This window comes from Oncorhynchus kisutch, linkage group LG23 (assembly GCF_002021735.2).
Source record: "Oncorhynchus kisutch isolate 150728-3 linkage group LG23, Okis_V2, whole genome shotgun sequence".
NCBI lineage: Eukaryota > Metazoa > Chordata > Actinopteri > Salmoniformes > Salmonidae > Oncorhynchus > Oncorhynchus kisutch.
The window spans coordinates 14,162,363-14,217,398 of NC_034196.2; the positions used below are offsets into that span (position 1 = coordinate 14,162,363).

At 42.7% G+C, this 55,036-nt stretch overlaps 3 protein-coding genes across 4 annotated transcripts; all 3 read left to right on the plus strand.

Annotated features, from left to right (window-relative positions):
• Nucleotides 1–223: 223 nt before the first annotated feature.
• Nucleotides 224–2,609, plus strand: LOC109868674 (NF-kappa-B inhibitor-like protein 1). 2 transcript variants are annotated; one of them, XM_020458389.2, is made up of 4 exons: nucleotides 224–867; nucleotides 984–1,096; nucleotides 1,213–1,324; nucleotides 1,398–2,609. In XM_020458389.2, the coding sequence occupies exons 1-4, from the start codon at nucleotides 594–596 to the stop codon at nucleotides 1,976–1,978; spliced, it is 1,080 nt and encodes a 359-aa protein (XP_020313978.1). In that variant the 5' UTR covers nucleotides 224–593; the 3' UTR covers nucleotides 1,979–2,609. The 2 variants fall into 2 exon arrangements, with proteins under 2 accessions (XP_020313978.1, XP_020313979.1); XM_020458390.2 differs by having other exon boundaries at nucleotides 1,401–2,609.
• Nucleotides 2,610–3,638: 1,029 nt separating this feature from the next.
• LOC109867870 (V-type proton ATPase 116 kDa subunit a-like) lies at nucleotides 3,639–13,815 on the plus strand. The gene is made up of 20 exons (XM_020457172.2): nucleotides 3,639–4,173; nucleotides 4,857–4,935; nucleotides 5,775–5,875; nucleotides 6,113–6,250; nucleotides 7,058–7,152; nucleotides 7,259–7,385; nucleotides 7,497–7,579; nucleotides 7,702–7,795; nucleotides 8,018–8,230; nucleotides 8,339–8,489; nucleotides 10,413–10,552; nucleotides 10,664–10,821; nucleotides 10,984–11,074; nucleotides 11,258–11,376; nucleotides 11,501–11,711; nucleotides 11,855–11,974; nucleotides 12,073–12,192; nucleotides 12,283–12,400; nucleotides 12,529–12,700; nucleotides 12,935–13,815. The coding sequence occupies exons 1-20, from the start codon at nucleotides 4,057–4,059 to the stop codon at nucleotides 13,035–13,037; spliced, it is 2,550 nt and encodes an 849-aa protein (XP_020312761.1). The 5' UTR covers nucleotides 3,639–4,056; the 3' UTR covers nucleotides 13,038–13,815.
• A 17,653-nt stretch (nucleotides 13,816–31,468) lies between these two features.
• LOC109867974 (oxysterol-binding protein 2-like) lies at nucleotides 31,469–53,786 on the plus strand. The gene is made up of 14 exons (XM_031803275.1): nucleotides 31,469–31,806; nucleotides 33,374–33,579; nucleotides 41,349–41,599; nucleotides 41,844–42,012; nucleotides 43,229–43,352; nucleotides 43,633–43,702; nucleotides 43,878–44,012; nucleotides 45,081–45,326; nucleotides 47,497–47,617; nucleotides 49,097–49,200; nucleotides 49,572–49,667; nucleotides 49,796–49,980; nucleotides 50,177–50,397; nucleotides 50,557–53,786. The coding sequence occupies exons 1-14, from the start codon at nucleotides 31,646–31,648 to the stop codon at nucleotides 50,697–50,699; spliced, it is 2,232 nt and encodes a 743-aa protein (XP_031659135.1). The 5' UTR covers nucleotides 31,469–31,645; the 3' UTR covers nucleotides 50,700–53,786.
• The last annotated feature ends 1,250 nt before the right edge of the window (nucleotides 53,787–55,036 follow it).

The window sequence follows — 55,036 nt, forward strand, 5'->3', positions numbered from 1 at the left end:
ACTCTGTCTACCTAGAAAAGTATGATCACTTACCATAAAATCAGACATTAGCTTTATCATTATTTACTCGGTGAAAGAATGGTTTAAACTTTTAACACGAGAAATAAATGCAAGGGTTTAAGATTTAAATGAACTGCATTGCAAGTCAAAGCCATGTATACTACAGCAGTATACTGCCACTTAGTGATTGAATTCGGAATTACAACCCAACCGGAACTAGAAGACTAAATATACAGGGACATTTAACGACAGGACAACATGTTGACGTCGGTGTTACATTGTTATTTGTCCGTGTTTCCGCAAATTTGTTCGAGGTTACATCAGCTAATCGACAAGCTAGCTAACTAATGGGGGTTGCGAAACATTGAAATTGTCTTGATCAACTGGCAAAAGCATTTTAGTTTGCACCGAAGACGGGTAATAGGATTACGCCACCCGTTGTGCTCTTTTATGACAACCTATAACGTTAGCTAACGTTATTGATTGTTGTTGGTTAACTAACTTTGGAAGCTGCTAGATATGTATTGTTACAGCTGTTAAATCTTTGTTGAAGTAAATTAGAATTAGAGTAAGTCTCCATACGGAGGGAGATCATGGCGACTCGTAAACAGAAAAAGATGATAAGATACGTGGAAGATGGCAGTTTAATGAAGCTGAAGTCCTACTTCCGGAAACACTCCGACCTCGACGTCAACTTCTCCCAGGGTAAAAAGCGCAGGACTCCCCTGCACCTGGCCTGCTCGCTCCGTGATGACGCCATCCTTCGGCTTTTGTTGAAGTATGGTGCCAACATCCTTCAGAAAGACAAGAAAGGGGACACGCCCCTACACATTGCTGCTAACAAGGCTCTGAAACATGGCAAAAGAGGTGAAGGTCTGCCAGTATTAATAACAACAAAAAGAAGCAGCTAGGATAATAACATGCCTTCTAACCTTATTTAAAAAAAATATGTAATTCTAACCTTATTTTCTATTATTATGTAGTTTATGATGACCTCGTCTTGCCCCTTCAAAAGAGTTGCCCAGATGCCATGGTTGCACCAAATAATGCAGGAATTACACCTCGGGACCTGCTGCAATGGATGAAATTTGAGAAGGTATGAATGTCTCTGCTATATGCATGTGTAATATGTGTTTTAGGAGAGAGCTAGGACATGATTGTATGGTGTGCAGATCCTTGAGAACTGTTTCTGATGTTACTTTTGTCCCAAAGACTGCACCTAGGGAAAAGTCTTCAAAAGCGACAGACGCAGAGAAAGAGTGGCAAGAGAAGCTCTTTGGGGAATGCCAGGATGAGTTTTTTGAAACATTTGGACAATATGATGGTAATATTTCACTCTTGAATAATTTGATTTAAATAATTGTACATTGTCATATTTTTTATTTTTTTTTCTTCAGCAGATGATTTATTTGCGGAAGATACCGATGAGGAGGACTTTCAAGACTGGGCAGATAGAATTAGACAGGAGTATGTCACTAAACAGCATGCAGAGGCTCAAAGACTGGCATCCTCAGGTTTTCATGGGAAGAGGAAGAAAGATGCGGATGAGGAGGATCGGGCTAACAGAGAGCTGCATGAGAGGCTACAGAGGGAGCATGAGGAGTACCTGGCGCGTGCTGCACGGAAAGAGGAGGAAACACGCCAGGGGAAGAAGCGGCGCTACGAGGAGCGATGTGCAGATACCTTCAACACTGACACTGCAGCAGCGGCCACAACAAAACTGAGTTATCGGGACATCCCCTGGCCGGCACCAAAGGGCTCAGTGGAGGAGATGGTGGAGGTGATGCTGCATGGTGCAGATAGGAAAGACATGCCAGCGTTTCGTAAACTCCTCAGGCGCCAGCAGACCGTTTGGCACCCGGATAGGTTTGCCCAGCGCTGTGGGACCCGGCTGGAGGAGGGAGACAAGCAGAGGATCCTGGAAACTGTCACTGCTCTCTCACAGGAGCTCAATAGACTGGCTCAGAGCCTCAGGTGACAATGTCAGACTGGAAAGGACCTTATGAGATGTTGAACAGTCTGTCGTTTAGCCACTCACGGTCCTGTACATGCAGGGCAGTGGTTATGTTTGCAGTGGTGGTCAGTCATTTTGATCTGTCAAAACTCATTTCCACTTGAAGCACCTAATTTCTTGGATAAACTTGGCTATGCTTCTTATTCTTGTACCTATGCCAAAGTGTTGAGTGAATGCCATATTTCACAGTGATGTGTTGTGTACTCCACTGATGTAAGAGATGTTGCTAGAGGGAATAGGTGTTTGCCTTGTTAAATTTTTCAAATTAATTAAAAATAAATAACCTGTGATATCTTGATCGCATAAGTGTTGCTTGAATCAATACTTGGAGGAAGCACATTTGGCAGCAAACCGCCATGAATCTTTATGCACACCTCTTAGGGGTGCAACATTTATCCATTATTGGCAAAGGTTCTGCCAAGTTGGTTAGGGATCATTGATGGACACTGGACATCAATCTTCATGTTATGTTACTGATTTTTAAGCTGTCAGAACTGAGAATATTTGTATACACAAATGTTGAAACAAAGCCTGTGTATAGACAAAATATATATTTAGTGAACACTTACGCATTAAATTCTAATGGTTTACATTAGTAAGTGTTAGTAGCATCATTAATAATATTGATAATGTCATGGTAACCCTGCATAAACAAGGAGAAAAGTCAAAAGAAAAGACACTTGTTATTATGATGTTGTCAGGAACCCGGTCTGCCTTATTCACACAAGTTGAGCATGTTACCTAACTGAAAAGAATCTTAAGCTATTTGGGTTAAGGATTGGGAAGGGGATCAAAAGGACCATGATGACACAAACTGCACAATACACTCGACTAAGTCAGAGTGCTGATGAGATCAAAGTGGGTAAGAAAATGTAAAAATAAAAAAGATCACAGTAAGTAAACAGTTTGACACTTGACTTGATTTAAAAAGAGAAACAATTGGACAGCATTTATTAACCTACCACAACCTACAATCCTTATACAGGCCTACACACACAAAGAAAGGGCAGATGGTTCACCCTAATTTGAATGATGGAACTGAATAAATAAAAGGATGTTCTAGTTGCCAGATATGGTACAAACCCCCAAACTAAGTAATGGCTGTAAGGCAATTTCGCCCTCCATATAAGCTAGCAGAATTCAAATATGATTTCATCTACAATTCTGTGTTTTTGGAAATGTTATATAGAAGCATACATTGACTGTACTAGGCCTAATGGCTATGTGTTTATTTATATATTGCCACAAGGGCTCATAGCCTATGAGTCATAGGATTATTGAAAATAATGTGTTATTTTCTTATTGGTACTTTCGCTATCAAAGTGTACTATTATTTGAGTGTATAGACGGTGGGTGTAGGCCATACCCTACCTTTATACACTTTTGATAATAGCGGCGTATTCTCGGGTGTCAAAATTCAATTTGGGGACTAAAATATAAATATCTGGCAACCTGCAGGCACGCTCAGACTATATAGGCATCCAACATACTGTGATTAAAGAAAAGTATTTTATTTATATACTTACCCACATTTTAAATTGTACTTTTTATGTACAATTTTGCATATTGTCTGCTGGCATGACTGAAATATATTTTTCTTTTCTATTTTGCGTAATGAGCAATCTTACACATAGCATTGCGACGGGGATAGAGTTGACTCTTTGTGATAGCGACACAGGATGACGCGTATTATCTGACACGCTCGATAAAATATGTGCGAAGCGATAGAAGGGTGAGGGTGTATTGTTTGTTTTCTTACAATTTAGGGGACCTAATGATCTAGTGTAAGAGCTCGAGCGTTATTATCGATGAAATAACTAACCCGTTAATAGGCAGAGTAATTTTGTCATATTGAGAGCTCATACTCGATACAATATATACATTTTCGGAAACGTTATTGCAAAGCTTGGCATTATAGACACCGGCAGAGTTGTGATTTCGCGTTGGTATGATTTATTGGCTGCAACTACTGCTACAGTTGTCGTAGAGTGAATTAATAGGCCGGAGGAGATTTCGTCAGCAAGGTGCCGGTGGCAGATAAGATGGGGTCGGTGTTCCGAAGTGAAGAGATGTGCTTGGCGCAGTTATTTCTTCAGTCCGGTTCAGCATACGATTGCATAAGTGAGCTTGGAGAAATGGGTCTGGTCGAGTTTCGAGATGTAAGTAGGCTATTCCACTTGTCTGTCGAGCCAATGTGGAGACTTGCAATGCAATAATAGAAGCATAGTGTATATCAGTTAGTTAGGCCTACCCAGTGTCTGTCAGTTGTCAATTATATGTCTGGACCACAACTGTTCTTTGTGTGTGTGTGTGTGTCTCTCTGTGTGTGTGTGTGTGTGTGTCTGTCTGTCTGTCTGTCTGCATCGGACTACCAGTGCACCCAGGGTTATGCCCAGGGTTAAGTGTGTCTATCAGTCCAGTTAATGTGCTACTCGTGGATCAATTATTTGTAAAAACATAAATATACAATGTAGCACAAACTGATTAAGTAAATCAATAAAAGCCTTATCTGATCACATATGCCCCTATTCTGTGATTGTCTGGTAGTCATGATGGAGGTCTCTATGCAACTGCATATGGTCTGTTTGTCAATATAATTCTGGGGCTCCAAAAACCTGTTACCCAGGCACCTTGCTCACTGGGTTTGTTTAATTTCGTTGTTGTGACCTGACCTAGATTTCAAAAGCAAATGGATTTGGACCTTTCAAAATGAAATGTTGATATTTAAATGATACATTCTGCACAGAAACATCTACTGGAAAGGAATCTATTTCATGAACTCCAGGATGTGAGCATTGGGCCACTGGCATTGTCACTGACCACTGTGCTCCTCTGGTTTCAGATCAACCCCAGTGTCAACTTGTTCCAGCGACGCTTCGTCAGCGAAATCAAGAGATGTGAAGAGATGGAGAGAATTCTGGGTGAGGTCAATGAGATGGACACTAGACCAATACAAATGTAGAATCCTAATTTGAGCCAGTTTGCTACAGCAGGAACATAATCCTGCATAATTTTTTAGTTGACCTTTATTTAACTAGGCAAGTCAGTTCTTATTTTCAATGACAGCCTAGGAACAGTGGGTTATCTGCCTTGTTCAGGGGCAGAACAACAGATTTTTACCTTGTCAGCTTGGGGATTTGATCTTGCAACCTTTTGGTTACAAGTCCAACGCTCTAACCACCAGGCTACCTGCTGCCCCATAATAATCCTGTGAATTATTATGTGTATTATAATGAATGGACATTTTTGTAGGGATTGATACATTTTTTATTAGGGCAAATCAAGTCTGACATTTCAAAGTGGAAATTACAATCTTTAGAAGTCTTTTTAAAGCTAAAATACACTACAAGTTTGCCTTCCCTGCAGTATAGGAAAGTTCTCAACAATTTAAGAGTGATCAAATTAAGATCCTACATCTGTACCTTTGATTTACTGGTGGGGTTTGATCAAGCTCTGGTTACCTCTACAGAGAATTACATATTGCTTTTGGTAACAGCAAAGCAGTGGGATTGAATTACAAGTCATTCCACTGTGAAAGACTGTCTTTGTGCTAGATATAGATCTCAGTTGTTCTTCTACAGATAATTTTAGCAAGACTTCTTTATGTTTTGATCAAACGTGTCTGGATTTTATAACTGTAAATACTCTGGATGTTTCAACAGATCCCCATGATGATTGTGTTTTTTTTTGTGCTCAGTCAGTGTTTGTTTATCTGATTAAACAATAAATAAATAAATCATGTTTTGTTTTCTTTGTACAGGGTACCTTTTGAGGGAGATTCAAAAGGCAAATATTGCTGTGCCAGAAGATGATGAAATTTGTCCAGTCGCCCCTCCCCCCAAACATGTCCTTGAAATCATGGTAGGTCTGAGATTCTGTTTGTCATGTAACGAACGAGTGCTGTGGTTGATGTTCACTGTGGATGAATTGCTGAGTTGGTAAATGTTTGGTTTAGGGTATTGATTGTGTGTTATTAATGGTTGAGGGGAACTAATTCCCATATGATTGCTGTGGTCAAGGGGTGTTGACCGTGTGTGGTCTGTCTGCTGTGGTTAAGGGGTGTTGACCGTGTGTGGTCTGTCTGCTGTGGTCCCCCAGGAGCAGCTCCAAAGGCTGGAGGTGGAGCTTAGCGAGGTGGCCAGGAACAAAGAGAAGCTGCAGCGGAATCTTCTGGAGCTGACCGAGTACACACACATGCTGAGGATCACACACACCTTCGTACACAGCCGCTCCCGGGTTAGTGCCATCATGTCTATTTACACAACTATGACGCCCACCATACACATTACTATCACATAACCTCGCCTCATAACTGCCTAATGCCATTTAAATGACACATACACTTATCAGACTCACCCTTTGCTCGATTGCCCTCCCAGACACAACTGTCAGTTGACTGTGACACCATATATTGGGTCTTTCTGTCCTCTCTTCATGCGTTGAATATCCTCATCACCACACATGAGTATCACCTGACTTTCACCCCCCAAGTTTTCTGAGAATTAAATTTTTTTAACGTTGGTTGAATTTTCAATGTTGGACATAAAAGACTGTAAAAACACCAGGAAATCGTCTCCAAGTGACCAGGAAATCGTCTCCAAGTGATTTTCATTTGTAAATCTGTTCCCAAGTATTCCGACGCATAATAGACACGTGATTGTATACAAATATAAGCAAGGTTCACAATTATTATGTTTTAGTCACATATTATATCTGTTCGGGCTTCTTGCGGTCAAATTGCAGTCTACAAATCATTTGTCATTATGTTCCGGTACCCCAACCATCCACTGAACAAAGAATTGGCCCGCTGCTGAATCTAGTTGATGATCCCTGTAATAGGCTACACTTGACAATAGGTGTAGCAATGAATTTCAACCATTACGTAATATCTTTGCTATTACAGATTTACAAAAGGTCTATAATCTAATAATTCACAGTTTATAAACTACTTGAGTACAACTTTAAGACTTACCCTTTTTTCAAATCAAAGGCTACTGGTATTTGTGGGTTGATCATGCAAACCTGGCCTTTCCTTGTATGCAGCATGAGGCCCTTGGCCCCCAGTATGAAGAGTTCCAATCCATTGAGTCAGACTCTGGAGGCTGCACTGGCATGCAGAGACTGGGAGCCAAGCTGGGGTGAGTTTCACAGACAAACATGTATAATAGAAACATAATGTGTCACTGAGTGTCAGTTTGAATAAGTGGTGAGTCCTGAGTGGTAAAGTCTTCCTCTTGGCTGTAGGTTTGTGTCAGGCCTAATCCACCGGGTGAAGGTAGAGGCATTTGAGCGCATGTTGTGGAGGGTGTGTAAGGGCTACACTATCCTCAGCTATGCAGAGCTGGGCGAGAGCCTTGCTGACCTGGACACGGTGAGTAGAAATAGAAAGCAATACGGATTTCAGAAATCTATGTCTACCGTCATGTCATTTTTTTGGGGGGGGAATAAGACACATATAATATGTATTGTGTGTACCTTACAGGGTGAGATCAGCAAAAATGTTGTGTTCCTTATCTCATTCTGGGGAGACCAGATTGGACAGAAGGTCCAAAAGATCTGCGATTGGTATCTATGCTTTTGCCAGCACAAAACACAAAATCATCCATTGTATGTACACTTCTTAATCTCTAAGGCCTGTGTCTCTCATTGATATCTATCAGTGATATTTTTGTATCCTTTTCTTCCAGTTACCACTGTCACCTTTACCCCCACCCTGAGAATGACGAGGAGAGGGCAGATGTAATGGACAGCCTAAGGACACGCATCCTGGACTTGAACAATGTGCGGGCAATTGACAGGGCATTACCCATATGTCTGTCTGTCTGTCTGTCTGTTTGTATGTCATGTTATAAAGGCATGGCCCAAACAATGTATGATAGATGTTGGCTAGATAATACTTGGATGACATCTCTCCATGTTCCACATTTGCACAGACACTAGTTATAAGACCTTATGCAAATACTTGAACATGTCAAATCTTTAACTGTCCCCTGGCACCACTAGGTGCTCCACCGCACTGAGGAGTACCTGAGGCAGGGGCTGCAGAAGGCCTCAGAGTCAGCCTTCACCTGGGTAGTGCAAGTGAAGAAGATGAAGGCCATCTACCACATCCTCAACCTGAGTAGCTTTGACGTCACCAACAAGTGTCTCATAGCTGAGGTGTGGTGCCCTGTCAATGACCTGACCAACCTGCGGGGTGCGTTGGAGGAAGGCTCGGTGAGTGAGGCTGTTGAGGAGACCATAGTCCTACAGATACAGTAGTTTGTTTTGTCAAATCTGCCAGTAGTGTGTATAAATGTAATAAATGCTATTTTCCCTTTTCAGAGAAAAGGTGATGCCACTGTACCATCCTTTGTAAACCGAATCCCAAGCAACGACACACCACCTACGCTCTTGAGAACAAACAAGTTCACCTCCGGCTTTCAGAGTATTGTGGAGGCTTACGGGGTTGGAGACTACAGGGAGGCTAGTCCAGGTGAGTACAGATTCAATACACCAGTGGAGGCTGCTGAGGGAAGGATGGCTCATAGTAATGGCTGGAACGGAATCAATGGAATAGCATCAACCACATGGAAACCATGTGTTTGATGTATTTGATAGCATTCCACTAATTCCGCTCCACCCATTACCAGAAGCCCGTCCTCCCCAATTAAGGTGCCTAATCTCCTGTGCAGTCGACAGACAAACCTACAGGTAGGCTAGTTTGGAACACTTTAGACACAACATTTAGGCAAGCTCAGGTGAGCACTATTAGAGTGATTCCTCATGAAACCCAGACAAAAAAATACTGTACCATGATTTTGGGATATTCACGAAATGTGTCCTTTGGAGGAAGCACTGTTGAAATATATTTGATATTTTTATCTATCTTATTTAATGAAGTTGGCATATTTATTCAATGTTGGCCTTACCCAGGCCTCCTTTAAGACTCCATAGTGTTTCATCTGTAGGTGCTGCAAAGCAAACATTGGTGTCATATGAAGCTTTAACACATGCTCTGTAATATGAGTAGTATTTTCATTTCAAAACCTTTTTTTTTTTTTTTACATGAATTAATATTGAGAAATATAAACATGAATATTGAAAATATACCCATTTTGATTTGGAAAAGTATTCAATATATTGTTGAACATAATATACTCTACTGGCATATCAAAGTTCCAGAGTGGGATCATCATTCCTACATTTAGAATTATGATCCAATTTGTACGCAGTACCAACAGAATGAATGTGAAAATTTCAAAATGGCCACCCTCAGCTGGTGATTTGCAAAGTGTGCAATGATAAAGGTAAAAGGAGGGCTATGATTGGTTACATTGTCGTTTATGCCAATTTCTCTGTATAAAATGGGCCATAATTTAAAAACTAGCAGAGATCCCACTCTGGAACTTTGATATGTGTTACGGTTTTCTAGGTGTGAAGGATAGTCGGACCAAAATGCAGCGTGTAGATTGCGAACCATGTTTAATGAATACCGTGAAACACGAATAAACACAAAACACTACAAAACAAATAACGTAACGAAAACCAAAACAGCCTATACTTGTGTAAATAAACAAAGCGATAGGAACAACGACACTAAGGACAATCACCCACGACAAACTCAAAGAATATGGCTGCCTAAATATGGTTCCCAATCAGAGACAACGATAAACACCTGCCTCTGATTGAGAACCACTCCAGACAGCCATAGACTTTGCTAGATAACCCCACTAGCTACAATCCCAATACATACACACCAAAACCCCAAGACAAAACACACCACAATACAAAAACCCCTGGCCTGACCCAATACATGAAGAAAAACACAAAATACTTAGACCAGGGCGTGACAATATGCCAGTACAGGTAATTATGATCAACAATATATACAAAAATTTGCCAGTATCATATTTTCAATTACCCCAATTTTTGCTATGTAGCATCTACAGATAAAACTTTATGGTGTCTTAAAGGAGGCCTGGGTAAAGCCAAAAGGTCATAAATATGCCAACCTTGAGTAATTATTTCTCATTTAGGCTTTTAAATACAAATGTAAAATATCTGTCAACAATCCTTTCTCCAAAGGACTATTGTATGGATAAAATGTCATGAAAATCCCCCAAATCGTTTTTGTCTGGGTTTCGTGAGGACCAATAGATGTAATGCAGACTAGTCAGGTTGAGCACAGTTATAGGAATAAATGAAAGCTAGTTGTCCATGCTGATAACTTTTAGGATTGGGCCAGTAACTGAAAGGTTACAGGTTCGAATCCCCAATCCGACTAGGTGAAAAATCTGTCAATGTGCCCTTGATCTCTGAATGTCTCTTTTGACCAACCCTAATTGCTCCTGTAAGTCCCTCAGGATAACAGTGTCTGCTTAATGACTAAAATGTTAAATGTATCTCTGCTTGGCAGTTCCCTACACCATCATTACATTCCCCTTCCTGTTTGCGGTCATGTTTGGGGACCTTGGTCATGGTGTGGTCATGGCATGCTTTGCCCTGTGGATGGTGTTGAAAGAGAAGAGCCACAAGCGCAAGCGCTCTGATAATGAGGTGAGAGCGTTTTAAGTGTAAATGCTATCAAATTCGAACTGTGTTTTTGTAGTTTTCTTGATGTTGATGAACTGCCATGAATGTTGGTCTTGGTTTCTGTGTTGTCCTCAGATCTGGACAGTGTTCTTCGAGGGACGTTATATCATACTAATGATGGGCCTTTTCTCTGTGTACACGGGGCTGATCTACAATGACTGCTTCTCAAAGTCACTCAACATATTTGGCTCAGGCTGGAGTGTTAGAGCTATGTTCACAGATCAGCAGTGGACGTGAGTGATCAAAACGAACACACAAAAACATGCATATTACTACATTCCCAAGCACAGTATGCACAGAATAGATGGTCAGTGTACCTGTCGATGTGAACATATCGTTTTAATTTAGCTGTAGCTGACTGAGGTTATTGTACTCATATTCACCTCTTATTCCAGGAATGAAACTCTCCAAACGAATGCTTTGCTCACACTTGATCCCAATGTCACTGGTGTCTTTAGTGGGCCATACCCCTTTGGCATCGATCCTGTGAGTATACATACACACGACACACGGACACAAAGCAATGCTCTCAGATGCTAAACACATAAACCCACAATCACGCACTCTCACATGTCCCTTCTCATTCCTTTCCAAATCCCTGCTCCCAAATCCCAGAGATTGGCACTGTCTGACGATATGTTCATGTTATGCTTTGTATCACACCCACAGATATGGAACATGGCAGTGAATCGCCTGTCCTTCCTGAACTCCTACAAGATGAAGATGTCTGTCATCATAGGGGTCGTGCACATGAGCTTTGGGGTGGTGCTCAGTGTCTTCAACCATCTGTGAGTGAGCAGTTGGTGGTTCCTAACAGTAGTCACACAAGTTGAAAAGTTCCGAAAGGGCTTCTCTAAATGTAAATCCGTCCTTTCCTTTCCTCCCCTTCCCTATTCTCTTCCATCTATCCAGGCACTTCAAACATAATTTCAACATCTACCTGCTGTTCCTCCCTGAGTTGCTGTTCCTGCTATGTCTCTTTGGCTACCTGGTTTTCATGATCCTCTACAAGTGGCTGGCATTCGGTGCACGTGACTCCCGCCTGGCCCCCAGCATCCTCATCCACTTTATCAACATGTTCCTCATGCAGGGAGAGGACAACACCCCTCTCTACCCTGGACAGGTGGGTGTTGGGGATGGGGTCATGATTCTGAGTTTCCCCCCTGAGTCTGGGGTTCTCAGCATCTGTATCTAAATCTCTGAATGTCTCTTTTGACCATCTGTCCATGTGGCTCTGTGTTTGACTGTGTGTATTTTGATCCACAGACTGGGCTGCAGGTCTTCCTGATGGTGGTGGCTCTGCTGTCTGTGCCTGTGCTGCTGTTAGGAAAACCAGTCTACCTCTACTGGCTGCACCGTGGAGGGAAAGGCCTGCGATTGCGCAGGGTGAGTATGGTGGAAAGAGTCATGTATGAGCTTGTTACCCATGTGTTTTCAGTAAATAATGTATGTGCACATTTTAATGTCTGTTTAATGTCTGTTAGGGATATGAGAGAGTTCGGCGTGTGAGTGAGGATGATATGTCCCAAGCACCAGCATACGATGATGATGAGGAAGAGGGATTGGATGACCTCATGACCAGCAGAGAGACCCAGCCTAAGGAGGTCAGAACCACAACTGTGCATCTCATATACACATTTGAGTACATCACTGTTACGCAACAGTGTCTAATCAATGTGTTTTTCATCTTTCAGTTTGACTTTGGGGATGTATTCCTGCACCAAGCCATCCACACCATAGAGTATTGCCTGGGCTGCATCTCCAACACGGCCTCTTATCTACGTCTCTGGGCCCTCAGTTTGGCCCATGCTCGTAAGTATCGGACTCACTACACCTTTAAAAGGCCACAAGGGGGCAATTACTATCAATTACTGTCTCTATGTTCAGATATTGATCCATACATCTTCCTCTTACTGTGTGTCCATCTATATGTCTGTCAGAGCTTTCGGAGGTACTGTGGGCCATGGTGATGCGTCTGGGCCTCAGGATGACCTCCAGACTGGGGGTGCTGTTTCTGGTACCAGTGTTCAGCCTTTTCGCTGTGCTCACTGTATCCATCCTGCTGGTCATGGAAGGGCTCTCAGCCTTCCTCCATGCCCTCCGGCTGCACTGGTGAGTCGGTCTTTATACTAAACTATGTGATGCCTTACTGACTGACTCATTCAGCCAGTCAATGAATTACTCTCTGTTAATAATCCCTCATCTACTCTCACACGCTCTCTCATTCCCCAGCGGTCGCCTACTCAGTATAATTCAGTATATTTTAATCATTCACTTAGGAATTTGTTCACACATGCATTCATACTGGTTGTTTACATACTGTATGTGAATGTTCTCCTTTCCTAGGGTGGAGTTCCAGAATAAGTTCTATCATGGGACAGGTATCAAGTTTTCCCCCTTCGACTTCTCCACCCTGCCCTCAGTTTTTGAGCAGGACGGTTTACTGTGACCAGCAACAACCAGATTCACTGGATTTGAACAGGAAAACATGTACCAGGAAGGATGCTATGAGTTAGAGCAAGATGGCACACTGATGAAGAGGAGAAACTGCAGAGCAGTGCTGGGATGACTTGTAGCAAAGTTTTTCAGCATACGGCTTTTGACACTATTGGCTGCATTGACTGCCTTACATCATAAATATGTCCACATCAGCTAACCTCAATTCCTGAATACAGTGGGATTCAAAACTGTCCATCTAGGTCTGTTGATATGTACTTTGTACTGTTCTGGAGTAAGTGATGCATATCATGTAATGGCCACATTAAGCCAATTTTGTGGATCCAACCATTTTATTAGCTTTTTGTAGGAAAGATTGTTTTTTTTATTGTTAATTTATTACTTAAAACTCATATTTATCCCTTAAAGTACAGAAAACATGTTATAGAAGCAACACATAAAGGACAGGAGGTCATATCAAATATCGTGATTTCTAGTGCCATAACAATTTCTTACCGATAATGACAAATGTGAATACCACGGCTGCTAATTGCACAGCTTTTCACAGTGCTTATCCATGTGAAGACAGCTTTGGACATATAGTACTGTATAATGAATTGTATACTTGTAGATCATGATGTTTCTCCTGTTATTATACAACATGTGGCATTCCTGAGTAGATAAACGATGACAGCTCAATTATGTATTTTTGGAAACGACATTGCCACAGAGCACTTTTCAAATAACAATTGCAGAAATGATTGTACAATAAAAGTCAGCATTTTCACTGATGACTAGTCTTACTGTTGTAATGCGAAATGTTAGGTGCTACTGCTGACAAGACAAATTTCACAGGATTTCAATATTTACAGTTGAAGTCAGAAGTTTACATACACTTAGGTTGGAGTCATTAAAACTCGTTTTTCAACCACTCCACACATTTCTTGTTAGCAAACTATAGTTTTGGCAAGTCAGTTAGGACATCTACTTTGTGTAGTAATTTTTCCAACAGTTGTTTACAGACAGATTATTTCACTTATAATTCACTGTATCACAATTCCAGTGGGTAAGAGGTTTACATACACTAAGTTGACTGTGCCTTTAAACAGCTTGGAAAATTCCAGAAAATGATGTCATGACTTTTAAAGCTTCTGATAGGCTAATTGGCTAAATTGGAGTTGTACCTGTGGATGTATTTCAAGGTCTACCTTCAAATTCAGTGCCTCTGCTTGACATCATGGGAAAATCAAAAGAAATCAGCCAAGACCTCAGAAAAAAAGATTGTAGACCTCCACAAGTCTGGTTCATCCTTGGGAGCAATTTCCAAACGCCTGAAGGTACCACGTTCATCTGTACAAAAAACATTAAGCAAGTATAAACACCATGGGGCCACACAGCTGTCATACCGCTCAGGAAGGAGACGCATTCTGTCTCCTAGACCTGAACGTACTTTGGTGCGAAAAGTGCAAATCAATCCCAGAACAACAGCAAAGGACCTTGTGAAGATGCTGGAGCAAACAGGTACAAAACTATCTATATCCACAGTAAAACAAGTCCAATATCGACATAACCTGAAAGGCCGCTCAGCAAGGATGAAGCCACTGTTCCAAAACCGCCATAAAAAGCCAGACTACGGTTTGCAACTGCACATGGGGACAAAGATCCTACTTTTTGGAGAAATGTCCTCTGGTCTGATGAAACAAAAATATAACTTTTTGGCCATAATGACCATCGTTATGTTTGAAGGAAAGAGGGGGAGGCTTGCAAGCCGTGGAACACCATCCCAACTGTGAAGCACGGGGGTAGCAGCATCATGTGGTGGGGATGCTTTGCTTTAGGAGGGACTGGTGCACTTCACAAAATAGATGAAATCATGAGGTAGGAAAATGATGTGGATATATTGAAGCAACATCTCAAGACATTAAAGCTTGGTCGGAAATGGGTCTTCCAAATGGACAATGACCCCAAGCATACTCCCAAAGTTTTGGCAAAATGGCTTAAGGATAACGAAGTCAAGGTATTGGAGTGGCCATCACAAAGCCCTGACCTCAATCCCATAGAAAATTTGTGGGCAGAACTGAAAACAGCGTGTGCGAGCAAGGAGGCCTACTAACCTGACTCAGTTACACCAGCTCTGTCAGGAGGAATGGGCCGAAATTCACCCAACTTATTGTGTGAAGCTTGTGGAAGGCTACCCGAAACGTTTGACCCAAGTGAAACAGTTTAAAGGCAATGCTACCAAATACTAATTGAGTGTATGTAAACTTCTGACCCACTGGGAATGTAATAAATAAAAGCTGAAATAAATAATTCTCTCTACTATTATTCTGACATTTCACATTCTTAAAATAAAGTGGTGATCCTAACTGACCCAAGACAGAGAATTTTACTAGGATTAAATGTCAGGAATTGTGAAAAACTGAGTTTAAATGTATTTGGCTAAGGTGTATGTAAACTTCCGACTTCAACTGTATGAACATTTGAACATCTTGGCCATGTTCTGTTATAATATCCACCCGGCACAGCCAGAAGACGACTGGCCGCCCCACATAGCCTGGTTCCTCTCTAGGTTTCTTCCTAGGTTCCGGCCTTTCTAGGGAGTTTTTCCTAGCCACAGTGCTTCTACACCTGCATTTGCTTGCAGTTTGGGGTTTTAGGCTGGGTTTCTGTACAGCACTTTGTAACATCAGTTGATGTAAGAAGTGCTTTATAAATACATTTTGATTGACTGTATGGCTAAAGGTAAGAAGGTACCCACAAGCTAAAGACCATCGGCAAACATTTCTAATTTGGCCCCTTAGACACACTCAACTGAACTATGTCAGTGAAATACCAGTTTGGCTACCTGTAGAAGTTTGTTTTAAAAAGGAGCCAAAGTCAGTTGGGATAATAAACAGTGAGGTCATGGAACCAGAGATTTTGTTTATTTTGGGAGGTTCAGGTAGTCTATGTGTTCCCTGGTAAAAAAAAAGAATTCTGGAAATAATTGCTATAGGGTTCCTGCATAAACCCTGGCTACATTTTAAAGGTATTTCGTTTGTGTTCCAACTTTGGCACTACCCCTTTAAGTAGGTAATACAATTCTGAAATTGTGTGTGTGTGTGTGATTTTTATTAGGATCCCCATTTAGCTAACGCTGTAACGCTAGCTAATCTTCCTGGGATCCAACACCAATTAACAAGACATTTCAAACAACCACAATCATGACTTCACAAACATTCAAGATGTAGACAATACAGATAAATACAGTGTGTGAGCCGTACATCCACTTCGGGAACGTATAGCTCCAGTCCTGCAAACGTACAGTAACAATTATTTAGCCATGTTAGGTCTTAATATTAGTAGATGGGTATATCAATAAAACATTTATAGAGTGAAGTGGTCTAAAGCCATAAATCGTTGTGAAGAGCTTTTCAGATTTGGGAGGTTATTATTATTATTATTTTTTTTTTAATTTAAAGAAGGTGAATGCATTGCTTTGTCACTTCAAGGCCATGTATAAATGTATGGATTCTACCCGTGCGGTTATTGTACTGGTCAAAGCAGAAGCACATTTTCTTAGTTTGAACTTTAAAAATAATTGGTTTAATTACCCCAGTATCCACAAGTGCATTGCATTCACTTTTCTTACTCACAGGTAAGAAACAAATAAGTGTGCAATGGTAACTTAATGTATTGTTAAAGTGCACTTTTAACATGCTTTGTCACATTTCTATGCTACAGGTAACAAAGTGAGAGCCGTGTAAACACACCAATACTTATACAGTACCACTTCTCAGTTCTGAGTCTGGGCCGGCAGCCTTTTGAAAAGGGGACATAATCGGAGGTGTCAAATGTCTGTCAATGTCATCGAGAGGACAAAAACACTGTTTTTGAACAAATGTCATTTGATAAATTATTGGTAGTGGGGAAAAAAACTTGAATCAAATAATCTCCTTGTGTAAAACAATGTGATAATTGGCTACATTTCTGCACGAAATGGCTGCATGTATCGTACAAGTTCTTTGTAACAACTGTCTCAGGAACAGCTCTGAATAGTAAAGGCCTCAGCAGAACACTGACATACATGTTATGGCATTTTTGGGGGAAAGGGGAGCCTGAATTTTACTTTGTATATTGACCTCGTCCTCTAAGCCTGAGAAGTTTGTATTTAACTTGAGCTGCATCTGAAACAATTCCAATATTTCCTGTTCTGTAAAAGTTAGGGGTTTTCTACTCCAGAGGTAATAAAGATTGAAGCCACCCCGTTATACGAAACATTGATACTCCTATAAAGTTATGCTAGTTTTGCATTCAGAAATAATATTCTATTCAGCAAGGGAACTCATAGACCACAAACATTGTATAGAACCCTACCCATTTTTAAGATTCTTTAGTTCCTTTTAAGATTCAAAGTGGCTTTTGGTGGCTTTAGAGCGAAGTTAGTCTGTTTTAGGAGTTTTACATGAGAGCTACTCAGAACTGTGCCCAGTGTCCCCCTATGTGGTACAAAAGTGTCTGTTAAAGGGAAATTGTCTCCATATCTACGCTTATTCCCCCAGCATCACTGGGGACAGAGGTGGCTTCAGTAAGCCTGGTGGTTTAATGAGTTTAATGACAATTACAAGACCATAACACACTAGACCACCTTATACGTTTAGATAGTTTTCTCTACTTGTTGTTAAATATTTTCCAGTCAATGGGGGAAAACAAAGCAGATATGACATTGACAGTTCATTTGGGTGTTTCACACACAATGCTTTGACGGTATTTTCAATCTTTCAGTGTCTGGTGTCCACTCAATTACTTCCAAGTTGTACAGTGTTCCCACTGATATGTTCATGGTATACAACCCCAAGCCTTTAGACTTTTCTAAATATTTCCTTGCTTAGTAATGTGGTCTTTTGATCGGCAACTTTCAAATTAGGTTTTTTCAGCCTTTGGTGTTTTGTGTGTTCAGGGGTTTTGGAACCACTTTTTTTTATTCATGATACATTGGGTTTCAGGAATATAATCATAAGCAAAAGGGAATGCCCAGAGGAGCATGTGCGCCTGGGTAAAGTCAAACTGCTGCATGCATGGGGTAGATGATCAGGCAAATGTGCATACAAATGTTGGATCTCTTGTCTTCCCTCCTCTTTGTGGATGGGCAACAAAACCAGATCAAAACCAGATCCATGGGTAAGTTCAGCATGCCATGTAACAAACCCAGCAACATATTTGTGTGCATCAATGTGAAAATAAAAATGCTTAACAGCCCTAACTCTGTCCATGGGACGCCCAGAGCAGCAGGATGACTGAGAACAGCACCATTTACATCACTGGCCTGACAGAGAATGCGACGCTGACTTTTTCAAGCACAGTGGAATAATCAGGGTTGGTACTTGACTATGATACAGTTTGGAGAGCTTCCTTAAATGTTATAACAGACTTTTGAAAAGTAAGGGATGGATGAATTGGGTGATTAACTGGTTTCTGTCTTTCACATCAACAAGTGCACAGGTTTGCCTGCTATCAACATCTACACAGACAAAGATTCTGGGAAACCAAAGGGCGGTTGTACGCTGCTATGAGGAGCCCCCATGCGCCAAACCGACAGTGGAGTGGTTTGATGGTGAGTGTCGTTTTGCTATTTTATTTTGGGTAGTAATGGAGGCCCTCTGATAGCCCCTTGATAAGAATCAATAGGGCTTCATGCATAGTCTTGGCAATGTTCTTTCTATGAATGTTTATTGAATATGCACCCGTTTTCCTACCAAGGCAAAGACTTTCAGGGAAAGAAGCTAAAGGTGTCGAAGGCTCGCCATAAGCCCATTACGTGATGATGCGAGGAGGCATGCCCATGGGGGGTGACAAGGGAAGCATGATGAATCTGCCAATCCTGTTCCACACATCTGAAATGGACATATCCAACCTACTCTAACAGTTTCAGCATTTTAGGATATCTTGATACATAAATACATTTGAGACATATACTTGGCAATTAGTAGATGGTGGTTAAAGTTGATAGATCTCTAACTTAGTGTAACATTCTGAACACTGTCCTCCCCTGGTCACACACAGGGCCAGGAATGATGGGCCGTGGTCGAGATGGGGAGTGCGGAGGCTTTATCCTCAGGGGTTGTCCTCGTGGCATGGGCAGAGGTGGGCCCTCAGGGGCCAACGTGCACCAGAGAGCAGGAGACTGGGAATGCCCTAATGCGTAAATACTAACAACAAAAGGGAAAAAAAACATTCATAGTTGAGTCATTGACTGCCTTTCTCTGTGGTTTGGGGTAGTCCTGACTGAGGCTTATGATCGCAGGGGCTGTGGTAATGAGAACTTTTCCTGGAGAATGGAGTGTAAATCACCCAAACCAGAAGGCTTTGGACCACCACGTTTCCTCCCTCCAGGTAAATGCTTTGTTAACAATTCCTACTTCATCAAGGATAAAGTACTCTCCAGTAGGTTAAAGATATTCTCTAGTATTTTTGTATACTTTTTAGCCAGTAGTTCTGAAAGTAGCACCCATGAGCCAAAGGTGATCCCCAAAAAGTGCATACTCTGTCACAAATGTGCAGATATGTGTGCCACGTCATTGCTCTCTCTCAAATCAAATGAAATTGTATTTGTCACATGCTTCGTAAACAACAGGTGTAAACTAATAGTGAAATGTGGGCCCTTCCCAAAAAAGCAGAGGAAGAATAGAAAAGTAAAACACGTAATAATAGATACACAATGAATAACGATAACTTGAGTATATACAAGGGATACCAGTACAGTGTGGATGTGCAGGGGTACGAGGTAGTTGTGGTAGATATGTACATGTAACTAGGAGTAAAGTGACAGATGGTAAACAGTAGCAGCAGCGTATGTGATGAGTCATAGTTAATACAAAAAGGTTCAGTGCAGATAATCTGGATAGCTATTTGGTTAACTATTTAAAGCAGTCTTATGGCTTGGCGTTAGAAACTGTTCAGGTTCCTGTTGGTTCCAGACTTGATGCATCGTTACCGGTTGCCGTGCGGTAGCAGAGAGAACAGTCTATGACTTGGGTGGCTGGAGATCAACATTTATTTAACAAGTGTAACGTTCGTCGTTGGGAGAAAGAGAGGACGATCATAGCTTTTAATGACGTACTAGAACACTGAACAAAACAATAAATAACAAACTAACAGTCCCGTAAGGTGAAAGACAAAAACACTAAACAGGAAATAAGCACCCACAACTCAAAAGTGAAAACAGGCATGACGAATGACAGCTGCCTCTGATTGAGAACCATACCAGGCCAAACACAGAAATCCCAAATCATAGAAAAAGGAGCATAGACAACCCACCGAACTCACGCCCTGACCATACTAAAACAAAGAAATAACAACAGAATGTGACAACAAAGCAAGTCAGTTAAGAACAAATTCTTATTTACAATGACAGCCTACACTGGCCAAACCCAGACGCTGAGCCAATTGAGTGCTGCCCTATGGGATTTGAACCAGGGTGTCTGTAGTGACGCCTCTAGCACTAAGATACACTGCCTTAGACCACTGTGCCACTCAGGAGCCCCTTAGAAGTAGCTTCTTTAAAAAATATATGCATTCTCTTTAACGAGTAGTAACGTTATTCATGTGTACGTTATTCACGTGGCCGGTTTTCCAGCTTGTAGTCCTAAAAAACAAAAAATGAGTTACCACTGGTTCATTCAACCACACCTATGGCGAAAATTTATGTAGAAAGAATAGGTTTTGGGATTAACGCTGAAAATAAGGTCTGATGTTAACACAGGATTAGGAGATCTTATACACTACATGACCAAAAGTATGTGGACACCTTGTCGAACATCTCATTCCAAAATCATGGACTTTAATATGGAGTTGGTCCACCCTTTGCTGCTATAACAGCCTCCACTCTTCTGGGAAGGCTTTCCACTAGATGTTGGAACATTGCTGCGGGGACTTGCTTCAATTCAGCCACGGGCATTAGTGAGGTCGGGCACTGATGTTGGCCGATTTATGTCTGGCTTGCAGTCGGCTTTCCAATTCATCCCAAAGGTGTTTGATGGGGTTGAGGTTCAGGGCTCTGTGCAGGCCAGTCAAGTTCTTCCACACCGATCTCGACAAATAATTTCTGTATGGACCTCTTTGTGCACGGGGGCATTGTCATGCTGAAACAGGAAAGGGCATTACCCCAAACTGTTGCCCCAAAGTTGGAAGCACAGAATCGTCTAGAATGTCATTGTATGCTGTAGCGTTAAGATTTCCCTTCACTGGAACTAAGGGGCCTAGCCCGAACCATGAAAAACAGCCCAAGGCCATTATTCCCCCTCCACCAAACTTTACAGTTGGCACTATGTATTCGGGCAGATAGCATTCTCCCGGCATCCGTCAAACCCAGATTCGTCCGTCGGACTGCCAGATGGTGAAGCGTGATTCATCACTTCAGAGAACACATTTTCACTGCTCCAGAGTCCAATGTGGGTTACGTTACACTTGCCGCATTGGCGACGCACTTGTATCAAAACGCATTACTCCTAAATGTATCTGTCTTCTGCAGGTTGTTGTCTAACCAGTGACGCATTTAAAAACATATAGAGTATCTCCAGTTTCTTTTTTTGTGTTAGTTTCAACAGCGTTGTTGCACATGCATGTGTAGATGGTACATTTTATGTTTAGATTTCAATATATCACAAACTGTTTCTGCATATTGGTTGAGTTGGACAAGTTAACTGTGTTTTAGCATTGAGCTATTTGTCAAAATGTCTTGTCAACATAAAGCAGCCACAGCATTTAGGAATATAAATTTAGCTTTCAACATTAATTTCCATTGATATTGAACTTAATCAGGTAAAAACTGCTGAATGACTCCAACAATGTGCTGCAGTTTATTTTATTTTGATGATATCAAAAATCAACAAAACTGGTTTGCCCTGCCCAATAAGGGGCCGGCTGAGCTGATAGGCTTGATCCGTGAGACACATTTGACAGAAGTACCAAACAATTTTTTTATGTTCTGGTATCAAAAAAGTACAGAGGTTTCGGTATACCGTGCAACACTGTGTGTGCGTCTTGCTAGCTGTCACTCAAATGACAACAGGTTGAAGTTCATTGGCTGCAACTCAAATTGCTAGGGAGCTGGCCCACGTGGGGGTAAATGTATGGAAAATCACGCTGCACAGCATCCAGAAAACAGTGGCTTTCAAACTAGGGATTTCGGGGCTAATTGAGGTAAGACAGTCATTCTGCTCATAGATGATACATGTATGAACTACAGTCGAGGCCAAAAGTTTTCAGAATGACACAAATATTCATTTTCACAAAGCCTGCTGCCTCAGTTTGTATGACGTGAATTTGCATATACTCCAGAATGTTATGAAGATTGATCAGATGAATTGCAATTAATTGCAAAGTCCCTCTTTGCCATGCATATGAACTGAATCCCCAAAAAACATTTCCACTGCATTTCAGCCCTGCCACAAAAGGACCAGCTGACATCATGTCAGTGATTCTCTCTTTAACTCAGGTGTGAGTGTTGACAAGGACAAGGCTGGAGATCACTCTGTCATGCTGATTGAGTTTGAATAACAGACTGGAAGCTTCAAAAGGAGGGTGGCGCTTGGAATCATTGTTCTTCCTCTGTCAGCCATGGTTACCTGCAAGGAAACATGTGCTGTCATCATTGCTTTGCACAAAAAGGGCTTCACAGGCAAGGACATTTATCGGATCATCAAGAACTTCAAAGAGAGCAGTTCAATTGTGAAAAAGGCTTCAGGGTGCCCAAGAAAGTCCAGCAAGGTCCAGGACCGTCTCCTAAAGTTGATTCAGCTGTGGTATCGGGGCACCACCAGTACAAATCTTGATCAGGAATGGCAGCAGGCAGGTGTGAGTGCATCTGTACGCACAGTGAGGTGAAGACTTTTGGAGGATGGCCTGGTGTTAAGAAGGGCAGCAAAGAAGCCCCTTCTCTCCAGGAAAAACATCAGGGACAGACTGATATTCTGCAAAGGGTACGGGGATTGGACTGATGAGGACTGGGGTAAAGTAATTTTCTCTGATGAATCCCCTTTCCGATTGTTTGGGGCATCCGGAAAAAAGCTTGTCCAGAGAAGACAAGGTGAGCGCTACCATCAGTCCTGTGTCATACTAACAGTAAAGCATCCTGAGACCATTCATGTTTGCTTCTCAGCCAAGGGAGTGGGCTCACTCACAATTTTGCCTAGGAACACAGCCATGAATAAAGAATGGTACCAACACATCCTCCGAGAGCAACTTCTCCCAACCATCCAGGAACAGTTTGGTGACGAACAATGCCTTTTCCAGCATGATGGAGCACCTTGCCATCAGGAAAAAGTGATAACTAAGTAGCTCGGGGAACAAAACATTGATATTTTGGGTCCATGGCCAGGAAACTCCCCAGAACCTGTGGTCAATCCTCAAGAGGCGGGTGGACAAACAAAAACCCACAAATTCTGACCAACTCCAAGCATTGATTATGAAAGAATGGCTGCCATCAGTCAGGATGTGGCCCAGAAGTTAATTGACAGCATGCCAGGGCGGATTGCAGAGGTCTTGAAAAAGAAGGGTCAACATTGCAAATATTGACTTTTTGCATCAACTTCATGTGATTGTCAATAAAAGCCTTTGACACTTATGAAATGCTTGTAATTATACTTCAGTATTCCATAGTAACATCTGACAAAAATATCTAGACACTGAAGCAGCAAACTTTGTGGAAATTAATATTTGTGTCATTCTCAAAACTTTTGGCCACAACTGTACACAGTGACACCTCCATCCAAAAGTGGGAGGTTACAAAAATTCTTACTTGTCGCCAAAGTACATGTCTTCAAAGGCTGTAAATTGTCTTCCTTCCAACCAACACATTCTCTTTGTCATGTCCCTAGGTGGTGACCATGGTAGGGGTGGCCCAGGCATGCGCGGGCGTGGAGGAATGGACCATGGAGGCAGGGGTGGTGATCGTGGGGGTGGATTCAGAGAACGTGGTGGCATGGAAAGAGGAGGCTTCGGAGGCAGGGGCCATGGTGGCCCTCCCATGGATGACATGGGCGGCCGAGGCAGGGTGGGTATGGGACACTCCGGCAAGTTGGTGGAAATTAAGTGAGCAAAGAATTATCCACATCCTCAGCTAGCTCCCATCAAACAAGCCAGCTTCTAATGGACACTTGGGCTTCTCACATTTAACCCCCCCATAGAGTATTGTTTTGTATGGCATTGATAGCACTGTAAGCAGTCTTGACTCGATTGCAGAGTTGTGAACAAAAAGGAAAATACTAAATCAGAAAGATGTAGGTTAATAAATCGGACAAATGTGTTAACAGAAATGTTTATTCCCTCTCCAGGGGAGACCATTGCCAGGACAGCAGAGACCGTCCCTACTGAAGGATGCAACGCTGCATAAATTCTCATGTCATACAGGTTTTAAAAAAAAATGTACTTTTCAACTTGTAACTCAATATTTATAAATGGTTAATGGTGAGAATTTGATGTCTCGGTAGTTAAACATCAGCAACCTTTTTATTTTATACCAGTAGTGTTCTTTTAAAATTTTGGGGATCTGGTTGAACATTTTGTGAACTGGTGGCAAATACATGCAGTCTCATGTACAGATAAATTGTGGGAGATTTGTTTTTGTGAAACCTTGTGATAAGCAAATGTTTTGTAAACCTTTTATGCCCTCCCTTCTCTGACAATGAACAATGAATAAAAAAAAGTAAAATGTAGTCACTGGTTTTATCTTTTATCGGAAAAGGATGGGTCGGTATTACTGGTTTAGTAATGGAATTATAATTTTTTTCACTCAAGATTTAATGGAATATTGTGGATTAACTGGTTATGTGTAATAGTTATGCAGAATTTATGCAGAACCTGGTCTCAGAGCATTTAGTTTTATTATGTTTTAAATCCGGGCCACTCCATTTAGTATGATATGTTGCATTTGGTACACTTAAATAAGACTGATGGTTAATGGGTGGGCGTATAACGTGAACATCTAGCAACACAAAGCTTGTGAGATTGAACCTCATCACGGACAACTTTAGCATTTGTGCTAATTAGCAACTTTTCAACTACTTTCGAGCTACTTTGGCACTACTTAGCATGTTAGCTAACCTTAACCTTTTTAGCTATCCCGAACCTTAACCATTTAACCTAACTCCTAAACTTAACCCTAACCCGTAGCAACCTAGCTAGAAATCGGAACATATTGTACATTTTGCAAATTCATAAAATATTGTATGTTTTGCATTTTCGTAACACATAATACAAATTTTAATTCGGAACATATCATACGGAATGAGTGATGAACATCCACAAATTAATACATACCATACAAAACTTAACATATCATACTAAACGGAAGACACATTTCAGTTGTACAACTGACTAGGTACCCCCTTTTCCTTTGAAGTGGAGTGTCCCTGATTTTACGTAAAGAATAATATGAAATGCTCTGAGACCAGGTTGGGATCCTAGGCATATGCTTACTCAAATGAGTTGTAGGCTACATATATTGATTCCTCTTATCCTATGGCGACATCATGCTTCATACACTGGAAATGCAATAAAGCATTCTTGTCATGGTTGATTTTCTTCATTTGAAGCAATGAATGCAGTATCCTTAATTTTGCCGAAATGTGACTGGAATTGAGTTGTTTATCACACAGCTTAATTTAGATTGGAATTTTTATTATACCAGTGTTCGACATACAACTCCAAGATTTTTGCAGTCGACTCCGACTCCTGTGACTAGAGTCGAAAGGAGTCTACTTGTCACGTTCTGACCTTAGTTCTTTTATTATGTCTTTGTTTTAGTACGGTCAGGGCGTGAGTTGGGTGGGTTGTCTATGTTCCTTTTTCTATGTTTTGGGATTTCTGTGTTTGGCCTGGTATGGTTCTCAATCAGAGGCAGCTGTTTATCATTGTCCCTGATTGAGAAACATATTTAGGTAGCCTGGTTTCACTTTTGAGTTGTGGGTGATTATTTTCTGTTCCACCTTACAGGTCTGTTTCTTTCACTCTCTTTGTTGTTTTGTTATTCAGTGTTCAGTTGATTTATTAAATATTAACATGGATACATACCACGCTGCATTTTGGTCCGATCTTGACTACTCTTCCTCAGATGACGAGGAGAACCGTTACACTACTCTTGCTTGACTCCCAAAACACACCGAAAAGGATACATACACACCAAATCAAATTATTTGTCACATGCGCCACAACAGGTGTAGATCTTACCACGAAATGCTTACTTACAAGCCCAAAACCAAAAATAAGGTTCAAGAAATAGAGTTAAGAAAATATTTACTAAATAAACTAAAGTAATAAAAATGAAAAGCAACACAAAATTAAATAACGAGGCTGTATGGAGTCAATGTGTGGGGGCACAGGTTAGTCGAGGCAATTTGTACATGAAGGTAGGGGTAAAGTGACGATGCGTAGATAATAAACAGCAAGTAGCAGCAGTGTAAAAAATAAAGGGGGGGGATCAATGTAAATAGTCTGGGTTGCGATTTGGTTAATTGTTCAGCAGTCTTATAGCTTGGGGTGGTAGAAGATGTTAAGGGGCCTTTTGGACCTCGACTTGGCACTCCGGTACCACTTGCCGTGCGGTAGTCTATGAATTGGGTGACTAGAGTCTTTGACATTTTTTGGGCCTTCCTCTGACACGTCTAGTATATCGGTCCTGCATGGCAGGAAGCTTGGCCCCAGTGATGTATTGGGCCGTACGCACTACACTCTGTAGCACCTTATGATTGGATGCCAAGTAGTCAGGATGCTCTCGATGGTGCAGCTGTAGAACTTTTTGAGGATCTGGGGACCCATGCCACATTTTTTTAGTCTCCTAAGGGGGAAAAGCTGTTGTTGTGCCCTCTTCACGACTGTCTTGGTGTGTTTGGACCATGATAGTTTGTTGGTGATGTGGACACCAAGGAACTTAAAACTCTCGACCCGCTCCACTACAGCCCTGTTGATGTTAATGGGGGCCGTGTTCGGCCCTCCTTTTCCTGTAGTCCACGATCATCTCCTTTGTCTTGCTCACGTTGAGGGAGAGGTTGTTGTCCTGGCACCACACTGCCAGGTCTGTGACCTCCCTATAGGCTGTCTCATCGTTGTCTGTGATCACTGTTGTGTCGTCAGCAAACTTAATGATGGTGTTGGAGTCGTGCTTGGACATGCAGTTGTGGGTGAACATGGAGTACGGGAGGTGACTAAGCACGCACCCCTGAGAGGCGCCAGTGTTGACGATCAGCATGGCAGATGTGGTGTTACCTATCCTTACCACCCGGGGGTGGCCAGTCAGGAAGTCCATGATCCAGTTGCAGAGGGAGGTGTTTAGTCCCAGGGTCCTTAGCTTAGTGATGAGCATTGTGGGCACTATGGTGTTGAACGCTGAGCTGTAGTCCATGAACAGCATTCTCAGGTAGGTGTTCCGTTTGTCCAGGTGGGAAAGGACAGTGTGGAGTGCAATTGATTGATAACTTCAGCAGTGATAAATTCATGAACTTCTTTAAGGAAAAGATAACGATCATTAGAAAGTAATTTCCAGACTCCTCTTTAAATCTGCATATTCCTCCAAAGCTCAGTTGTCCTGAGTCTGCATAACTCTGCTGGGACCTAGTATCAAGGGAGACACTCAAGTTTTTTAATACTATATCTCTTGACACATTGATGAAAATAATCATGGCCTCTAAACCTTCAAGCTGCATACTGGACCCTATTCCAACTAAACTACTGAAAGAGCTGCTTCCTGTGCTTGGCCCTCCTATGTTGAACATAATAGACGGCTCTCTATCCACCGGATGTGTACCAAACTCACAAACAATGTATACGAAATGCTTCAGTCTGGTTTTAGACCCCATCATAGCACTGAGACTGCACATGCGAAGGTGGTAAATTACCTTTTAATGGTGTCAGACCGAGGCTCTGCATCTGTTCTCATGCTACTAGACCTTAGTGCTGCTTTTGATACCATCGATCACCACTCTTTTGGAGAGATTGGAAACCCAAATTGGTCTACATGGACAAGTTCTGGCCTGGTTTAGATCTTATCTGTCGGAAACATATAAGTTTGTCTCTGTGGATGGTTTGTCCTCTGACAAATCAACAGTAAATTCCGGTGTTCCTCAAGGCTCCGTTTTAGGACCACTATTGTTTTCACTATATATTTTACCTCTTGGTGATGTCATTCGGAAACATAATGTTAACTTTTACTGCTATGCGGATGACACATTTCGATGAAACATGGTTTAGCCCCAGAATTGCCCTCCCTGGAAGTGGAAGTGGATGGCGGAAGGAAGTGGATGGCGGCAAATGTTCTACTTTTAAACTCGGACAAAACAGAGATGCTAGTTCTAGGTCCCAAGAAACAAAGAGATCTTCTGTTGAATCTGACAATTAATCTTGATGTCGTCTCGAATAAAACTGTGAAGGACCTCGGCGTTACTCTGGACCCTGATCTCTCTTTGAACGAACATATCAAGACTGTTTCAAGGACAGCTTTTTTCCATCTACGTAACATTGATAAAATCAGAAACTTTCTGTCCAAAAATTATGCAGGAAAATTAATCCATGCTTTTGTCACTTCTAGGTTAGACTACTGCAATACTCTACTTTCCGGCTACCCGGATAAAGCAATAAATAAACTTAAGTTAGTGCTAAACACGGCTACTTTGACTAAAATCAAAAAATGTGATCATACTACTCAAGTGCTAGCCTCTCTACACTGGCTTCCTGTTAAGGCAAGGGCTAATTTCAAGGTTTTACTGCTAACCTACAAAGCATTACATGGGCTTGCTCCTACCTATCTATACGATTTGGTCCTGCCGTACATACCTACATATACGCTACGGTCACAAGACGCAGGCCCCCTTACTGTCCCTAGAATTTCTAAGCAAACAGCTGGAGGCAGGGCTTTCTCCTATAGAGCTCCATTTTTATGGAATGGTCTGCCTATCCATGTGAGAGGTGCAGACTCGGTCTCAACCTTTAAGTCTTTATTGAAGACTCATCTCTTCAGTTGGTCCTATGATTGAGTGTCTGGCCCAGGAGTGTGAAGGAAAGGCACTGGAAAGGCACTGGAAAGGCACTGGAGCAACGAACCGCCCTTGCTGTCTCTGCCTGGCCGGTTCCCCTCTCTCCACTGGGATTCTCTGCCTCAAACCCTATTACTGGCTTACTGGTGCTCCTAGGAGGGGTGCGTCCCTAGGAGGGGTGCGTCACTTGAATGGGTTGAGTCACTGACATGATCTTCCTGTCTGGGTTGGCTACCTGGCCTGATGACTCCTTGCTGTCCGCAGTCCACCTGGTCGTGCTGCTGCTCCAGTTTCAACTGTTCTGCCTGCGGCTATCAAACCCTGACCTGTTCACCGGACGTGCTACCTGTCCCAGACCTGCTGTTTTCAACTCTCTAGAGACAGCAGGAGCGGTAGAGATACTCTGAAAGATCGGCTATGAAAAGCCAACTGACATTTACTCCTGAGGTGCTGACCTGTTGCACCCTCTACAACCACTGTGATTATTATTATTTGACCCTGCTGATCATCTATGAACATTTGAACATCTTGGCCATGTTCTGTCATAATCTCCACCAGGCACAGCCAGAAGAGGACTGGCCACCCTTCATAGCCTGGTTCCTCTCTAGGTTTCTTCCTAGGTTCCGGCCTTTCTAGTGAGTTTTTCCTAGCCACTGTGCTTCTACACCTGCATTGCTTGCTGTTTGGGGTTTTAGGCTGGGTTTCTGTACAGCACTTTGTGACATCAACTGATGTAAGAAGGGCTTCATAAATCAATTTGATTGATAACCATCTCATTATTACAGAGTCCTATTAGGAAGACATTTGCATTCTAGAGGACTGACATGAGCATGATTTTTAACCTTTATCTTACTAGGCAAGTCAGTTAAGAACACATTATTATTTACAATGACACCTACCCCGGTCAAACGCTAACCCGGACGATGCTGGGCCAATTGTGCACCGTCATATGGGACTTCCAATCACTGCCGGTTGTGATAGAGCCTGGAATTGAACTAGGGCCTTTAGTGATGCCTCGGGAGCCCAAATGGTGCTGCCTATAAAAGGTATATTTTGTTTTAGTATTAAGAAGGTGATGTGTAGAAACTAGAATATTTCAGTGGTATTTCTGCTGTATGCAGCCTTGACAGATCCCATGGGATGATGCTGCACACTCTAGGCTGTTAACCCCCCCCCCCCTCCCCCCCCCCATGTCATAGCCCTATTCGGACGCTATTACCAGAGATGTTGGTTTTGTATTTATTATCCAAGTGTGTACATATTTCAGAGGATGTTTCACACAGGATTCGTTTTCCCTACTGCCCCCTGTCATTCTTACTTTTTTTTAAAATGGACCCTTATGATGGAAGCCTGGATGTTTTTATTGTAGGCGTGAATATAGTTCAACGTCATGTCTAGACGATAATAGGCTACACTGACCAACTCTTGCTTGGCTGCTAAATGTATAGGTCTCCCCATAATATTTAAATTGATGAAGTGTGATTATATTCATTATTTTAGAGATCCCTCCATAGTAAACGTCATTTCTAATAACAATGTACCACATCCTGTTGATTTGAGCTGCTGAACCGTATTTGCACCTGGCTGTGTTTATGGATGAGAAAGTGAACTTGTCATTTCCAAAAAAGTTTAGAGGGGGTTTCATTAAATAAGATATAGACAATGATTTTTATTGCACATTTAGGCATAATTAAACTGATGCATTTGGAGATGTTCAACTTCAATTCACTGGCCCTATGAAGGATAGCATAGCAATACTCATCGATAGACGAATATATACTTTAATATACTTTTGGTAAAATTACGAAGCATTGCTAGATAGAGATTACCAAGATATAGACTATGCGCACAGTTCTGGCTGTCTCCCTGCCTGCCCCGATCCTCTCTCTCCCTCGGGTTCTGGCTGTCTCCCGTCCTGCCCCGATCCTCTCTCTCCTTCGCCTGCTCCACTTCATCTTCGCTATAAAAAAAACGAGTGTGTGTTTGGTCTTCGCTCTTGTGCGTAGAATAGCTCAGCTGACATTCCTGGCTGTGCCCCTCCCTTTTCGCTCTCTCCATCACTAGCTCGCTTTTTCTTTGCTGTGAAAGATGCTAGAGTTTGTGTTCTCGAAGTAGACTACGGTAAATAGTTTCATTCGTTGCAAAAATAATGAATGTTAGGAGTTGAGGAGTCGATTCCTAGTGCAATCGGAGTTTGACACCCATAAATGAAAGTCGACAACGGGAATCGACGGTCAAGGAGTCGGGGAATCGATTATTTTTGAGTCGACTCCCCATCCACTATTTGCGTCACACGCTCCCCTTCCTCTCATCAGGACCCGTGCTGAAGGCTCAACTAGGTTAGAGGGAGAAGGTTAAACACGCTCTCCATCCCCGTGGCCCCCCCCCCCCCCCCCCCCCCCCCCCCCCCCCCATCTAGCTGAACGAGTAATAGCTATTACAGTGGGTTACCTCATCGGCGTTAACGTTACATGATGGGTAAAACAGGTGCGGTGTTGGTCTTTCGTACTATGAATCATAGGCAAGCTAGCTAGCTGTATGGTCCCTCCACACAGAGCTACCTACAGCTGTGTTGATTCCTTTGCTCTGACTCCATCTACCGCTGACAGTGGGGCAAATGAGTGAACCGGTGAAGAGTTTGCCTTCCCCTACTTCCTCAGGGGGGCAACCAGCGGGGTCTGATACCTACAAAGGCTGGCTGTATAAATGGACAAACTACTTGAAGGGCTACCAACGCCGGTGGTTCGTCCTTAGCAACGGCCTTCTGTCATATTACAGGTAATATTTGCTAGCAGATAGCTACGCGCTAGCTATCTACTGTAGATGTCAAGTCAGGCTAGCTAGCACTGCATGAATCCTGGCAAAATCAAGTGCTGTTTCAAACCAACTGTTATCTTAGATTACACGTGTAGTTGACAGTCTATAGAATGTGCTTGACGTTCATAATTTACATAAATGCCGTGGCTTTTTAACTAACATAGCTAGCTAGCTAGTTAGGCCAATATTAGTAATCAAAACAAGTATCTTAATATGTTTAGCTAACGTTATGTGGCAATTAAGAACTGCATGCCATGAGCTTCATCCATCCCATTCCCACAGGAAGGCAATTCTCTAGTCACAGTCAATGACATGGCATAAATGCAGAATGAGCTAGCTGGACACAATTAGCATAACCCCCCAAAATATCTAGTTTGTTAGAGTGAATATATATTTTCGCCTATATGATGTAGTCATTGATATTTTTTGCCAATGTCATGTCTAGAATTGTTATAGATGAACCTGTGAATCATATTTTAGATCATATTTTGGAACATGTGCTTTATTTATTTAGGCCTAGATATGTTCTATTCCAGGAACGACTGTCATTGTATGTAGTGTAGTATGCTCTATGAACGTTAACAAGTAGGGGACCTATATAGGTCCTAACATTTCATTTTGATGATGATAATGTAGGACATGATTTACCTGATGCATCATGATGCTTTAGAAATGTGTGAACGTGTCAAGCTGATTCAGTAATGGCCAGTTGTTAGGCACATTTCCCTAAAACCAGTGAATAGTGAGTGATGTCAGTCAGTGTTATGCACTTTAATTGTGAGGCATTAGTCAGAGGCATGTGTGTGTGTGTGTGTGTGTGTGTGTAGGCTGCCCTACAGGCTGCCCTACAGTCTCGGGTGGGAATGCACTGCTCTGCTGTTATGTCATTCACAACAAAGAGAGATGGACACAGATAGAAACTGAAAAGCATAGGCAAGGACTGGTGGTGAATGCAAAAACGTCCATTCAGTCATTCAGTACCACAGACATACTCCAGCAGCTGTAGCCTCCCCAAGGCTGTTGGGCGCATACCGTTTGAACACATTAGACTTAGAGCCTAATGTAGGAGCTGTCGTGTTCACTGTGTTTTTATAGAGCCTAATGGAGGAGCTGTTTTGTTCACTGTGTTTTTATAGAGCCTAATGGGTTTTTATGCACTGCTCCTTTGTAGATTCAACTCTACTTTTCTCTCTTTCCACTCTCCTCTGTGGCATGTGTGTTTATGTAACTGTGCTCTCGAGTACTACCACTGTATAAAGAGTTTATGTCCTGACCAACGCATGCACATTGCACCAACACGCACACACAAACACACTTCCAAGCACTCACATCAGCTATGCTCAAGTGAGATACTTCTATGAAATATTAAACAATTGCACGTGTGTGAATTTGTATGTGTGTAGAGAGTATGCATGCCCTGTTATGTATCATTTCTGTCTTTGTAGAACTAGATTTAGTCAGCAGCCTCTTCTCCCCTGTCTCTGTGTGTGTACGTGTGTCTGTGTGTGAATGTGTCTCTGTGCATTAGGACTCAGGCAGAGATGGCCCACACTTGCCGTGGCACCATCACCCTGGCGACGGCACACATTGAGGTGGGTGACACCTGCCACCTGGTGCTGACCAGCGGAGGGCGGAACTACCACCTGAAGGCCACTTCCGATGGGGAGAGTCAGCGCTGGGTCTCGGCTCTCCAACAGGCTAAGGCCAACACCACTCACATGATGCACCAATCAGGTGCGAGCAAGAGGAAAATCATATTTGGGTGGATTGTGAGGTTTTAAATGGGAGAGTGGATAGCTTCGTATATATTTAGAAATAACGTAAGTAGGACAAAACTGTAGGAATTGTGGCCGTACTACTGTACAGAACACAGTGATTTGTGACCCTGTTGAAAGGAATTGGACTATAAAATTATGAAAAAGTTATATCAAACCAATATGAAACTCACTGGGATATTTGACCTTTGGGCTTTCTTCTCATTCAAGGTGAGAATGTATATTGCGACGTTGACTAACCTTTAGAGCATCCACTACTTTTCTGAAAATTATAAGGTTAAGGACCCGAGGTAAACAAATCTTAGTGTAGTATTCAATGTCAAGGTTACCAGTGTTATTCATGAATCAACCACAAGGTGGTGCACGTGCTAAACAAATGGAACAAGTAACCATGTTTTCTCTATATATGTATAATGCAACATTTAAATATAATTTTACTTTGGCGGTTTGTTGTCTGTTCTCTTAAAATCTTCCAGTGCTATCATGTGGCCTTTCTGCACATTGCATTGCTAAGTGGGCACACTGCTCTAGGGTCCTTTAAAATAAATTGGCTTGATTGAAACAGTCTAATTCTGAGATATGTCTCCACCAATTGCTGGTCTCAGTCCAGGTCTCAGATTTGCACTTCGTGGGCATGTGGAAATGAGGGTGACTGCCAAGGATGGTGCAAGGGTACAGTTTGTAATGGCGGCCCAGTCTCTCTATCTCTCTTACTCACTCTTTCACATCTAATTTCCATCTTCCCTCACATACTTGCTCTCTATTTTCCTCTCTACCCCTCTCTCACCCTCCCCCTCCCTTTTTTCTGAATATGACGACAGCCAGAGCTGAATGAAGTGATCCTCCAGCATTTTAACTCCTCCTCCCACTCTGCTATGGAGAGTGAGAGGGAAAGAGAGGAGGAAGCAAGAGAAGGTGAAGGAGAGAGAGGCAGGGGAGTAAGAGGGAGGGTTGCTTCATATTTTCATTGAGAGAATTTTCTTTCCGTCTGCACCGTAAGGAGAAGAGAAAGAGATTGAATGCAGCCTCTGTAATGAATTTTCCTCTGTAAGTATTGATTACCTGCTATTATTATATTGAGGACAGAAATGTCAAGTAAGCAATAGTGGAGGTGTGTGTGTGTGTGTGTGTGTGTGTGTGTGTGTGTGTGTGTGTGTGTGTGTGTGTGTGTGTGTGTGTGTGTGTGTGTGTGTGTGTGTGTGTGTGTGTGTGTGTGTGTGTGTGTGTGTGTGTGTGTGTGTGTGTGTGTGTGTGTGTGAATGCCCTGTATTGTAATGTAAGGTGTTTTTCTTTTGTCCTCATGCTAATTCACTTTGACAGTAAGTGGGGTAGACTTATTTCTGGATGGGACTAGTGTGTGTTTATGAACTATGACAGATTTCCCAGTAGTGTTTCACAAGATTGATGAGCTGAACACCAATCAACCTCATTGGGCCTCTTATTAAAATTTTCAGCTGCACAATGGGACAAGTGTGATTTACCTGCTACTTTGTTATTTGGCATCTTTTATACGTTCGCTTTTCTTGGCGGAATTTCTAAGTCGAAGCTCTTTCTTTTTCCTCCTTATTGATTTGAACTGACCTAAATATGACAGATGGTGGTAATATGCCTATTAAATGTAAAGTATGTTTTTCTACAGATAGGTTTTATGACAGATTTTCTCAGGCTCTGCATTCATAGGAGAGGGGTGGGCCTCTGCCTCTGTCCCCAGTAGTCTTACCCTCTGGAAGGTTTGTTTGTCTGTGTATGCTTGTGTGTTTATGAACATGGGTTCAAACTTTAAAGTCCTTTGTTTCTTTATTCAACCTTTATTTATTTTACTTATTTAACCATTTAACCATTTATTATTTAAGTCAACAGGATTTGAAGGGTCTGAGCCCATTTAGATGGTTTTACATTTGCCCATGGCTCAAAGTGCTTACAGTACAGTGGACACTGATATGCCAGTGGACACATCATATGCCAGAGAAATGGCCTCCACAATCCAGTGGGAGAGATGCTGCTTAGAAAGCACTCTACCATGAGTCAGTTTAGCAAAACAGACAAAAAGTTAGTCACGGAACACCCCAGATCAGTAAATGTACATGTGTAGCGCTTGTACCAGACACAGGGCATGTAACCTCCACTGCTCCTCAAAAGCATAGTGAGGAAGCGAAAAGCTCAAAAGCTAGAGACCTGTAGGACATAGTCATGACCTTAGGGGCGAAGGGCGCATTAGGACACAACTTCACCTTCAAGTTGCCAAGGGCGAACTTCATACAGGAGGGGTGAATGGATAATGCTTGAAGATCTCCAAAGCGTTTTGTCGAGGACAAAGCCATGAGCAGGAGGGTCTTGTAGGAGTGGATCTTCAGATACAGACTCCATCGGTTGAGAGTGGGCTCACCCAGCACATCCCAAACCAAAGCCAAATCCCATGTGGGCACAATAGGTTTACAAAAGACAGCTCACACCTCAGACAGCTCACACCTTCTTTTTTTTAAACTGCATCGCCAGGGGATGAGCCCCTAGAGTGGCACCATCGATTCTCACATGATATGCTGAAATAGCTGCCATATATACCTTCAGGGTGGAGAATGAACTGCCCTGCTCGAAAAGCCCCTGTAAAAACATAAAAATGTCCTCTAGAGAGCTCTGAAAAGGAACAATTCCTTTATTTTGTTACCAAAACTCAAACACGTATACCCATACAACCCTCTTGTGGAGGGTGCCCTTGCGGACTGTATGTGCTAACTTTCAAAGGTAATCCCTTTGCCATCAGATTGGACCTTTTAAGGGGCCAAGCCCCCAGACTCCAAATCTCTGGCTGCGGGTGCCAGACCTGCCAATGTGCGTGGAACAACAGGTCCCTGCACAATGGGAGTTGCCACCGGTCCCCTTCTAAAAGGCAAATGATCTCCGCGAACCACGGTCATTTGGGCCAATGTGGAGCCACAAGGATCAACGACAAGCCCTCCAGACTCACCTTCTCCAGTGTGGGCTGAATCAGGTCAACTTGGGGAAACGTGCAAAGGAGGGTCCAAGGCCACTGGTGCGCGAGAGCATTTGTTCTCAGCAGAACACTCAGGTCCCTTATTGAGAAAAACAGCCGACAATACGCAAAGGTCTATATTGACCCTGCCAAACATTTCCCATATCTGGGAGACCCCCGAGAACTGGACCCCCCTCCACCCAACTTAGATATCAGATTCAAACCCACGTTGTTGCGTCGCCAGGAGCGAGGGAAAGTGTGCACCGTTCCACAGCAGTAGGGAGCGAGCTAAGGATAAGAGGGGGCGAGAACGCAACCCTCCCTATCTGTTGACCTGTCCCGCTGTCGGTCCTCACCAGCACCTACTGGCCGGCCAACAATGGGACAAAGCTCCAGGTAACTGATGTGCAGAACGCTCTGCGACCCTGTCCACAACCCCCAAATTAATCTTCCCTCCCACAGCGCACCCCACCCTCGAGGGGATGCGTCTGTCATGATCACCTTGAGGGATATAACTCGAACCATGGGGGTCCCCAGTGACAACAGCCTCGGGTCCCTCCACCGAGCCTGTAGGCATGACGGGGTGAGCGGTTTAGATGGCGCAATACGTCCAAGAGAGTGTCTATCACCTACTGCTGGAAGGGTCGCAACAGCCCATAGTGAACCACTGCTATCATAGATACCATCATCCCTAATAGATGCAAGCACTGCTTGAAAATGCACTAGGTGACCTAGCCAAAATTGGACCAAGCAAAGCCGGAAACCGAGGGCACGATTCTCGACTGAGTCTAACTCGAGACCCAGAGACGGAATGCGCTGAGATGGAGTCAAACAGCTCTTCTCTTGATTCACTATGAAACCCTGAGACTGAACATGGGAAACCAGCAATGATGCATGTAACACCACATGCTCCCTTGACTCCGCTACCACCAGCCATTTGATCAGGTAGTCCAATATGCTGAGCCGCAGACTCTGCATAGGTGCCAAACCCGCCTCCACAACTTTAGTGAAAGTGTGAGGCGAGAGGGAAATCCCAAAAGGGAGGAACAGAACTCGTAGGCTACAGCCTCGAAATGGAACCTCAGGAACTTTCCTGTGAGGGGGATACATGGCCACGTGACAGTACTCGTCCTTCAGGACGATGGAGATGAACCAACCGCTGACGAGAACACCCGGTTGTTTGTGAGCATTCTGAATTTGTAGACCCTAAAGTGGGTTTATCACCTGTGGAAGCCGGGGCTTCCAGTGAGGTACGGTGTTCATTGGCCTTGTTAGGCATGATTCTAATGTTCTTCAGTAGAGGGCGCTAGTGTGCACACTCCCCATAGCTGTGTTGTACCGAATTGACCAACACCAAGTTGACTGACTGAAAGAGAACTAGCTACATTACACTACCAAAGCTGTGTTATACCGAGTTGACCGACTGAAAGAGAACTAACTACATTACACTACCAAAGCTGTGTTATACGAAGTTGACCTACTGAAAGAGAACTAGCTACATTACACTTCCAAAACTGTGTTATAACAAGTTGACCGACTGAAACGTAACTAACTACATTACACTACCAAAGCTGTGTTATACTGAGTTGACCGACTGAAAGGTAACTAACTACATTACACTAACAAAGCTGTGTTATACCGAGTTGACCGACTGAAAGAGAACTAGCTACATTACACTTCCAAAGCTGTGTTATACGAAGTTGACCTACTGAAAGGTAACTAACTACATTACACTACCAAAGCTGTGTTATACCGAGTTGACCGACTGAAAGGTAACTAACTACATTACACTACCAAAGCTGTGTTATACTGAGTTGACCGACTGAAAGGTAACTAACTACATTACACTAACAAAGCTGTGTTATACCGAGTTGACCGACTGAAAGAGAACTAGCTACATTACACTTCCAAAGCTGTGTTATACCGAGTTGACCGACTGAAAGGTAACTAACTACATTACTCTACCAAAGCTGTGGATTTTAATTCATTATCAGTCTTATGGTTTCTGCTCTAATTCCCTAGTCAATGAGGTTGGGCACCAGTAAAGAGCTACCGCCACATTAAGGACTTGTACATCCTAACAGTGACTGATATTGTTCTAGTATTGTTTTGTCCCATCAGAAGTTCACCAGATTGGGGTTTACTGAAGTCATTTGTGTGTGCGTGTATGAGCGTACTTGCGAGCGAGAGATTGTATGGGCTATGTGTGTGTCTGCGTGTGATCGGTTTTGGGTGATTGATTATTATAACTACAGAGGTCTTCAGTAATGACATCATAGGTGACAATAGATTGGCACGCCAGTTGTTTTAACTGGATGGTAGCTCTGCTGCGATCGCCATCATCTGTCAGGGTCTTATTGTATTCTAGTAACAGTAGCTGTCTCTCCTCTTCCTGGCATCTTTTCTGTCGCCGTCCCTATTGTGGGTTCCCTCTCCATCAGCTGTAGGGGTGGATCATAGAGAGTTGTCTCAGAATCAGGGCCAACAAGGGCCATCTCGAACAATTATCTGCTGACGTGTTTTCCTCTGACACCCACACATGACAGTGATGATGGGTACTTAACGATCGCACACACACAAACATACCATGCAGCCCTCCTCCTGTCCTACTGTATCGCAGATATTACTCAGTCCATTTAGACTACTATATCACAGTTTGTGTCTTAGCAGGGGTGTGCCTATTCATACAGACATGTTTTGGTGACTATGTAGATGCAGTTGTAAACTACCTGCTGTCATAGCAGTACCATGCCGAGTAGCTGTCGGAGGTACGTGTGTGTGTGTGTGTGTGTGTGTGTGTGTGTGTGTGTGTGTGTGTGTGTGTGTGTGTGTGTGTGTGTGTGTGTGTGTGTCACTGACATTGTCAGAGTCAATGTGTGGGGGCACCGGTTAGTCAAGATAATTGAGGGAATTATTAAAGTGACTGTGCATAGATAATAACAGAGAGTAGCAGCAGTGTAAAAGATGAGGGGGGGGCAATGTAAACAGTCTGGGTAGCCATTTGATTAGATGTTCAGGAGTCTTATTGCTTGGGGGTAGAAGTTGTTTAGAAGCCTCTTGGACCTAGACTTGGCACTCCGGTACCGCTTGCTGTGCGGTAGTAGAGAGAACAGTCTATGACTAGGGTGGCTGGAGTCCTCTGACACCGCCTGGTATAGAGGTCCTGGAAGTTTGGCCACAGTGATATACTGGGCCATACGCACTACCCTATGTAGTGCATTGCGGTCAGAGGCCAAGAAGTTGCCATACCAGGCAGTGATGCAACCCGTCAGGATGCTCTCGATGGTGCAGCTGTAGAACCTTTTGAGGATCTTTATTTTATTTGACCTTTTATTTAACTAGGCAAGTCAGTTAAGAACAAATTCTTATTTTCAATGACGGCCTAGGAACAGCGGGTTAACTGCCTATTAACCCACTGTTAGCTTCTGAGGACACATGCCAAATCTTTTCAGTCTCCTGAGGAGGAATAGGTTGTGTCGTGCCCTCTTCACGGCTGTCTTGGTGTACTTGGACCATGTTAGTTTTTTGGTGATCTAGACACCATGGGAGTTCTTCACTGTGCACTGGAGCTCCACGGCTGCTCTGCCTGACACTGACCTAGATTCAGAAAACCTACCTGCCTGAATGGGAGAGTGTAGCTTATATATGAATGCATGTGTCATGTGAAGCAGGCAAATGCAGGAGCTGATGGATTTGGCCCAGTAGGATCTACTGTAGGCATTTGGGATACTTACATTGTTTATGCTCAAATTTACTCACAACCATTGGAGTCACAACAGTTTGATCCAGTTGTAGAAATATCCCTATGGAAATGAGAAGCCTTCTATTTATATCTCTCTATTTAAAGTGTCACGGTTTTAGAACATTATTTGCAGATATCACTTGTTAGTATGTAAGAGTTTTGAGGTGTCAATGATGTAGACTCCAGGTGACGTTATTGTTGTTGTCGGATGCAGATGGCAAGGTCGGGGGGACCTAGGTGACCGTGGCGGGTCGTCAGACACTAGACTCCAGCAGCTCTTAGATGACTGTAACACTGCTGCTCTTTCTCTCACGGAGAAGTCCTTTCTCCCTGTCTCTGGGTGCCTTAAGGTCCATATAATGATCCCTCCCCAGGATTATGTCTGTCTCTGCTGCTACGGGCCTATTTATTTCCTCTCAGCTGCCTGTGACTGATGGCCCCGTTCATACCAACACGTTCATACCAACACGGGGAGGAGCGGAGGGAAGTGAAGTGCGTCATCTTTTTTTCTCCCTCCTGCTGCTAAAAATAACCCAGCCCTGTGTTTCCACGGCAACGGTGGAAATGTCATTCACAGCTTTCCGCTGGGGAGTGGGGGGGCAACGACAGTGTGTAGAGTTAATATATCTTTCCATCCCTCACACTCTCTCCATCTATTCCCATACATGACTTCACGTAATAGATCTCCATCAATCCCTCCCTTTCCTTTGTCTCCATGTCTATTTGTCAGTGTGAAGTTGTTTTATATCTGCGTGCGTCACAATTATAAGTGTCCACAGTATCTATGCCTCACCTTCTTGGTACATAATGGAAACTTAAATGAGTGTGACTGTCCTACAGCATGAAAAAAAAAGCACTTTCAACCCTCAAAATCAATCATAATGTCTTCCACTTACAGACTGAATCAAGCTATAAGTGCTATTCTAAGAATCTGGCTTCGTAAGCAAATGGCTGAATGCATGGTAACTCAGTGCAGCACCCTCTGACTCTGCCTTCCACTGTGGCTGGTCTGCAGATGACTCTGGAGATGAGGCCCCCGTGCCCCAGCCAGACCGGGCCCTGACCCAGGGGGCTCTGAAGACCCTGGCCAGTAAGCTGGACGACCTGAGCACCTGCAACGAGCTAATCGGCAAACACGGCACCGCCCTGCAGCGATCCCTCAGCGAGCTCGAGGACCTACGCACGGCCACCGACGGCACCGACAAACTCAAGACCGTCAACGAGCGTGCCACGCTCTTCCGCATCACCTCCAATGCTATGATCAATGTGAGGACCGACTCACTGCTGCTAACACTTTGCTAACATTTCAGTACAACGCCTACTGGCTATTTCAATCGATCTTTCTGTATGACCAATGCTAGTAGTCAATCTAATGCTTTAATCAATACAACAATAAAAACTCTCAATGCCATGATCAATAGAAGTGTTTATTACATATTGACTGTGTGGTGTAGCTAAGCTCTGTAGATGTAGATGTGTTATAGATGTATTGTCACCTCTGTGGCTGCAGGCCTGTCGGGACTTCCTGGACGTAGCAGAGACACACAGCCGAAAGTGGCAGAGAGCCCTGCAGTATGAAAGAGAACAGCGCCACCACCTGGAGGAGACTATTGAACAGCTAGCCAAGCAACACAACAGCCTGGAGAGGGCCTGGAGAGAGGCTCCCAGCACACACCCAGGTCAGAGACACACACACACACACACACACACAAGCAGTTTGTTCTCTCCTCTCATATTTGATAGTGCAACTGATTGGAAAACACTGTCAATGGTTTAAGCTCTTACTGTGAAGGTAGTTTGGTGCAGTTTATTGCTTGGTATGGATTGGAATCTCACAAGAAGCTGGCCCTCCTCTGGTCATCCCTGGCACTGCACGCAGTTGGCACTGTATCAGTTTGTCGCTGGTTTGTCTTTCAGAATTTCATTTATATCATACACGAACTCAGGTTAGAAAATCAGATCTACACAAACAAAAACACAAAACACGACCCCGCCCTGTGCAACTGGGTCCTGGACTTTCTGCGCACACACTACATAGTGCAAATACTAGTACAGACCGCAGAATCACTGACGGGTCAGCCCCACTGGGGCCCCACAAGGGTGTGTTCTCAGCCCTCTCCTGTACTCCCTGTTCACCCATGACTGTGTGGCCATGCACGCCTCCAACTCAATCATCAAGTTTGCAGATGACACTACAGTGGTAGGCTTGATTACCAACAATGACGAGACGGCCTACAGGGAGGAGGTGAGGGCCCTCGGAGTGTGGTGTCATGAAAATAACCTCTCACTCAACGTCAACAAAACAAAGGAGATGATTGTGGACTTCAGGAAACAGCCGAGGGAGCATCCCCCCATCCACATCAACGGGAAAGTAGTGGAGAAGGTGGAACGTTTTAAGTTCCTCGGCGTACACATCACGGACAAACTGAAATGGTCCACCCACACGCTGTCTGTGTGAGCAAGGAGGTCTACAAACCTGAATCAGTTACACTAGCTCTGTCAGGAGGAATGGGCCAAAATTCACCCAACTTATTTTGTGAAGCTTGTGGAAGGCTACACGAAAAGTTTGACCCAGGTTAAACTATTTAAACGCAATGCTACCAAATACTAATTAAGTGTATGTAAACTTCTGACCCACTGGGAATGTGATGAAAGAAATAAAAGCTGAAATAAATCATTCTCTCTACTATTATTCTGACATTTCACATTCTTAAAATAAAGTGGTGATCCTAACTGACCTAAGACAGGGAATATTTACTGAGATTAAATGTCAGGAATTGTGAAAACTGAGTTTAAATGTATTTGGCTAAGGTGTATGTTAACTCCCGACTTCAATTGTATGTGACCAATATAATTTGATTTGATTTGAATTGAATGATCTTGTGTCCCTGGCAGACGGGGGTGAGAGGAGGCGGGAGGGGGATGCCAGTGATGAGAATGAGGACATAGAATTTTTTGATGCCATGGAGGACTCCCCTGCTTTCATCACAGTGACTGCCACTGACCACACCCAGCACAGGTCAGTCAGGGTCGCTGGGATGAAACCCTGTTGAACAAAGGTTTGCTGTTGAAACATTAGTTTAATGTATTTTGCATCGGAACTGTGAGAGTATATGGCTTTTCTTTTCTCAGTCAGGGTCGCTGACCTCATTTCTACTGATCATGGGGCCAAGTAGAGTTCATTCATATAGCTATGTAATATGACGATGCTAGTATAATTCATAATACTTCTTGATGTCTAATGAATTCATCATACTGTGTTTTGTGTGTACAGCCGTCATAGTGTGTTTGTGTTTCAGACGCTCAGCCAGTAACCAGAGTATCATGAGCGGACGATTGCCCAATAATGAATGGAGCCACGACGAGAAGGTGAGTCTGCAGGCTTCTGTTCTTTACCACACCTTTACATACCCAGCCGTAGTAAACCATGGACAACTGTATCTTGCCTTGGGGCCTAAGGGAGTGTATGATACAATATTTAATGGTGAGATCTATCCTATAATACCTCAGCTTACCTGACTGTTTGACATGTATTTGTTCTCAGGACCCTGGCTCCGACAACATGCAGCGGCGCAGAGTTAGACGCAGCCGCATCCCAGACAAACCCAACTACTCCCTCAACTTGTGGAGCATCATGAAGAACTGCATCGGCAAGGAGCTGTCCAAGATTCCCATGCCTGTAAGAGAAACGAGAAGTGATTCTGCGGTCTGTACTAGTATTTGCACTATGTAGTGTGTGCGCATTAAATGCAAGCTCTAGCAATCAATCACATTTATTTTAGAAAGCCTTTTTTACATCAGCAGTTGTCACTAAGTGCTTTACCCAGCCTAAAACCCTAAAGAGCTTTACAGATACCCAGCCTAAAACCCTAAAGAGCTTTACAGATACCCAGCCTAAAACCCTAAAGAGCTTTACAGATACCCAGCCTAAAACCCCAAAGAGCTTTACAGATACCCAGCCTATAACACTAAAGAGCATTACAGATACCCAGCCTAAAACCCCAAAGAGCTTTACAGATACCCAGCCTAAAACCCCAAAGAGCTTTACAGATACCCAGCCTAAAACCCTAAAGAGCTTTACATATACCCAGCCTAAAACCCTAAAGAGCTTTACAGATACCCAGCCTAAAACCCCAAAGAGCTTTACAGATACCCATCCTAAAACCCTAAAGAGCTTTACAGATACCCAGCCTAAAACCCTAAAGAGCTTTACAGATACCCAGCCTAAAACCCCAGAGAGCTTTACAGATACCCAGCCTAAAACCCTAAAGAGCTTTACAGATACCCAGCCTAAAACCCTAAAGAGCTTTACAGATACCCAGCCTAAAACCCTAAAGAGCAAGTAATGCAGATGCAGAAGCACAGTGGTTAGGAAAAACTGTAGAAGGCAGGAACCAGGCTCCATGGGGTGGCTAGTCCTCTTCTGGCTGTACCGGTTGGAGATTTAAAGACTGGTTCATAGTTGACCAGCAGGTTAAAATAATAACCATGGTGGCAGTAGAGCACAGGTATTCAAATCTGCTGGTTTTCTTTTCTACCTGATAATTAATTGCACCCACCTGGTGTCCCAGGTCTAAATCAGATCCTGATTAGAGGAGAAGAATGAAACAAAGCAGTGGAACTGGCTTCCAAGTCCAGATTTGAATTTGAGGAATATAGATGGTGCAACAGTTCAGCAACTCGGTTGGGTCTAACTCCAATGTGTGTGTGTGTGTGCGTGCGTGTGTTCCTGCGTGCGTAACCTCAGGTGAACTTCAACGAGCCCCTGTCGATGCTGCAGCGTCTGACTGAGGATCTGGAGTACAGTGACCTGCTGGATCGGGCGGCTCGCTGCGAATCGTCCCTGGAGCAGATGTGTCTGGTGGCAGCCTTCTCTGTGTCCTCCTACTCCACCACCATCCACCGCACTGCCAAGCCCTTCAACCCCCTGCTGGGGGAGACCTACGAGCTGGACCGCCTGGACGACTTTGGCTACCGCTCCATCTGCGAGCAGGTCAGACACAACGCACACAGACTCTCTCTCTCTCTCTCTGAAACATATGTCTGAGGTGCACAGAGGGATCTTTCTATAAATAATGGGGCCAATGGGTGACATTGGGATAACAATTTCTAAATGGTTTGAAATGAAAATAAAAAGGATTTTCATGCAGTTCCACATGTACTAAAAGTGAAAATATATCCAAATTGGCCGATAACTCCACCTATACAACAAGGTCTATACATCCTTTAAGCAGGGTTCATACAGACATTGGTAAGTCAAATTCAAGGACTTCATGGAACTTTTTCAAGCACTTAATATGAGGACGACAATATTGAGGTTGTGGGAAACAAATGAAAGTGGCCACATCTCTCACAAAAACAGATAAAAAATGAAATCATGAATAATTATAAAGGAGCAGGAGAACGTATAAATTGGCAACAATAATTACAAGAACTTTAAGCACCAAATTGAGGAAATGTCTGTTCCAGTACTTGAATTTTGTTATTACATTACCAGATCATATTATGAAGAAGCCCACTAGGATGTTTATTTTGTTGTCAATATATCCAGAATAATTCATAGGATTAGAGTCTATCCTAACAGTTGCACACAGTAGACAAAAACATGAAAACACGAACTCATTACCTTGATGCTTTCCCTGATAAATCTAATGAGACCCTGCTGTAAATCAAGCAGAAAATAACAGATAACATATTCTGGACATTCTTCGCGAACACCTTTTTTCCAGCACTTGTGCTGTCACAACAGCTTTTTGTCACTTGACTGTCATATGGAAGATGATTAGTTCACGCTGTAACTAATCAGCTGGACACCAAATGCGCATCCAACAAGTACAATGCATAATTATTGAATAACCACTTTAATGACAGTATCGATTTAGGTGTTAAGTATGAAGGAAAGGTGACTTCGATTTTGCAATCACATACATTATTTCGGATTTGTGTGCCCAAGAAAACTGTTTTCACTATTTTCAAAACTGTCCCAAAGCTAGATCCAGGATTCTTACAGGGTTCAAGTTCAATGTCCAATTTAACTGATTAATGATTAATGTATGATATTTCGACAACTTACACTGCCATAAATGCAAGGACAGAAAAGTCATGTTTTATGTCATCCAATTTTGTTAAAATCCATCAAGACACCCACCATTATAAATGGTTAAACATAGGTTTTAAATCAACTTGTGACTTTTATTGTATATAGCTGTGATCCCCCCTTATATCTTAATGTAATGACATTACATTTTTTATCAATAACTAATTAAATGCTGTAACATCTGTACTACCATTACTGTACGTCAATTCCACCTCGCAAAGTTTTCATCTCCATCTCATTTAACTTCTCAAAGTATTGCCATACAGGACTTCGCTGCTGTCGCTTGCCTTTCTCTATCATTTTTCCTACTCTTAACGACGATGACGTATTGGTGGAGAGTCGACGCCAAAATAATTGATTCCTCGACTCCGTGCACATCGACTCTCATTTCTGAGTGTCAAGATTCGATTGCACTTGGAATCGACTGCTAAGATTCAGTGTTTTTGGAATGGAGAAGACAGATTATTTGCCAGACTTTCGAGAACACAGACCCTCGCATCTTTCATAGAGAGAAGGGAGTCGCACAGTATAGGCAGGTCAGCCACCAGGCAGACTGAGTCAGAACCATTCACTAGGCATATCTTTCGGCAATCAAAACCAGTATCTCGTAATGGAATGCTGTAACTCCGCAATTTCTTGGCTCGCAGCTTCAGTAGTAAACATGGCCTTTCATCAATGAATAGGATATTCTACACGCAAGACCGAAGACTGAATACACACTCGCATCATTAGTGAAGAGAAAGAGCAGGTGAGCCAGAGCGAGGGAGAGAGAAGAAGGGGCATATGTCTTGGAAGCCTCGCAAATTCACCAAAGTAGCCTAAAGTTCACCTCTTCCTCTCTGGTTTTATTTAAATTACACAACTTTCCCCAGGCCTTTATAGCTTATCGTCTAGTTGGGCTATAACACGGAAAATAATGTTTTGTGATTTTAATTTTGTGGGAGAAAAAAAACGTAGAAAAAAATCTCAGTTAGAGATTTTTCTTAATGTTAAGGATCCCAATTTTATTTCAATGTTCACACCCCTACGTACTGACGATGTCATCCTCCTCCTTCTGCTCTCTCAGGTCAGTCACCACCCCCCAGCCGCCGCCCACCATGTGATGTCACAGCGAGGCTGGACCCTGTGGCAGGAGATCACTATCGACAGCAAGTTCAGAGGGAAATACATTTCTGTCATGCCATTAGGTGAGCCATGCATACCCAGTACATGAATGTTCCTCCGATATGCAATAATTGCTGGTTACACATACTGAAGCATGTCACACAGCTATTTCAAAATATTCACATTTTGCAAGTGGTGGTCAGTGCCGTTTAAGATTAGGGAGGACAAATGTTTTTTTAATGAGCATGGACTTATTTCTATTACAGCATATTGGATGACTGCCATTCATATTCCATTCACCCAGCTCAATGTAACATCGATAGGTTTAGGCTACTACTGTACATGATACTCAAATATTCCCTAGATCCATCATGAGGTTTTTACAACCTAGCCTACGAATGAAAGTTTACAATGTAGGTTCACAGGTCGAGAGAAAAATGTGAGTGATCAAGATGACAAACAGTGACACATTCAATACCGCCTTGCACACGCTTGCCTGCATCTAGCTGACCTAGGGTGTAATCATTAATCCAAACAGTTGCTAACGAGTGTTTCTATTGAACAAATTCAGGTATGTTTATCCCCGTTCCATTTGTTTCCATTTAAGGAACGTTTTTCAACAGAATCGACGGAATGAAAACACCCCTGATCACCCGCAAACACAGTTCACTTTCATAGCAGCTACATACAGAACAGCATGATCACTTTGCTCGTTGTATAATTCCTTCTCGATTCTATGCGCTCTCCTCCTCTCACCTTTCTCCTTCACTTCACTCATTGCCCAACACAACAGCTGTCTGTAACCAGGAGAAAAAACCTCTCCAAGTCAAACCATATCATAACCGCTAACTGCTACACAGTCTACATCGCTGTGTCACCATATTAGCTAACGTCATAGTCAACATAGCTGAGTAGGCTAAACTAGCTAGCTGCATTCCCTAGCTAAGTAAGTGAAATTATAAAAAATTTAACAAAATATAGCTAGCTCTCTCTCTTGCTTTTCTTTCATTCGTGAAGAAATTAATTTGTTCAACTATTGTATTTCTCTCTCTTTGAGTCAATTACTCACCATATTTTACGCACTGCAGTGCTAGCTGTAGCTTATGCTTTTTGTACTAGTTTCATTCTCTGATCCTTTGATTGGGTGAACAACATGTCAGTTCATGCTGCAAAAGCTCTGATAGGTTGCAGGACGTCCTCCGAAAGTTGTCATAATTACTGTCTAAGTCTATGGAAGGGGGTGAGAACCATGTGCCTCCTAGGTTTTGTATTGAAGTCCATGTACCCAGAGGAGGACGGAAACTAGCTGTCCTCCAGCTACACCATGATGCTACCCCAGAGAGTGCTGTTGAGGCTACTGTACACCTTCAGTGTTTTATTGTCAATTATTTGGTGACATTTGAATATATTTAGTATAGTTTTATCTAAAATGGATAACTTTGTTTATGTTTCACAATAGAAAAAAAATAAAAAGAAGAAATTTCCAGAGGAGGATGGTCCATTCCTTCCTCCTCAAAGGAGCCTCCACTGGCTGATTATTTTAATTATCTCTTTCTCTCTAGGCTGTATCCACCTGCAGTTCCACTCGAGTGGGAATCACTATGTGTGGGGCAAAGTCACCTCCACGGTGCACAACATCATCGTAGGAAAACTGTGGATTGACCAGGTGTGTGTCTCTCATATTTAATGTGTATTTGTATATTTGTGTTTGATCTGTTTGTAGATGTGTGCGGTGTTTTGCAGAATCTGCCCTGTGGTTTCTACCTTCCTCTACTGTCTCTCATTATGTCGGCAATACTCATCGTATCTGTTTTCTCCCATTTGTCTCCATCCCTTTATGTACGGCTTTGCTATTCTCACTCTTAACAGTGTCCTGTACTGTGGTTATTGACATCCATAGTAAATGATTACGATAGACTGCTAACATTGATAAACTAGAAATATTGCATGTTGTAGACAGTATGTAAATAATGCTAAAGCTAGGAGAATCATCAGCCTGAGGCTTGGGATAAATAGCCTGTGTTTTTCTCTCTGTAGTCTGGGGACATTGAAATAGTCAACCACAGGACCAAGGACACCTGCCACCTCAAGTTTGTCCCTTACAGTTACTTCTCCAGAGACCTCCCACGCAAGGTGAATCCATGGTTTGCCCTCTGGGTCTCTGTGCTGCATGCGGACCAATTAAAAAAGCTCATGTAGAAACAAACTAGCAGTCCTTACCATCTTCAATGCTCCTCCCTCTTCTGGTGTTGTGTCTCCAGGTGACAGGTGTGGTAGCAGACAGCGAGGGCACGGCCCACCACATCCTGTCTGGGACCTGGGACGAGAAGATGGAGAGTGCCAAGATAGTAGAAAGCAGCCGGGGATGTGGAGGGTCAGAGGGCAAACAAAAGACTGTCTACCAGACCCTCCAGCCCAAACTGCTGTGGAAGAAATACCCACTTCCGTAAGATCAGCCTGCCTGCATATTATGAAGTCAGCCTTATAGCACATAATGCACGCTAACCTATTTATACAAGTTATTTGATTCCTCTTGCATCCTCGCACATTATCTTACTTCCACCTCTCTACCCGTTGCTACTCGCCCTCTCCCTCTCTGTCCATCCTATCTGTCTCACCTCAGTGCCTTCTCCACCCACCAGGGAGAATGCTGAGAACATGCACTTCTTTTCCTCCCTGGCCTTGACCCTGAACGAGCCTGAGGAGGGCGTGGCCCCCACTGACAGCCGCCTGAGGCCCGACCAACGGCTGATGGAGTCGGGGCTATGGGACGAGGCCAACGCCCACAAACAGCGTCTGGAGGAACGACAGAGGCTGGAGAGAAGGAAGAGGGAGGCACAGGCCACACAGGCCCTGGAAGAAGGTGAGGAGGGGTGTGAAAGGACTAGATAAGACATCTCAAGAGAGATTACAGTATATAAACTAGGAAGAGGAAGTTTGACAATTGTGATACAGTGTATGTCAGCAAAATGTTACCCATATTGAGGAACATCTGTGTATGTTTGTGTCTCTGACTCCTTAGGGCAAGACTTTGAGGGCTTCCAGCCACTGTGGTTCGAGAGGAGGACAGATGATTCAACGGGGGAGAGCACTTACGTGTACAGGGGTGGATACTGGGAGTCCAAAGACAGACAGGACTGGAGCCAATGCCCTGATATCTTCTAAGACTCCGCCCCTGGGACTATGACATCATCACTGGAGGGCCAACCTGAGGGACTGATTGACAAGCAGAGGGAGGATCCACACGCTGAAGACACATGGAGATGTGGACAGCTCTTTGTCTGTGTATGTGTATTTGTGTGTGTTCCAAAAGACAAAGCCCTCCATTGAGAATAATGTAAACTTCCCATACTTCAAGAACTGAGATATAAACATAATCTGTCCCCCTCCCCGATGTAGTTCTCTAATCAAACACTGAGTGAGTGTGTGTGCAACAGAGTGAGTGAATGAGACAAATAACTATTTATGACAGAATATTTTGAGTGTGAGGGAAAGAGTTAGAAAATAGCTAATGCATGGAAAACCATATTTATTTGAGCTGGTGTGTATGGTGGTGCCTGGTGCCCCATTGATCTTGTAATAAGGTAACAACTACCGTAAGTATATAATATTATACAATAATAGGCAGAGGCCAGAAGGAAAGTGAAAGTTTGTGTTTTGGTGCTAGGATAGGATGTTCTGTTCCTAGGATAGGATGTCCTGTTCCTCTGAGCTGGTTAGGAACAGAGTGTTCCTCCTGCTGGAGATATAAGGGCCTGCATTTATGTTGCACTGGCCAATAGGAATGTCAGGAGATAAAGTTCCCAGAGGTTTGTCTAACTGAAAGGTTATGAAACAAAAGCTGCACATAGAAATAGAGTAACCAGAACAGACATTATTTTCTACTTCAAGTATCTCCAATATACTTTACATATCTATATGTAACATTATGTTTCCTTCCATGCAACAACTAGGCACTCCCCAGGTTTGTAACAAACTGCTTTTCTGCAGTGTATGAAAACACAGGTGTAGAGGACGCTGGTATCACTATGGGTACTTTTGATTTAATATCTGTACAGACATAATCTCTGAGATCCAGAACTAAAATCTATACCAGTTATGTTACGTGTGTCTGTCCACAAGAGATTAGTACAAACCTAAAATAGTTAGGGGAATTTTGAGGTTGTAACAAGCTACCCACGATGATATCGATTTTGCTCAAATGTCTTGATTTCTCAAATGTTGGTCATACAGTCGCTAGTGAAAGTCTACACACCTCTTGCACAGTCTTCACATTTTGTGAATTAATTTTGCTGCCTTAAAATGTAATCTCAAAAGGGAATACATTTGATTTATTTCCTACCGATCTACACAACCTTATCCACATTTTAAGTTCAAGAGAATTCTAGAAAAATATCCAAATGAATACTAAATAAAAAACAAAGATGTCTTGATTGCGTATGTCTTCACAGCCCAGAGTTTATACTTGGCGGAAGCACCTTTGGGCAACATTTATCCATTGTTTTTGTCAAAATTGCTCAAGCTCAATACATTTGGGTGGGAGTCATTGATGGACAGCAATATTCAAACCTCTGATTTTCAAGCAAATTTAAGTCAGGAACACTCAACACCTCTTAGAAATACATTCTGGTGTTTTTGACAAGCATACCCATAACATGATGCTGCCACCACCACTTGAAAAAACTGAGGGTTTCACTCAGTGTTGTAATGGATTTGACCCAAGCCTGTAGTTTTTAATTTAGGCAAAAAAGTAATATTACTGCAGTATTACTTAACAGCCTTGTTGCAAACAGAATGGATGATTTGGAGTGGATTTTTTAAAACAGGCTTTATTCTTTTCACTTTGTCATACAGGTCAGTAAGGTGGATGTGAATGCAATATTGTTGATCCTTTTCTATTTTCAAGTGTTGTGGTGGCAGCATCATGTTATGGGTATGCTGGTAACTGGCAGGGACTGAGGAGTTAATGTTATAGGAAAGACACACCAGATCGGATTTTAGGTCTTGAGTGTTCCTGAATGGTCCAGTCTCAGTCCTGACTTAAATATGCTTAACAATCTAAGACTAGGTTTGAATATTGCTGTCCATCCAACGACTCCCAACCAAATTTACTGAGCTTAAGCAATTTTGACAAAGCATGGATATGTTGCCCTAATAGTTGTGGATATGTTGCCCCAAAATTGGTAGAATATTATTCTAAATGTTTCACAGCTGTAATGGCAGCCAAAGGTGCTTCCACCAAGTATTTAACTCTGGGATCTAAAGACACACACAATCAGGACATCTTTGTTCTAGTTTTTTATTTTTTTGTAATTTGGAAAATTCGATCATTTTTCTTTCACTTGTGGAGTGGGCTGTGTACATCAGTAAGAACAAAAACCCAATTTAATCCATTTTTAGATGTACTGTATTTCAAGGCAGCAAAATGTGAAGACTTTATAAAGGGTATGTAGACTTTCACTGGGCACTCGTTTGAGCGCCTAATTGTGTACAGACAAAATCTTAAATTGTTTCATGATTCCTCCCTGTGAGATGAAATGTTTCAAAGTCTTATATTTTTTTAAATATGAAGAAATCATATGAATTATACTATAACATGTGTAATGGCGAGTTTCACAGTGCAATTGAGGTGGGTAATTCAATTATTACACATCTTTGTGTTTGACTGCAGGCATTTAAACATGCACCATCAATGAACTCAAACGAGTGTTGTGGCACCACGTGTAGCTCATGCATGGTTTAGTGTGCTCATACACTGTTATCTAGTATTAATTAGGCATTAATTAGTATCAATTAGTTGTTTCTAGACTTCATTCACAGAAGAACATCATGTGAATTCACTTTTTGTGCCCTAGGCCTTCGGGAAATATATTTTATTTTAGCTCAAACACACAAAGCGTCTCAATGTAGTCTTTCAAACACGCGCAATGTCATTAGAGATGGTCTATAATGTTGTAATCGCCTTTGGTGTCAGTTCTCAAATCAAGACAATGATGAGAAATAAATGAGATAAGCCTTCAGGAAGGATGATGTCCCCTGAAGACCCATAGCCAAGAGGAGATTTCCACGGGGACTATCTGTCTGATCTGGGCTTGCAGCAGAAGCTCTGGGGTCTCATGATGGGGTAGTGAAAGGACACTGAGGGCTGCACACTCCACTTTAGGCTACTTGTTTGATGTCACCTTGTCTCTAGCACACACATGTATTCAAGGTGTAACCCTCAATAAACCCAAATAAATCGACCTATGTGCACTTTATTGGCTTATCTTGATCAATGTTTCACCCTCAACTGACCTCTCTGAAGGTTAGAGTGTTGGCCCACTAGTTCTATTCCCCGAGACGACAAGGTGAAAAAATCTGTCAAAGGTGCCCATGAGCAACGCACTTAAAGGGACATTTCACAATTTGTAACTTTATATTCATCATCTCCAGCACCACTCCAACATCTACATATGTGGAAAAATGGTGCGTTTCTATGTTTTGTCGTAAATAAAAAGATATATGTCGTTTCCAATGACATGTTGGGGTGGTGATGGAGATGATGAATATGAAAATGTTGAAATTTCCCCTAATTGCTCCAGAGTCTCCATTGATAATGGTAGACCCTGGTCGTGACTCCACTCTCAGAGGGTGTCTCAAGGAGAATTGTGATATGCAAAAACATATTTTTCCTTCATTCACACATGCATATTACACACTTTTATATGTGTGAAATAGGACAAATATAAGCACCCACCCAATATGTATTTGTTGCTGCAGTAGCACTTACATACAGCAGATGCCACATAGTTTATATTCTAATATTGCTGCTGTAATGAAATGTTCACTTACAGTAAGAAAGAACCTGCTAATCTAATCTGGGGGGTGTAGCCCTTTCCTGCAGTCAATGACCGAAAGCTCCGTCTTTGGCCTCTTGGGTGGAATGTTATTCATAAATTTATATTATTTTTCTAACAATGGAAATCCGGTGTTTATGTCAAACTGTTTTTTTTATATTTCAGTCTTCTGTGATGTATATAAACTGTAATATTGTGAAGCAAACTCAAAATGGAATACATTTCAACTCTATATCTGACAGGGTACAGATGTATTCTTTTCTTAAGCCCATAACCATGTTTGTGAGGTTATGTTTCAAAGTAGATTTGTTGAAGACTACTAAGAATCACTCTGTATGGCCCTAATTTAGCCCACTACAGTAAGACATTAACTGGCACTGTACAGACTTTTCGCATGCCTTTGAGTGCAGATCTATGGTCATCGTGTCCATTCTTTGTCCAAGAATAGTTTTTTTATTGAGCTGATTGGTGTGGCTACAAGTTCAGTATTCAGGTAGTCTAATAATTGAATTACAAGTATTAATGGGCTAGGCTATACACATGAATGGAAAAAGGAAATTGCATCTGTGGCCCGTCGTTGGAGGTTCTGGACCTTTTTTAACTGTCGCCGGACGCTCCGGACTGGGTACTGTCACCGGACGCTCCGGACTGGATACTGTCGCCGGA

What these genes read in the sequence shown, in the direction of transcription:
- LOC109868674 (XM_020458389.2), top strand. Translation starts at nt 594, where the DNA reads ATGGCGACTCGTAAACAGAAAAAGATGATAAGATACGTGGAAGATGGC. An exon ending in TCTGAAACATGGCAAAAGAG is followed by an intron (nt 868 to 983) that starts GTGAAGGTCTGC and finishes ATTATTATGTAG; the next exon opens with TTTATGATGACCTCGTCTTG. An exon ending in AATGGATGAAATTTGAGAAG is followed by an intron (nt 1,097 to 1,212) that starts GTATGAATGTCT and finishes TTTGTCCCAAAG; the next exon opens with ACTGCACCTAGGGAAAAGTC.
- LOC109867870 (XM_020457172.2), top strand. Translation starts at nt 4,057, where the DNA reads ATGGGGTCGGTGTTCCGAAGTGAAGAGATGTGCTTGGCGCAGTTATTT. An exon ending in GCAAGCGCTCTGATAATGAG is followed by an intron (nt 10,553 to 10,663) that starts GTGAGAGCGTTT and finishes TGTTGTCCTCAG; the next exon opens with ATCTGGACAGTGTTCTTCGA. An exon ending in CCTCAGTTTGGCCCATGCTC is followed by an intron (nt 12,401 to 12,528) that starts GTAAGTATCGGA and finishes TATGTCTGTCAG; the next exon opens with AGCTTTCGGAGGTACTGTGG.
- LOC109867974 (XM_031803275.1), top strand. Translation starts at nt 31,646, where the DNA reads ATGAGTGAACCGGTGAAGAGTTTGCCTTCCCCTACTTCCTCAGGGGGG. An exon ending in GGCCTTCTGTCATATTACAG is followed by an intron (nt 31,807 to 33,373) that starts GTAATATTTGCT and finishes TCTGTGCATTAG; the next exon opens with GACTCAGGCAGAGATGGCCC. An exon ending in TGTCCAAGATTCCCATGCCT is followed by an intron (nt 44,013 to 45,080) that starts GTAAGAGAAACG and finishes GCGTAACCTCAG; the next exon opens with GTGAACTTCAACGAGCCCCT.